The sequence below is a fragment of the Clytia hemisphaerica genome, unplaced genomic scaffold, assembly GCF_902728285.1.
Source record: "Clytia hemisphaerica strain Z4C2 unplaced genomic scaffold, Clytia hemisphaerica genome assembly, whole genome shotgun sequence".
Taxonomy (NCBI): domain Eukaryota; kingdom Metazoa; phylum Cnidaria; class Hydrozoa; order Leptothecata; family Clytiidae; genus Clytia; species Clytia hemisphaerica.
Genome location: NW_027104039.1, coordinates 3367 through 55417, shown reverse-complemented (window position 1 = coordinate 55417; position 52051 = coordinate 3367). Strand labels below are relative to the sequence as shown.

At 34.5% G+C, this 52051-nt stretch overlaps 5 protein-coding genes across 7 annotated transcripts; 2 read left to right on the top strand and 3 right to left on the bottom strand.

Moving 5' to 3' along the window:
• Positions 1-5431: 5431 nt before the first annotated feature.
• LOC136811762 (penicillin V acylase-like) lies at positions 5432-7585 on the top strand. The gene is made up of 4 exons (XM_067068381.1): positions 5432-5522; positions 5664-6087; positions 6470-6901; positions 7167-7585. The coding sequence occupies exons 2-4, from the start codon at positions 5664-5666 to the stop codon at positions 7484-7486; spliced, it is 1176 nt and encodes a 391-aa protein (XP_066924482.1). The 5' UTR covers positions 5432-5522; the 3' UTR covers positions 7487-7585.
• A 2832-nt stretch (positions 7586-10417) lies between these two features.
• Positions 10418-29088, bottom strand: LOC136811760 (uncharacterized). 2 transcript variants are annotated; one of them, XM_067068380.1, is made up of 3 exons: positions 28774-29088; positions 12057-12508; positions 10418-11147 (listed from the first exon to the last, which is right to left on the bottom strand). In XM_067068380.1, exons 1-3 carry the CDS (start codon positions 28781-28783, stop codon positions 10755-10757), a joined length of 855 nt encoding a protein of 284 aa, XP_066924481.1. In that variant the 5' UTR covers positions 28784-29088; the 3' UTR covers positions 10418-10754. The 2 variants fall into 2 exon arrangements, with proteins under 2 accessions (XP_066924481.1, XP_066924480.1); XM_067068379.1 differs by lacking the exon at positions 28774-29088 and having other exon boundaries at positions 12057-12609.
• Positions 25179-26951, top strand: LOC136811749 (uncharacterized). The gene is made up of 2 exons (XM_067068368.1): positions 25179-25717; positions 26275-26951. Exons 1-2 carry the CDS (start codon positions 25226-25228, stop codon positions 26647-26649), a joined length of 867 nt encoding a protein of 288 aa, XP_066924469.1. The 5' UTR covers positions 25179-25225; the 3' UTR covers positions 26650-26951.
• A 1203-nt stretch (positions 29089-30291) lies between the features above and the next one.
• LOC136811759 (ceramide synthase 5-like) lies at positions 30292-40748 on the bottom strand. 2 transcript variants are annotated; one of them, XM_067068377.1, is made up of 8 exons: positions 40531-40748; positions 39826-40168; positions 39277-39372; positions 38807-38935; positions 38195-38301; positions 35302-35392; positions 30856-30921; positions 30292-30477 (listed from the first exon to the last, which is right to left on the bottom strand). In XM_067068377.1, the coding sequence occupies exons 1-8, from the start codon at positions 40707-40709 to the stop codon at positions 30382-30384; spliced, it is 1107 nt and encodes a 368-aa protein (XP_066924478.1). In that variant the 5' UTR covers positions 40710-40748; the 3' UTR covers positions 30292-30381. The 2 variants fall into 2 exon arrangements, with proteins under 2 accessions (XP_066924478.1, XP_066924479.1); XM_067068378.1 differs by lacking the exon at positions 35302-35392 and adding an exon at positions 36566-36656 and having other exon boundaries at positions 40531-40633.
• Positions 40749-41267: 519 nt separating this feature from the next.
• Positions 41268-42218, bottom strand: LOC136811758 (MKI67 FHA domain-interacting nucleolar phosphoprotein-like). Its single transcript, XM_067068376.1, has one exon. The coding sequence runs from the start codon at positions 42157-42159 to the stop codon at positions 41500-41502; it is 660 nt and encodes a 219-aa protein (XP_066924477.1). The 5' UTR covers positions 42160-42218; the 3' UTR covers positions 41268-41499.
• Positions 42219-52051: the final 9833 nt, after the last annotated feature.

Genomic DNA, 52051 nt, shown 5'->3' with positions numbered 1-52051 from the left:
TTTCGAAAAAATTTCACGATTCGCGAAAATTTGTAACACGCGAAAATATCACGAAAATATATACCAATAAGGTAACAATAAACTAGTAAATGGACTAAAGTCTATTCACGATAAGTGTGCACTCTTTTTTCTTTTACCTATAACTTTTGAAGGAATTCTTGAATCTTTATAAATTTGGTATCATTGGAAAGATATCAGTAAGTGGAACAATTTGAAATAAAAAAATCTTTTAAAAAATTCTAAAAATGAAGAAGAAAAAATGAAGATCTTGTAGAAAAGTGCTATAACTATCATTTTCACTGAAGTAAATACTTGATCATCGTAACATCATCACTGTGAAAAAATTTCTCAAAAATAATCATTTCGTCAAAAGATATCAAACAGAGTTATAAGCTGGTTGACGTCTAAAAACGCTGTTTTCTGCTGTTTTCTGCTGTTTTTTTGGGGTCAATCACTTATGAACTTTGTATCAAAACTTTATATTGAATAAATATTTTGATAAAACTTTTTCACAGTGATGACCTCCTAAGATCAAAGAAGTGATATCCGTGCCTTGTCTTACACGTTTTTTATAAGAACAATTTCATAAGAATACGAGGCTGAAATTTGGCCAAAACCAAAGAACAAATTAAGAAGAATCTGAACCTCAGATTTCAGAAATTACTGAGAAGTACATGTTTCCATTTTAATTGCCCCCGCAGGAGCGTAGCGACGAGGAGGCACTCATAGTCTCACGCATAGATATTGGACTGGAATCTCAAAATTTTGCGAATTGTTTTGTTGTCGTGTAAGCATTTCCGTAGTTAGCCTATTCCGTAAATGTTCGGTTACTGCTCGGTTTTCCCTAGACTAGCGGGCCTGTGGTCTTTAGCCTGCAAACCTTTTGTTGTTTACGGCAGACGCCGCGGGCCTTTTACCGTGCTTTTAGCCGGGGATTTTATTTCTTTTTATCCGCTAATATAGAATTTTCTCTTTTGAATGTTACAGGAATCTGGAAGTTTTAAAACTCAACTTTACTCAGTCTCAGACATTCTCCTGCAGTCAAAACGCATTAACTTTTGACTTTGGGATTAAACTGGAATACATACTTGCAATCTGTCTCCTGTCTTAGACATTTAGATTGATTCATTTTTCGACCCAAACAGTAGAACAATGATTGAATATGGACAAAAGTGATTATTGTTGGTGGTTGAATTGGCAACGAAATTCCTCTGTAACTAAATTTATTCAACAATCGTCATTCAACATACTCTACTCCCAACAAGAATGCTTAAAGATCCTGTGTTATGGTACTTCGACAGTAAGTACAAATATTTTTTTCTTTGTTTACTTTAAGACTTGGTTTTATTAATCTTTTATGTTTAACCTGTGTTCTTGTTGATACTTAGGCGGTGATCGAAAAAATGCTCTGTTCGCGTCGCAACTGGTGTTAAAAATGCATCAAAAAAATTCCCGGGTTTTTTTAAATCACGTCAGTAATTCAGGGGCGGATGGTGACGCGAGCAAAACAATTTTTCGATGGCCGTCAGAGCAATTGAGAAAAAAGCTATACTTTGAAAGAACAAATTGGTTTTCCCAGATTTTTTTCCGCATCTCCGCACCGGAAAATCAGCAGAAAATATGATACGACCGCCTTACCAACCGCCTTACCAGGCACTATTTGGGAAATTATTATCAAAGATTGAAAGAAACTTTTGTGAACTAGTTTGAGGAAATTTCAGTACACTCACCATATATCATCTAATTTCATGTTTCTTATTTTCCCTTTAAGCTTTTTATGAATGAGGATTCGTTTACCTTGACAATGCAATATTACCTCGTTATTGCTACTATTACCACGTTACGTCATGATTTTCCATCCTTCTACACGATATTGCTGTTACAACTGCAAGATAACTGGCATATCTTTTTAATGTAAACAATTTTGTCCATGAGATCCCTTATCATGCCGTTGGAAAAAGTCCTGAATGTACGCTATTTCCTGTTAATACCTGCTTCCTGCTCATCAATATTGCGTCATTACTGATACTTTTACCATGTTACGTCCTATCATCTTCCATCCTTTACACGACGCTGTTACAGCTTCTAGATTAATGGTAAATCCATTTAATGTAAACAATTTTGGATCACGATATCCTTTGTTAAACCGTTGGAAAAACTCCTAAGTACATTGTTACCTGTCAATTCTTGGTTCCTGCTCGTTATGTTTCTGGCTCATAGCATTTCTTATGCTGTTTGGTTCTACTATGTTTCATTTATATTTCAAATTGGTTGAAATAAATATAGTTGCATGTCTTTTGACTGGTTTAGTATCTATGTAACTGTCTGTAATTGATTCTACCTGGACACTTTTCCTAACTTTTGCTATAATTATAAAGCACTAAAAAGCCTTAATTAGCATTAATTAGTTTTTACAAGCATTTGTACTAGCGGGTGGCAGTTAGTGAAAGCTATGGCTAGTTAATATTGACAGCCCATCCAGAATCATATGACTTACTTGCTTTTCCTATAAAAAGCGTATATATCTGAAGATACTGCTCTTCTTATGTTATTTTACATGTACACGTTTAGCGACATAACTGTTTGTATACTTTGAGTAGAGCAATATTTTTAACCTATGAAGAGCGCTTTATAACTACTTGTGGTATAAAAAGGGAATTTCCCAGAAAAGGGAATTCCTTAGATTCATTTAACTCTCCAGCGATAAGAAAAAAACAAACTGACATTTCAAAATGAGTAATCAGATCAAAATAACTCCGGAAAAGTCTTTTTGATTATGATAAACCGTAAGATAAGAATGCTACCGTTAAGCGGAACTAAAATACTGAACGACGCGCAAAAACGCGCGCAAAAACTTCTTTATGCGTGAAGCTATGAATGCCATCAGAAGCTTTAGGCTTCCTCCGGTGGCAATAACGGTCCCCCAAAACGGCTTGTATCACGGATAAATTTTATCGTTATACTCAATATATCATGATTTTGGACAATGCTAAAATCGGGGTCGCCATAAAGAAGTATTTTACACAATGTTTTGGGATTAAATGGAAACAAGACGACTGATAGTCGAAAATTTCGCCTGATATTGCATTTTAGTATGATAATATAAGTGCCCTAATAGAAGCTTGACAAGATGTCAGTTATTTGTTAGAAAATATAAACCTACCGCTGATCTAATGAAAGGCTCCTGTTTTAGCAGCTGGGTGATGTTGAAATACACTTTTTTTTATTAGAACACCTAAATTTTCGGTAAATTTTGGCTGAGGCTGGATGTGCTTATTTTCTTGGTAATTTCCAGCCTAACATGTTCTTTAAGTACGTTCTTAATTTTCAGAACACTAAAAGTAAAAAATCCTTTAGTCAAATTCAGAAACTCTAAAAAACTGGGAAAATCAAGTCTGTTATGTTTTTGGCACGACCATTGCGAATTTTAGGAAATATGTTCTAAAATGTGTTTGAAACTACTTGAAAAATTGAAAATCTTGCAGTTTTTAGTCAATTTTTTCTGAGCTGAGGCTGGCCCTGTTCTTACGATGTTCTTAAATTTTGGTCGATTTTCAGCCTAAATGTTCTTATAAACGTTGGTTCTAATAAAAAAACGTGTAAAATGTGACAAAAATATAATAAACCAGCTGCGCTGGAAGCTCCGGCTTAAGAGATTAAAAGATGTGAAGAATAAGTTTGTTGAGTTGTGTTAGAACGTTGCCCACAAACTAATAATCAGAAAGCAAAGTAATTAAAGTAATAATTTTATTGTAGAGCGAGTATGGGAAATAATCTCAATGAATAAATAAACCAGCTGGAAGTTTAACTCTTCTAAGTGATTACACATGCAATTTCTTGCCTAAAGTGCCAATCTTGTTAAAATTTTTACACAGGAACTGTGTTTCAGTATCCTTTATTGAATTCTCATAGTGATATGTTTGTAAAAAAGCTGTGTCGGGTTTGAAAAATCAAAAGGAACGGTCGCCAGCCGATGATGAATACGACAATAACAAAGTCCAAAACAGGATCATTTTCAGCCATACATAACACCACAACAACTACTCAGATCGTTTTCAAATTTACACTGTAATTGTAATTTAGTATTCTCTTTTGAATTTCAATGGCTGTGTGTTTGAAAGTTTCATTGTCAAGTTTGAAAATCCAAAAGGGACGACCACCAATTATATCATCACATCATGAAAAATGACGAAGTCCAAAATATGATCATTTTTACAGCATAAAATCATGAGAAATGCACCAATCTTACTCAAATTTACACACAAGTATAGTATACTGAATTCAAATATATTAATAGTTTGCTCTCAAAAAGTTTCCATCAATCTTGAAAAAACAGAGTTTTTGGGTTTTGTGCGTCTAGAAGATAAGAAAAGTTAGCCATATAGTTTTATGCATTATAAACACTCGATCAGCTGAAGATTCATGGCAAAAAAAAATTCCAAAGTCTTTCCACGTTGTTAGAGAGCCAGTATGCATCAAACGTCTCATAAATCATGTCCAAAACATCATGAATAATGATGAAAATGATTAATTTTTCACTGAGATTTGCCAGTATTTGCTACACCTGCAGTCCACTTTCGGCAGCCATCTTTTTCTAAATACTTTCGGCCAATCAAATGACAGTATTTTATCGGAATCAGAATTTCTAGAATATTCTACGCCCAAAAACGCCCTTCACAACCGCGAAAGTTATTCCGACCCGCCGCGACCCATAGAATGCTGATCGTAATACTTTCTAGCGAAATAAACAAGGTTATGTCAAGTTGAAGGAAAATTTTTCGAACATAACAAGTCTGTCATTGGAGTAATCAGAGCAATGCATCAGAAATGTTGTGTCGTTTCAACAGAATTACTTCGACAGTTGCAGAATGGGTCGATTGTGTCTACAAAGTTATGTCTAAATTTGTGGTCCCGAAGATGACTGAAATCAACCCTTAATCGGTTAAGTAGGACCACGTCATCGTTGTCACTAGCCCTGAAAACTGAGTTAACGCAAGGTCTTAAAATTTGATAATCACTTGTTTGAATAATGAAATAGAAGGAAGATTTTGTATATTTTCGCCCAGGTAGGATTTCTTTGGTAGGAAATCCTACCAAAATTTGCTTCACTTTTCGATAAAGGCCGCGGATCTAGACGATGTCTTCTGGACCATGCCATGTCATGCCGTGTCATGCCGTGTCATGCCGTGTCATGCCGTGTCATGCCGTGTCATGCCATGTCATGCAATGTCACCGGATCAATAAACTTGCCGACAGCGGCACGGAAAGAGGTAATTAATACAAGGATCAACATTCATGCCAGCTCTTTTGTTGTTTGTTTTTAATTGATCTCATAAATAATCAAAAATATTCCCAGAGGCGCCAGAAGGATTAGCAAAAAATATATATCTCAATGACCTTTTTAACAATGATCACCACCCCTTGAGAATTTCGATCAACTATAAATTAAGTTAGAAACTCCCTCAGTTCAAACAGTCATTGGAGAAGTAACACACAGTCAAGTCTACATTGCTTTCGTCAAGGTATGCTGTAAATTTTTCAACATAAGTAAATTTGTTTTTTTTTCCTCACTTTCCAAAATTGGGATCTTTCTTACTTTTGACTGCATTTGATCCAATTTTTATTAGTCTGCTGTACTAACTTTATTCATTTTTCATCTTCAGATGTTTAAGCTGCTACTAATCACACTGGTGGCTATTATCCATAACTCGTCAGCATGCACTGAATTCATCGTTGAAGTTAAAGGCAACAAGGGAAATGTAGTCGGTCGAACCATGGAATTTGCACAAAACTTCCCTTTTAATGTTATTTCCCAACCCTCAGGTGAAGTATATACAGGTGATGTTACACCTGGATGTAAGGGTAAAACACCACTTTCATGGACTGGAAAATACAAATCTGCATATCTTGCCAGTGCAACACGCCTTATTGAAGATGCTGACAAACTTTGGTTGGATGGACAAAATTCTGCTGGTTTGTCTGTTGGCGCTTTGTATTTTGATGGTTATGCGCAATATCCTTCTGAACTTGTTGGTGATGAATGTACTAATGGAATTTCACATATTCAAATGATCAAATACATTTTGAGTAAGATTATTTTTTCTACTCCCCTCCTCCTGCAAGTCCTGCAAGCCTTTCCTCATAGACCCAAACACACCTGAGCTCGAAGTTGAGGGAAAATAATAAAAGTTTTGTTCTCATCACTCCAGATAAGTGGCTTGTGATAGATACTAGGCATTAAGGTTAAGTTTTTTTCAGGCTTTCCAAAGTGCACTGTATGGGTGTAAAAAGTAGAAAATAGAAAATCGAGGAGAATTTCATTTTTGTTAAAAATGAACAAACTCAAACAACGGCATACAGTGCAACGACATATTTTTTCTATGCCCTCATTGCATGAAAAGGGGAGAGTTATTTAGAAAACTGTATGCTTTTGGGCTGAAAATTTATGATAAAGAGAATCATTTTTCAGGTGTCTATGGTAGCACTAACGAAGTACGTGAAGCACTAAGCAATGGTACTTTCCCAGCAGTCTGGGGTCGAGAATTGAAAGTAGGATTCATCCGAATTGGACTTACACAAAACTACATATTCCCAATCCATTGGAGTATTGTTGACAACTCGGGCGATGCTATTGTGTTGGAATACACGAAAGATGGACGGCAAGTGTACGAAAACCAAGTTGGTGTGTTCACCAATAACCCAACTTATGACTGGCATACGACCAATTTGAACAGCTATATTAACATCCAGAGGGATTCTTTCGAACCCAAAACATGGAAACGAGCCGGAACTGAATACACCATCAAATCTTTTGGCCACGGAAGTGGGTTCCTTGGGTTACCGGGTGATTTCACACCACCAAGCAGATTCATCAGAACCGCCGCTATGGTTAGATTCTCGGGTGAGCTTTATTGATTTGTCATTGATTTGTTTTCTTTTGGGTATTTAGGAAATATCTTTTGGATAACAAAAAAAGACTAAATCTTTTTTATTAGTGCATCTTTAATCGGAAGTCTATGTCATTTAAACATTCTCAACAAGATTCGATTTTACCAATACACTGTTTGAGAAATCATTAAAAATTGTCCCGGCGTGTGCTACGTCTGTTAGTTTGAAAGTCGTACGATTGATCATTGTCTTCATTATTTATATTTTTGTTTTTTTAGGAAATGCTAAAAACGCCCAAGACGCTGCACTGAAAGCATGGCATATCATAAACTCCGTAGATATTCCAAAACACGCTGTCGACGACTTCACAAACTGGGCTGTGGTCAAAGATCTCAAAAACAACGTCATGTATTTCCGAGGTGTCAATTATATCAGTATCCGTCAAATCGATTTGAATAAAACATCAAACACTGAGGCCGAGTATGTCAAATTGAATGGGAAGTTTGAAGATTGTGTCCAGGATGTCACTTCGCAAATGAAATCTTATGATGCAAATATCAAGGAAGAATTGCCAGCTGAACCACGAGATGAACTTTAGAATTTTTGTTAGAACTGATTTTATAATTACTGTACTTTTAATTTTCGTTATTTTTGATTTTTTTCGCAACTAAAACACGAATAGATGAATGAACAACATTACCCTCGTACTTATATCATTCTTATCCCGGGGGAGCACTCGAGGTAAACGATCGACTGTACGTACGGCCCTTAAAGGGTCCTTTCTTTTTCCTAGCTTCCCTAAGTGCAGTGTAAGGGTCAAAATGAACAAAGATGAGAAAAATTGCACTCCAAGGGTGTATCCATATGTGACCTTGAAACGGTCAAAATCTTTCAAAAAACGCATCGTTAGACACGAATTTTCGCCCAAATTTTATTTGGTTAAATTGTCTCTGCACTGGAAGGGTCCGATTTCAAAGGCCTAATTTTGGGCCAAGTGTGTTAATATTATGAACTTTTACCTTTCTAACATTAACAGAGATAGAGACAACTCTAAATCTTTTGACCCACTTTTTTTCCAAAGATGAGATATTTGACTTTTGAAATCTCTAAAGTTTTGAGTCTTTACACAGTCTTTACGTTGATTTCTATTGTTTTTAAGTGAGAGTTTGAAAATTCAAAGTCGAACATCTCAGCTTTGGAAAATAATTGGGTCAAAAACTTTGGAGGTAGTACTTAGGATCATTAAAGGTATCTCTAAGCCAAATACCTTAAAGGAAGAAATTTTGGCGGAAAGAAAATTTGGCGGATTTGGCGGATTTGACTGAAATCCGCCAAATTAAGTCCCCGCCAAAATTTGTTTTTTTCTGCCATCCGCCAAATTAAATTCCCGCCAAATTAAACATTTTGAAAATATGATCTCTTTTAAGGTGTATTTTATTGCTGTTTTGACGCCATCTTAAGGTTAAATTTATAAGCGACCGCCAAATTAAATTCCCGCCAAATTTAGTTTTTTCGTCCGTCCGCCAAATTAAATTCCCTCTGAAAAAACTTTTTTGGCCATCCGCCAAATTAAATTCCTGCCAAAATTTCTTCCTTTAAGGTATAAGAAAATATTTGATAATCCCTTTAAGAGAAGTTGAAAAATGAAGACAGAAATGTATTTGTTGGTTCAAAATTATTACAAGAGGCATTTAAAACGCCCTTCTCACAGACCCGGTAGGATTTTTTCAGCCAATACATGGGGATAAAAAGAATGGACTGAAACTCGATGGGGATTGATATTCCCATATTGTCCCATATTGAAATTCTTTTTTTTGTTTGATTATTTTCAGTACGGACCAAAATCGGAGGATAATTGTCAACCGGGGACAATATTTTAGCAGCAAGTTTTTCCAGTGGGAAGGGGTCCCGATGGGACTGTGAGATGGCCTGTAAGTATATCTGAGCCTTGCTGATGTCAATTTCTTTTCATCGCTTTGATACTGTAATTTTTCATTTGTTTTAAGATCATTGTATATAAATCGACGAGTACAAATGTGTTAAAACATGTTCCCCACATCAACAAAGTACTTGCAACTAAACTTTAAGGCTTTTACAAGCGCCAAACAGAGGTTCAATGCATTGTTGTCCAATAAACGGATTGGTAGAAAAGTTAAATAAAGGATGAATAAGCGAAATTTTCTAAATCATTCCAGGTGTCTTTTAATATAAATTTTTATGAAACTGCCCAGAGGAATGTAAAGAGATGAAAAACAGCTTCTTGAAAACAATGGGAAAACTACCGTGAGTATCACAGCGCGAATAAATTATTGGTCTCAGAGGTTAATATTTTCTTGTTGAAAACTTGACCTCTGATACTCAGGGTATGGAAAAACGGCTCGTCATATACCAGGTCTCTTGCCCTTAAGGGAGTTTATGTCGAGTAAATAGGTTTCTTTTGTTGTCGCGATAAAAAATCTGCATAATTAGAGTGTTGTGACAAAATTCTTTTGTTTCAAGCCTGATTATGCGCAAACTTTTAGGACTTATATTTTGGGTACACCTCTATACGAAAAGGTACCTATATCTTTTCTTGCTCAGAACTTCCTAGCGATTCTACTGATATAACCGCATCATGACCGCACCATAATATGGAAAGCTAGAGCTCGAGAAAATTATAACTTCGTCTTGATTTTACTCGACTTCTGACAGTTTTACCGAGTTTTACAAGAACCAATTTAATATCATTGCGTTAAGAATTTCTTTTGTTATACATTGGTAAAAATATTGCTCCTTATTCTTAAAAATTGAACTAGTAATCGGCAAAAAAGGAAAACAAATTTTAATTTTTATCGTCAAATCATGTAGAAACCGTCCGATTTGTATGGCGAGCCGTCTTTTCTGGACTTTCATTTAATGACCTAATCAACGTTTTTACAATAGGATTTTCAATAGAAGTGATCGTTTAACTTTGAGTAATCAGAAAAGCTGTTTTTCAATATCTTTATATTCCTCTGAACTGCCGAAGAAAAAATGTTTTTAAAAAATAAATAAATTTCAAAAGCAAAGTTTTCTAGGATTTTTAAAATTCAGAAAATTTTCCAAAATATATTCCAGAAAATAAACCAGGTAATCTTTCCAATTAGAATACTTTAATAATCATTTTTTGTAAATGTTGGGCAGTAAAACAAAAAAGCTTGTAGGATTTTAATATTCCAAGAAAGTTTGCTTAAAAATATTTCAGGAAAATCGTTTAAAGAAATTCTGAAAAATCTTTTTCAAAAAATTCCAGGTAACCTTTCCAAGAAGGATTTACCAAAATAGAAAATGCTAGTCAAAAACTTTTTCAAGAAAAAACAAATTTCGAACTAAAATTTTCTCAGAAATTTAGTATTCACAAAGTAATCGTTCTAAGAACCACAGAAGAACTTTTGACGCAAAAAGTATTTCTAAATCGTTCTTCGAAAAAGGATGATTTTTGTAATTTTTAAGCGTAATTTGTAATATAACAGACTTCTAGTAGGTAGATATAAACAAGAGATTGAAAGTATTCGGTTTGCAGGTTAAATGTATTTTCTAAAACACCGATTCATAAAATCAATAAATATTAAAAAAAATTTTTTTACTGTCTTTAAAATGATATCGTTGACTCGAAAATAAAACAAGTCGAGAAAATGTCCAGATTTCTATAGTTGAGGAAAAAAAAGTTTTGAAAAATCAATAAAACCAAAACACACGGAAACACCCATCAACCCAAAAACTAAATACAAACTAACTGATAATTCATTAGGTCGTAAAATTTGATTAAAAAAATAAATATGGATATAAATTTTACCAGATCAAATTCTTCCTTCAAAATAATGTGTCTTGATAAGGACATTCCGAATCTAAGCAACTGTTTGTTTGATTTGGAAACACTGATGTGGTACCATGAAAAAAGCATCGGAAGGCTTCGACAAATAAAAATAACCCAGTGTCAATTGCGATTGTTGGGACGATTTTCCCAAAGGTCCACTTGATTTGCGAACATTGTATCGCCATGGCACATATTGTTGCGTAATATGTCGAGAACCCATTGTCCAGCTTTTTAAGGTGAAACCTGACCCAGCATCGAGTGGACCGTCTCGGTAAACAAAGACATCATCATCCGTAGGGTCTTGTTTGGGAACTTGTTGTGAGTGTGTTCTCAAGTCGTAGAAGAAATCTTCAAATTTGCTTAAAACTTGTTTACTACAGCGTTCCGTTGGTACCTTTGTTGTATAGTCCTTGACCAATGTGTACTAAAATGTCAAAATAATATATTGTTGCGGAAAACACGGACAAAAAATACACGCTTTTTTTATAAGAATAACTTCTATAAGAATATCAGGGTGAGATTTCAGAGTTAGAACAGTATGCCTATTGTTTAGAACAATAGAAAAACAATAGAAAAATAGAATAATGCTCACCCTCAGTACAGGGGTTCAGATAAGATTTTAACACAAGTCAAAATGAAAGTTAACATGAAATTCACGGAGAACAACAAAATTAGTAAACGTCAACAATCAAGAGAAGAACATATGACACCCCCATCTCACAGACCCGGTAGGATTTTTCCAGCCAGCGGGGATAAAAATAATGGACTAAAACTCGATGGGGATTGACATTCCAATATTTTTTATGGCTGGGGATTTCAATTTTCCTGTTTTCAATTCGGAAAATTCAGTGAGGATGGGAAAAATAGCATAATATTTTGCAGTGAGGATTGGTTTATTTGATTATTTTCAGTGGGGACAAAAATTGAAGGATTATTTTTCACTGGGGACGATATTTTGGACAATTTTTCCAGTGGGAAGGGTTCCAGTGCGTTTGTGAGAAGGGGTGTAATATAACAGGGGTGTACCGAGCGACCGTAGTGCAGTGGTAGAGCATCCGGCTACGGTTCGCAAGGTTGTGGGTTCAACCCCCAGCCGAGTCATACCAAAGATTCCCGAAATGGTACTTGATGCCTCTCTGCTTGATGCTCAGCAATTAAGAGAAGGATCAAGGGTAAGTGGAGAAATCCAGGGAGAAAGAGTGGCGCACTCCCCTACCTTCGGGTAGATAGCTATCGAAAGAGGAGCCTTCGAGTCGCCTCCGACTGCGGTCGCAGACTTACTTACTTACTTACTTACAGGGGTGTGGTTGTCTTGATTATCTGATATATTTACCTGTACATATTTGCTACCGTCCTTTCGGATCACTGTGATGACATCTTTTGTTACTGTCTGTGAGTTCCATTTCTTAAACGTTTGCTTCATCTTGAATTTTTCATCACCTGAAGTGGTATCTTGCCAAATGTTACCACTTGAAGTTAATCGAACGTTTGAGACGGGATTTGCTGAGGTGTGAATTCCATTGAAATAGACTGTAAAGTCCATTGGGATGGCTGATTTAGGGAAAGAGGGTCGTTTCACACATATGACTGTTGAAGGATCTCGACAGATACGATTCAAACCACAGGAACACATTTGATTAGTAGGGCATAGCTTAACACTTATCTGTTTTCCTCTCGAACATTCAATATAGCTTTGAAAATCATCATCTTTGCAAGCAAATCCATTTCCGACGCGGTCGCAAGATGATACAGCATCAACACTTTGAGAGATAGCAAGAGCCAGAGCTATAAAAATAACGATTTTGTATTTCAGTCCCGACATAATTCTTCTTGTTGCACGAGCCTACAATTTCTTTCGAAAATCAAATGAGAAATGATGTGTTGATAAGAAATCTCTCCTGTATTTATACAAACACTTGGACAAAAAAGATGTACTTGTACTTGGAACTCCTTAGAAACGTGCTTTTGCTGACGTATTTTTGCGCACACAAAGGAACCAACAATTTGCGGTTGATATTTGCGCTGTGACTTATGTCACTACTGAAAAAACAATACAATTTTTTACACCGAAGCAAATAATTCATCAGCACTTACTGAGTTGTGAGGCAATTCAAGCCTAAAAGTAAACTTTTCATCGAAAATTGTCAGCAAAAATCAAAAACATAGTGATAAGTCGAAAGTGAAAAGAAACACCGCGTGCTGCGACCTCAAAACAAATACACAAATAAATAAACAAATCCATAACGACTGTACATAGATTACTTTCTTATGTGAAACACAAAATCATGAAGATCGAGATGGACTTTAAAGTAGCAGGACCTTTGGACATGTTTAGATCGTCCTAAGGCCTATCCCAGATAGGTATGTTGTTCCAGTAGGAAAAAGGGCTCAAATCTACCGTATATGAATGCCCCGAGAAAAAGATTTATTAAAAAAAGGTGCATTATATAGAGTGAAGTACCCAGTTGGCGTGAGTTTATAAAGATTCCCGTTTATTTATATCGGCAGTATATTTTGCTGTAACTTCTTTTCGCGTTGAAATAGTCCCTACACGCTTTTTTATAAGAATACACTTTCTAAGGATGTCCATGATGACAATGGTCAAAAAATTAAGAATATGCTAAGAATATCACCATCATGGAATTTCGCTACTGAAGCTAAGAATGTCATTTTAGAAGCATTTTCAATTATGAATTGTCAATTATCCCCAAGTAAGGTTCACTCCTCTCACAAAAGTGCCATTTTATCCTTGAGACGTATGTACTAAATGTTAAATCTAGCTCTGAGTTAGGATCTTAACCTTAGAATGCTGTAAGAATATTTTAGGATGATTTTCCCCAAAAGTTAAGGATATCCAAGATGAAATGGATTTACACGATTCTTATAAAAAAACGTGTACCGAAGGGAGTGCAAAACACTTATTTGATTTATTGGTAATTCACAGAAGAACAAGGACGGAAGAATAAGCTGGCGACGCAAGGAAGTTAGACAACTGCTAGGTCTGCCAAAGTGAGTCTTTCCAATACATATTTGAAAACCTGTTCATCCTAACTATTTAGCCCAGGTGGTACTAGGTTTGCGAGATGACGGGTATGTCCGAGCCAAGGTTTGAAAACGACCCTTAGAGAGACTGAATTTCGAAAATTTTATCAAATTTTTGACGTTTTTGCTACCCTTAGAGAGACTATTTCCACAAAACTTCAGAGAAAATTTTCAATTTTTGGTCCAAATCTCAAGAATTTATGACCCTTTGAGGGACCCGATTTTTGATTTTCGTCATTTTGGAAGCCTTACAGAGACTTAATTGTTGCCAAAAAAGGGATCATCTAAGAAGGGGGGGGTCAGACCCTTTTTCTCGTATGATACATCACAATGACTCCACATAATTTCACAACATCTTATATGACGCAGATTCTGTTAGGAATGTTGAGTAGATTTCTGATACCATTGCTATGCCAACATTACCACAAAACACACTTTATCACCCGTCACTAATTGGTCAAATTTCTAAAATTTTATGATTTAAGATCAACAAAAAATGGGAGGAAAATTGCATGGAATTTCTTAATGAGGCAACGGGTGTATGCGAGGAGGGGTATCACAAATTATTGATATTAGATGGAATGATAATTGAAAAGTTAGTAAATGTTGCTATAGCACACAATCAGAAAGCTTGAAGATATTGTCAAGGGCTGTTAACGATAGTAATAATCAAACGTATTAGAAGAAAGACTCAGCAAATGATTTTTCTGGTCTTTACATTACTTGAACGATCATTGACTACTTTACTAAGATTACTATGTGAGGTCGAGTTTGATAAAATGACGTGTGTTTCCCACGTGTCATATACCCTTTGAACTTTAGCGTGCTAGTGTGCCTTTTTGTCTAGATAAAGTCATCAAAAATATGACTTTAACAGCTTTCTCAACGAAGTCTTGTGATGTTTCAGAGGTATACGTCACCTTGAATCGTATGTGAGAACGATAAATATAAAAAGTACGATTTTAGATTTGAATGTTTTAGATTTGAAATATTTCAGTTCCTTTTTATGTTACAATCATACTTCCCAAATATATTTAGTTTCTCTTGGATACCCAAGAACAGTAAAAATAAAACAAGCTAGATGCTGAAGGACCTACCTGATGATGAAAGTTAGATAGCAATTCGAGGAGAAAAATGAAAAAAATCAGTCAAAAAATACAGCGTTTAGCTAAAATGCATAACGCAATAAATTCATCATTGATTGTTGATGGGGAGAGAGGGAAGGGTTGCAGGGAAAAAATAAATAGAAAGTTCTGGTCGCAAAAATCAGTTTTATTGACAATTGAATCATGCTTGATGGTGAGCATTGTTATCAATAATGTTTTTGTGTGAAAAACATAGAAATATAAGGAAAAAATCCAATGAAAATCTGCAAAAAAGGCAGTTTCCGGCATTTTCAACCGGAAAAAAAAATTTCTCAAAAATCGTACTCGGCCATGTTTTGAGCATTGTGAATACGCATCTTTCAGCAAATAATCAGAAAAAAATAAGGATGAAAATTCGAGAAAATGTCAAAAAAAACGGTTTTTCCGGCATATTTCCGGCATTTTCGGACGGAAAAACTTTTTTTTGAAAATCGGGCTCCGTCACATTTTGGGCATTGTCATTTTGCATCAGTGTGCAAAATTTTTTGAAAAAATCTGCTTGAGCCATCTTTTACCTACGATGGTACCCTACTTTCATGCAAAAAATCAGAAATAATTAATGATTCCAATTTTTCACAAAAACCCGTTTTTTGGACGTTTTTTTGCCCAAATTTGCCCCCAAATTTTTTTTTCTCGAAATCAGGCTCCGTCACATTTTGGCCACTACCATTTTGCACCTTTGTACCAAAAATCAAAAGATTCCTATGATACAATCCTGAGAAAAGTTGGTAACAGACGAACGAACGAACGAACGAACGGACGAACGGACACAGGTTAATTTATAGGACCTCCACCCTACCGGGGTAGGTCCAAAAATGCACTTTGTTGGAAAGATAATCCCACGTAGACTAAAAATTCAAAGTAATGTAATGATGGGGTAACAATTACGTCTAGTGCTCTCAAGTAAACTTAACTTAACCGATTTCAATAAGCATCCTCATTCGTTTATTGTAATTTTGGGACCAAATTCTGTAAATTAGGCTCATTTTTGGGCCAACTTTGACATGCTACAACGTGTCTGTTGATGAAAAAGTATTTGACAAATTATTTCTTAATTTCATTTGACAATTCATTATTTAAAGGGAAAGTTGACGAATTATTTTGATTTGAAAAATATTTGACGAATGATTTTGATTTGAAAAAGTACCGGTATTTGACAAATTATTTCTTAATTTCATTTGACGATTTATTATTTAGTGCGAAAATTTACGAATTATTTTGATTTGAAAAATATTCGACGAATGATTTTGATTTGAAAAATATTTGAAGAATTATTTTGATTTGAAAAATATTTGAAGAATTATTTTGATTTGAAAAATATTTGAAGAATTATTTTGATTTTTGAAAATATTTGACGAGTTATTTTTTGCGTGAGATACATTTCTAGCTCAACTGAAGTTGAGAGTTGACGAATTATTTTTGAGTGAAATATATTTGACAAATTATTTTTCGAGTGACGTATACTTGCCGAATACATTTGATGATATGTTTTTGAGCTGAAATATATTAATGAAACATAATTATCTTTTAAGTGAAAAATGTTTGACGAATAATTTCAAATGAAATATATTGGACAAATAATTTTGAAATGAAAATAATTTTAAAATAATTATCTTTTAAGTGAAAAATATTTGACAAATAATTTTGAAATGAAAAAAATTGACGAATTATTTTTATGTGAAAAATATTTGACGAATTATTTTTATGTGAAAAATATTTCACGAATTATTTTTATGTGAAAAATATTTGACGAATTATTTTTATGTGAAAAATATTTCACGAATTATTTTTATGTGAAAAATATTTCACGAATTATTTTTATGTGAAAAATATTTGACGAATTATTTTTATGTGAAAAATATTTGACGAATTATATTTTCTAGTAAAAACCAAATTGAAGGATTATTTTGACAAATTACTTTTCAAGTGTAAATTATATCTGAGTGAAAATAAAAAATATTTTACGATCACGTGAAAGTTATTATTCTCAACTTCAGTTGAGCTAGAATCTCAGAATGTTTGTGAGTGAGTTTGTTTGTCCACAAACTTTGGGGCAGCGTAGAGAACGGAATAATTGGTTTACGGAGCTGAAATTTGGCACACACCTTCCTGATGTTAAAACTTAGGGGAGTTTTTTCATTTTTTTTTAATTTCGCTTTTTTTCGCGAGTTATTCCCATTTTAGTGGGATTTTGCGCTTATTTAACGTCATAAAAGTCAAAATAATTGACGTCAAATATTTTTTTTATTTTTTTTTAGATTCATTGACGTAAATGAATTTATTGAATACAATTTTAAGCCTTCCCTAGTCCTGATTACTCATCACCCTATGGGTTTAAGACTTCTCGGGTAACTTAATGCATGTCCCAGAATTGCATTAATTTTTCCGCCCCAGTTCCAGTCCCTAAACCATAACAAACTATACATTTTTGGAAGCGTATTTGGATGTAGAATACCGTATTCGGTGTAACTTAAATTCTTTCTCAGTATTATTAAAGTCTGTCCAGATATAATTGGCAGTGGAAACAAAAATGCTTGTAACTTTTGATAGTCAAATATAATGATGGAAATTTGTTTTGTTTGTTTTAGAGAATCAAAAGCGCTATATTTGAATGTATTTTTGGTTGAAAAATTCGCGATTTTTAGCGGTTAAATTTGCGATTGTAAAAATTGAGCTTTTTTTCTACTTATGCTATAACGTTCATTTTTACACCAGTGGTAGTTCAACCTTAGGTTAAGAAGTTTGTTAAATTTCAAGGCGAACAGAAAAGTCCTTCGGAACATATGAGACCCGAAATACCCCTTGGTAGCACTTTTCTGTGAAATATCAAATCTCCAACTTATTACTAAAAACGGGGGTAGTGATATGATAAAACAGTTTTTCGATCATAACACATTTTACGATCTCTTTAATGACCTCATAGCTGTGTTTAGTGTTTTGTGAATTAGCAAAGTTCTTTTAATGACTTAAAAATAACAAAGGCAATATAAGTTCATGCTTATCTTTTCAATAAAAACAATTATACTGTGATTTCACTTCGTTTCGAAATAATCAATGATACCAATAATACCAATGCACCAACACTTAAAACACTTTCCAACTTTTAATTGCACTGTTCAAAAAAGATAACATAACCCCCGTTTTTAGTAATAAGTTGGAGATTTGATATTTCACAGAAAAGTGCTACCAAGGGGTATTTCGGGTCTCATATGTTCCGAAGGACTTTTCTGTTCGCCTTGAAATTTAACAAACTTCTTAACCTAAGGTTGAACTACCACTGGTGTAAAAATGAACGTTATAGCATAAGTAGAAAAAAAGCTCAATTTTTACAATCGCAAATTTAACCGCTAAAAATCGCGAATTTTTCACCCAAAAATACATTCAAATATAGCGCTTTTAATTCTCTAAAACAAACAAAAAATATTTCCATAATTATATTTGACTATCAAAAGTTACAGGCATTCTTGTTTCCACTGCCAATTATATCTGGACAGACTTTAGAGATATCTTGAGAAAACCTGATTATGACGTCATGATTGATGACGTCATAAATACAAAAAGTTGAATATCTCGAGAAACATAAATCAAAACTTTATGAATTTTGGACCAGTGATAAAGTACATTGAGATGTTTTAAAAATTTTTTTAAATTATTTCCCAAAATTAATGACGTCAGCAGAAATTGCAAGAATTCGAATTTTTGCGATAAAATGCTGACATCAGCAAATTTTCAAATTTTTAAAAAAAGATTCTCCTCCTCTTAATGAGTTCTATCATTGGTCCAAATTTCATAAAGCTTTGAGTATTAGTTCTTGAGATATTCAACTTTTTAAAATTATGACGTCATAAATAATGACGTCATAATCACGTTTTCTTAAAAAAACTCAAATTCTGCTGAGAAAGAATTTAAGTTACACCGAATACGGTATTCTACATTCAAATACGCTTCCAAAAATGTATAGTTTGTTATGGTTTAGGGACTGGAACTGGGGCGGAAAAATTAATGCATTTTTGGGACATGCATTAAGTTACCCGAGTTAGCCTTCTCTTATTCCAATCACCATTCACCAATGGTTTTTACAATCGGCCTTCTCTTATCCCTAGTACCCATTGCTCTTTTAAAAAAAGTGTTTACAATTGGGCCTTTCACTTTCACACGTATACTGAAGTTGAGCCCAGTGCTTTAGCACGTTACAGTTTATTATGTAAAAATCCAGAAAATTAGATCGAAGCTCTTCCTGTCGTGTTTGGTGTACAGCTTTTGAATTTTCCGTACATTAGGGAAAATTGAGGTAATGTTTCGGGGTATCGGGAGAAGTTGCCCAGAATCGAACTTACATGAAACCGAGCAGATTTATACATTAACGCATCCACGCAACAAGAAAGTTGAAGCAAAGTTCCTTCCTAACAAGACACAGGACGTGAATTTATAATTTCGAACAATTTCGTCGAAACATATTTGAAATGTAGGGGTAAATTCAATTCAAATCGATTATCTGTAATCGTAACAAATCATTTTTATTCACGGATGTAATTCAGCCTTTTGAATAGACGATCCTATCGTCTACACAAGATCACTAAAAAGGGAATAGTTTAGGAGAGGCGTGATAAATTCGGGTGGAGTAAGCAGTGGCGGAGATGTTTACAGTGTTTTGTTCCAAAACTCTACCACCACTTTTTTCCCGTAAACCGCCCTGACGCCCTAACTCTTTCTCGCATTTACTTTAAACGGACGATAGCATCGTCTACCTTTTGAAAAGTCTATAAATCATATGAGATCCTACAAAGCTCTTTCAAAATAAACGGCATTTTGATAATTTACTTTTTGTTGTAAATAAAGAACATATCAGGATCCGGTTTTGTATAATAGTTTATGTCGATTACATAACGGTAACATAACAACAGTTATATAACGATTTACAAGAATACTAACAACTGCTACCCGATTGCCGGTATTTGAAACTTGAAAGTACACGCAGAAATCCCTACCACGGAATACGCCGCATTATTTTTCACGGTTCAACATAGAACTACAGGCGATTTTGTCTGTGAAATATTAATGCAGTGAGTATACTGAGGGAGCGCCCAAAACTTCAGTTACGTTACAGACTAAAGTCTGTCCAGATATAATTGGCAGTGGAAACAAAAATGCTTGTAACTTTTGATAGTCAAATATAATTATGGAAATTTTTTTTATTTGTTTTAGAGAATCAAAAGCGCTATATTTGAATGTATTTTTGGTTGAAAAATTCGCGATTTTTAGAGGTTAAATTTCCGATTGTAAAAATTGAGCTTTTTTTCTACTTATGCTATAACGTTCATTTTTACACCAGTGGTAGTTCAACCTTAGGTTAAGAAGTTTGTCAAATTTCAAGGCGAACAGAAAAGTCCTTCGGAAGATATGGGACCCGAAATACCCCTTGGTAGCACTTTTCTGTGAAATATCAAATCTCCAACTTATTACTAAAAACGGGGGTTATGTTATCTTTTTTGAACAGTGCAATTAAAAGTTGGAAAGTGTTTTAAGTGTTGGTGCATTGGCATTATTGGTATCATTGATTATTTCGAAACGAAGTGAAATCACAGTATAATTGTTTTTATTGAAAAGATAAGCATGAACTTATATTGCCTTTGTTATTCTTAAGTCATTAAAAGAACTTTGCTAATTCACAAAACACTAAACACAGTTTGGCTATGAGGTCATTAAATAGATCGTAAAATGTGTTATGATCGAAAAACTGTTTTATCATATCACTACCCCCGTTTTTAGTAATAAGTTGGAGATTTGATATTTCACAGAAAAGTGCTACCAAGGGGTATTTCGGGTCTCATATCTTCCGAAGGACTTTTCTGTTCGCCTTGAAATTTGACAAACTTCTTAACCTAAGGTTGAACTACCACTGGTGTAAAAATGAACGTTATAGCATGAGTAGAAAAAAAAGCTCAATTTTTACAATCGCAAATTAAACCACTAAAAATCGCGAATTTTTCAACCAAAAATACATTCAAATATAGCGCTTTTAATTCTCTAAAACAAGCAAAAAAAATTTCCATAATTACATTTGACTATCAAAAGTTACAGGCATTCTTGTTTCCACTGCCAATTATATCTGGACAGACTTTAGTAAATATTTTAACCAGTCAGTTTTTTAAATACTCACTTTTTATATAACTTCTAAAATGGTATCAATCAACCAATCAAAACAAACTATCCCCTCATTAGATAATTAGCTCTTGTGGCGTTTTCATTGGAATGTGGAGCCAACCGTAAATCATAAATATATGCAACTATCTGCAGATGAAAGGTAATTGGTTACCCTCACCAACGTTTTTGTGACCAAAATAAACGCAGCATGTATAACTAGGAGCGTACACTTTTAACCAGGGGGGTCGGTAGTAAAATCTCAGACATATGGCGTTTACTACGGTGGTGGTGGGACGAAAAATCGAGAAAAAAAATTACTACCCAGGGTAGTTCAATACTAAAATGGGTGGTATCTATGTGTTAAATGTTGAAAAATTTTACTACCAGGACCTACCAGGGTAGTTAAAACTGGTAAAATTAGCAAATTTTAGCTATTTTTGTAATTATTTTTATTTTTTGGTTGACTTTTCTGCAAAAAATCTGAAAATTTTTATAATTTGGAAAAATTTTCTGTTGGAAAGTTGTTTGCTGCAAACAAAAAATTCTCGTAATTTTTTGTCAATATAAAAAAAGACTTTAATTCTAAGGGCAAAACATTAATTTTTGCACTAAATGAAAAACGTGTCACAGAAATAATCATTGTTTAGCTTTTTTTGTAAAATCAGTCCGAAAAGCAATCAAAAAATAGGTGGTCTCCATGACAAATTGTCCCAAAAACTTTCACTACCAGGGTAGTAAAATACCTCTTCTAAGAGTCTGGGTGGTGGTATGTAAAAATTCGTAAAAATCCTTTTACTACTCATATATGTCTGAGATTTTACTACCGACCCCCTGTTTTAACTAATTTGGCTTTCCATTAGAACATTTCAGCAAGAGATGTTGTGCAAGCAAAACAAAAATAAATTCATTCTGCTGATGAAGTAGTCTGCATCTGAGATTTAATAATAACTGATTTCAAAGCCACAGTTTTCAAACAATTCAATATCACTACACATGGAGCCATTTATTATAATTATAGAACATGCTGCTCAAAAATATTGGGCCGTGTTACTGAACTGAACTATTAATATACATAAAGCAGAAAAATAATGGCACAATTTTTGGCCTAAAACAATTAGGTCGTCGTTGCGTTCAAAGAAAGTGTTTTCATCGGATTGAACAATATTCCAAGACCAATTACTTCAATTAACAACTTTCTAGGCGATATTATAAGAGTCTTTGTGTAAACATAACTGGCTCAACTTCATCTTATTAATTCTAGGCCAAGTTGTAAAATCAATAAAGTAAGTTTAAATTTTAACCTGTGAATCTGTAAAGGATTCACCCATGGACTTAGTGTGTAAAATTTTAGTCAAATCATTGAAATCGGTCATTTTGAGTTGAAAGCCCTGAAGTGGTTAGAGGAATTTCTGACCTCTCAAGCAAGAAAAAGTGAAGACTTAAGGTTTGCGCTGCATTTAGAATGACGGATTGAATCTAGCCTTTTCTTTGTTTTTACGTAATGTTCAAAATATTAAATTTTACTTTTAATCTGTCGTTTGTGTGACATCCACGCGGGTCACTTATTTCCCATCCACAAGTTTTGGGTCTATCGATAAGCTGGTACCCAGGCCCTGAAAATCTAAAAAGTTTCGTAAATTAATCAAAATAGTTTTGATAATAATGAAAAAGTCCATAACTGATAAATCAAAAAAGAAGTTTCCGAACATCACTTGCGACAATTCTAAAAAGCCTAAAACAACTGTCCAAAAGTTTTTCAAGCGATGATGGATTACCTTAAGGGAAGAAATTTTCGCGAGAAGAAATTTTCGCGGAATTTAATTTCGCGAATGAGCCGATTTCAAAAGTTTCACGGAATTTAATTTCGCGATTGAGAAGAAGTTATCAACTTAGATTAACTTTTAAGCATCACGGAGTTGTTTATATTTGGTTATATTTGATAAAAAATACACGTTATAATGCTTAAAAATTAATTGTGTCCATCTTTTTTGGTAACACCTGGTCAAAAACAACAAAATAAAAGAAGCAGAAAAAAAATCGAATTTCGCGGAATTTAATTTCGCGATTTAACAATTTTGGTTTGTTTCGCGGAGTTTAATTTCGCGAATTACGCCCCAATTCGCGAAATTAAATTCCGCGAAAATTTCTTCCGCGAAAATTTCTTCCCTTAAGGTAATTATACAAAAATCATCTTAAACTGACTACTTTGTGAAAAAGTTTAATCAATTAGGAGTGAGTGACAATTATATAATTTCGGACAAAATAATGGAGCGGTCAAGTTAATTTTCAGCCACCCGTACGTAAAATCTTAAAACGTGGTCAGACCCTAATCATGCTTCTCAACAGTTTGTTAATCGAAAACTTCCTTGACTTCAATCATGTCTCAACCAACTAAATCACTTTCGGTCTTCAAATACCCACGGCGAGACCTTATTTCGAAATTTCTCGAATTCTTTGCTTTTGATGCACTAATTAACTAAGTACTAAGAAAAGCACTTCCTTGTTAGAGAAAAAATCCAAAAAGGCGGAAATTGAAACTGGAAACCTTTGAAGAGATTCTTCACCGGTAATTTGAATTTAAGAAAGGGGAAATTTTCTTGCAGCCATAGTCACATAATCTGCAAAGCAACCCTAAATGAGAGGTAATATATCAGTGGCGGTCACATTTTTTCGAAGCAAAAACAAAATTTGCCAATAATTAAGCCAAATTCTGTTTTAATACCATAACACAGACCTGTTTTAGGCGATCTAGAAGGGCTAAAATTTAAAAAAGAATTCCCGTCAGCCCCAACCATGCTTGTGCCTCCTTCGTTAGTATATCATGATACTTCCACTTTCAAAGTTGAGTCGCAGCCCCTGCAACTACGGTATAACCGTTTGAACATTTTGAAAGTGTTTTTCACTTGGTAAGATAAACTTGAAAATAGCTCTAAAGATAAGAAGCTCTTAAATAGTTCTTTAATTAAATTGCTAAAAACAATTAACGAGTTGGTGTAATCAATAAAACAGCTAAGCTCGCTCGTTATAAAGTGATTTCCTACACCGACATTGAAGTCACGGACTACAGTCAAATTTAACCGGATCGGTCTTAAACATGTTCGAAAACTATTTGGATTTATTCCAAAACGGTGATTAACACCTGACGTACCCTGAGAATGTAGTAAACCCGAGAATGTAGGTTTCTCATTTTTTAGCATTGTAGCCCTAACGATAGTTCAACTTCATAAAAGGTTGTTTCAGAGACTACTGTTACATATTACTTATTATGTATAGACTTGAATTAATTTTTTCCAATGAAAATCTGAATCGAAGTTGATTGCATACTACCCGAATCGAGACATTTTTTTGAAATAAATCCTCTCTAAATCAAAATCTATTGAAATTAAGTTTATGATGATATGGGTCAGGTGCTGCTGGGTCAAAAATCTAAATTTTGAAGAAAATAATGATAAGAGAAAAAGCTTATTTTTGTAGTAAGGAAGTTAAACTCAACATTTTTAAAGTCACTTGTAGGCTCCATTGTAAAATTGATAAAAAACAATTTCATTCAAATCAGATCAGCCGGCCCCAAAGTTTTTAGCCTCGTTTGGGCTAAACTACCACGCCCTTAAAAATCATTTTTTTTCGCCTAATGATCAAGTGTGCAAAATTTCAGCCAAATCAGACCATTTTTGAAGTCTCCAGTCTGTCCCAGTTTGAGTGAACAGACTGAACTACAAGACATTCTCAGATTCTAACTCAACTGAACAGAAGAACTAGATGATCGTTATTTTAGGGCACCACGTTCAAGGTTGGAGTCGTCTCGACAGTTGTCAGCACGTAACAAACCAAAAAAATGATCAAAAAGGTTCAAAAGGCGCTTGTTATACAATGATTGTCACTTTCGATTTTTTTCGCCCACAACATCATCAAAAAGAAGAAATTCGAATTTCTGTTTTCGTTTGGTTTACATGGTAATTAAAAACTAATCAAAGGGTTTTAGACAAGGTCATTATCTGATAGCCACAAACTGCTGTATAAGGACAATAGCAAATGAAATGAAAGTTTTAATGAGGTTTTAATTGCGAAATTTGAACTGGGTGTAGTTAATGCCACATAATTACATTTTCGGTATAAATAAAGGTCAATTCCAGCTTTAATATCATCAATTGAGAATCAAACTTCAAACAAGATGGAAGGAATAAAAGTTTTAATGTTAGCTACATTGGCTCTTGTCTTAGCCAGTATCCAACAAACAGATGCCGCTATAGGATGCAATCGTGTTGGTAACGGATTTGCATGTGAAGGAGATAAACTTGAAGGAGTCTTAGAATGTTCAAGGGGTGAATTAACATCACGAAAACAATGTTCAGCCAATCAAATGTGTTCCTGTGGACGAAACAGAGTCTGCCGAAACCCAAATATGGTCAGATGCGTTGATCGACCATCATTCAGCTCTAGTGCTATCCCAATGAACTTCATTGTCTTTTTCAACGGAATTCATTTCAGAAGTAACCCGAATTTTGCGACTCGCGAAACATCCAGTGGTAACATTTGGCAAGATACTACACCAGGAGATGAAAAGTTCAAGATAAAGCAATCTTTCCGTCAATTCAACAATTTTACTAACAAATTGAGAGATGTTTTGAGGGTCATTCGACGAGATGGCGATAATTACGTACAGGTAGAATTTCTTGTTAATTCCTTATTCTCATTGGACAAAAAGTTTTATACTGTAAAACCACGAAACTTCATATGTATTCTTTCTCAATATAATTTGGGTGTTAATAAGGCTGTTACTTTTGAGGAAGTTAAATAGCAGTTTTGTACTCGTTGACAAGATTTGTGAAAAATCAACAAATAGAACAAAATAAGAAAGATTTTGAAAAATGAAGATGAAAAATGAAGATGAAGAATACGTCTTATAAAACTGTGCTGTGATCACCATTTTGAAACGGCATCAAGCACAAAATCATGTAAAAGAAATCAATTTTGCTAATTTCCTGTGCAGGATATTGACTTTATTGTCAATTACATTAGTAATTACTTGACGGAGGAAATTAACAGATATCCTATAACAATTTCCTTTTGATTTTGATGATCAAAAGTTTTGATAAAACATAAAGAAGTTCTTCCAGGAAATAATGCTTGATAGGGAAGTAGGAAAGTTTTAAAAAGTTTTTTATTTGAAAAAGATCTTCCTTCCTGAGTTTATTAATCGTTAATTCTATTTCTTTATAGTATACCCAAGTCAAAGACTTCACCGTTAGCCCGAGTGTTGAATACTGCAATAAACAAGTTTTAAGCAAATTCGAAGATTTCTTCTACGACTTGAGATTACTCTCACAACAAGTTCCCAAACAAGACCCGACGGACGATGATGTCTTTGTTTACCGAGATGGTCCACTCGATGCTGGGTCTGGTTCCACCAGAAAACGCTGGACAATGGGACCACGACATATTACACAATCATACGTGCCTGCCAGTCTCAATATCTTCCGAAGTACAGGTCAACAAGGACGAACAAGTGAACGTACAAACTACAACTTTGGATATTACTATCTTTTTAAACCTGATCCAGCTTATTTTGTTATCCCATACAAATGTCTCAATTAATAATTCTTTTTTAAATAAAATACTATCTAATACTATTTTAAGGAAAATGATACAATAACCACATACTAAATGCATTTTCGGTCATTAATCCATGCTATCAAAGACTGAATAGAAGCACCAATATACCATGTTACATAATTGGTATCGATGACTTAGCCTTAACAATGACTTTCTATTGATCATTTTCCTTAATTTAAAGTGTTGATGATTGTATACTTTTTTGTTTTGTTTTCTGTTTTGAAGCAATTAATTTTAATTGATAATTTGTACGCATTTTATATTAACGACCGTATTTGTTTATAAATAGTAATTTACAATTACAAAAAAAAAGATCTAAATAAATTTCTACGCAAGTCGATTTTCACTTTATTGTTTGATATTGAGAAACTCTCCACTTACCAAAATTGAACGGAGCATCTTGAAGAAAGAGTTTATATACTAGTTTGAGTAAAGAAAACGAGTTTTAAGACACCCCTGCAATCCTGGCCAAAATATATTGAGAATTTAGCTTATTTCCTCGTTTTTCAAAATTTGGAATTCGGGCGAGAAAGTCGTTTTTGGGCTAATTGATAAATTTATTCGAGTATTTCGATTTGGGTGGGGTTAATTGACTTCCAGGCTATATTCTGAGCCCTGTTGGACCATTCTGGGACTTTTGGATCCTCAGATTCTAAGGTCCTAAGTCTTAAGTCTAATGTTAAAACTCAGAGTTAAAACTCTATTCGTCTAACCTAATTTAGAGCGCTTCCAAAATACTTGTGGTTATAAGATTTCGTGGGAATTTCCCTTTTGTCTCAAATATTATGGCCAGGATTGTGTCTCATAGTCGAACGTGCACAACGCACTGGGCTCAACTTCAGTGGCTTCAAATTATTCATAGGCACCATTTTAGACCCCCAGATATTCACCCAAGGAACAAGTGTGCAAAATTTCAGCCAAATCTGACTATTTTGGAAGTCTCCAGGCTACCACAAAGTTTTAGCCTCGTTTTGGCGAAAAACTCGTCCCCAGGCCCCAAAAATCAAAATTTTCAAAAAATGAAAAAAAACACCCCCAGATATTCACCAAGGAACAAGTGTGCCAAATTTCAGCCAAATCCAAGCATTTTTGAAGTCTCCAGGCTGCCCTAGAGTTTTTGTGACAGACAGACACACACACACAGACGGACATTGTCATATTGTAGCTCAACTGAAGTTGAGAACAGCCCCGGTGGACATTTTTTCCTCAGTGGGGATAAATACTCCTATTGAAGTACCAACGGGGATAGAAATTCTATTGTTCAAAGGTTAAAAAGTCCAGTGGGGAGGGTTTTGAAAAGTTTCATGCCATCAAAGATGGCAACCCTTAGTAAAAGAGTTTAAATTTTTATCAAACAACAAAACTAATTTCCCATCAAATAATCCTAACCTCAGATTTCAGAAATGGCTGAGAAAATCCTGATTTTAAGTTCCTTTTTAGTCACTTTGTGAAAAATAAGTCTAATGTGAAGATTTTAAGAACATTTTAATCTAATTTAAAAAAAATTCAATATTTCGAGGTCTTGGTTTTACAAAAGATAAAATGAGCATTGGTTAATCTTTTCGCGACCTGTTTAATTCATTCATCCGGGACGTTATATAAGCTAAACTTTGATAATCCTCGTTTGATTACAATCGAAATATAACAAATAATTTTGCTGACCATTACAGTATAGGACAATTTTGAAGTTTTCTTGCCAGTCTGTAAGAAAAACATAAACGTTGAATTTTAAATGCCCAGTATATATACCTCATTAAAATCTTGCTTAATCAGTTTATTAGCAACCAAGAGAGCCAGGTATATTTCACTGATCTCACTCACGCACTGTACCCAATCCCCTCACCTATCATGCGTTGACCCGGTCGAAAATACATTCACTTGCCAAGTGAATCGTAGCACCTAGAAGGAATCAAACCCAATCTCCTGAACAAAAGTAAAGGCTAATGCTCAATACACGCGCCTCATCACTGTAAATGTAAATGTACATTTTATTAATCCGCCTGTAACAAGAGCCGCACAAATTTGGATATTTCCTCCAAAAATATCGAAGAACGACACCGAAAAATGAATGAAAACCACTAAAAAGAAACTATAATGAAAGTTTACCAATAACCATCTCCCCGAAACCATAGGTTCCCAAACAAGATCCAACAGATTATGATGATGTCTTCATTCACCGAAACGGTCCACTCGGTTCAACCAGAAAACACTAGACAATGGGATCCGGACATATTACATAATCATACGTGCTTGCCAGTCTCAATATCTTCCGAAGTCTGCTCCATAACCATAACCTTGTCTCCTTAAATAAGAGAGGAGTAAATGCTAAGCATACAACAACGTATGACAGGTGGCTTTTCATCATATCATCTTTATTTTATTTTAATTTGCAATCACTTTCAATTTCAATTTTTTCTTGTCATCTCTGAAAATAAAGGAGAAAAATTAATGCATGATGATTAATCAATAATCTTTGAAAAATAGCGATCGAAAAATGATTGTCGAGAAAGACTTGGGGGTTATTCTATGGGAGCTGTCTGGGCTAAATGAGATCAAATGATAATCGAATAAAATCGAATCGAATCGAAAGTCACTTGGTCAAGTTTAAAAGATTCAATTCATCAAAAAAAAATTCAATAGTATTTATAATGCAAAACCTTCCGGTAATCCATCTCACCAAGCAAAGCTAGGTTACCAGACGAAAATCATTTACAAAAGAAATTATTTTTAAAGATCCAACTTTCATAATTTATAATCTTTCTAGAAAAAAAATTGCTATGAAGAAAGGCACAACCAATGCCTTTAGTAAAATGTTAGGCTTTTTTCAAACTAAAAAAACAACGAAAAATAAATCTAAAGAAAATTGAAATCGCCAGGAAGGCTTCCTATCTATAAAATTGTTATACAGTGGAGTCTCCATAAATCGAACACGCACGTAAATTTGTTCAAATTAAGAAAATCTCGAAATATGGAGAACGGTTTATAATGTATTGTTAACTGAAGAAATCAGAAATCTTGTTCGAGTTAAGGAGACATTCGAGTTACAGAGGTTTAAGTTAAAGAGACTCTACTTCATAATTAAAAAATCTTATATCAAACTAAATGCGAAAAATGGTCCAACAAAGTCGATAGTACAAGAGTTATAACAAGAGATTTTCTCATAAGGTTATTTCGTTTCAAGCTAAAATTCTTAATGACGAGGGTGGGATTTAAAAGGGTTGAAGAATACATCATAAGCGAATTAAAAACAAAATTAAAAAAAGAGGAAAATTACTGAATTGGAGTAATAAATGAAAAAAAACTATTTGTAACAACAATATACATAAAAGAAGCAGTTGATATATAAATTACACCCAGGAGAAAATTCTTTACCATTGGTCACCCTGGAGCTGAGGCAACGAGGGTATTATTTTGAACTCAAAACGAGAAAAAAGAAAATAGGAAACTTTGTTAGAAGTTAAAAATTGCTTCATCCAAAAAATCTAAAGCAAATAGTTTTAATCATTGTTGTTCTAAGGAAAACAGATCTTGTAAAACCTGCTCAATTTCATTAAAAAATCCTACAAGTGCATTTAAGTCATGGCGATGCCAATTGATGGGCGCAAAATCGAATGTAGCACAGACATGGGACTTTAATCTACGTTGGTTGATAGATAATACTTGTATCTACAAGTGTATTCCCATGATGAAAGATGAGGTCTTCATCTCTTTCATTTACTTTTTCTTTTTGTTGACAGCAGCGGAAGTAGTTGGTTGTGTCGGTGTTTCATCGCCAGAACTTTCATCTTCACTGCGTGTGTCCCGGTCAACCTGGAAGAAGTAATGAGAGCATTTAATGGATACGCATGCTTTTTAAAGAAAGAAAAGAGTAGACTAAAAGTTAGCGTCAACTTTCTTTTGGAAACACCCTGATTAATAAGACCGGTCTTGATGCGACAGCACACTATCCTGATTTATTAATACCCGGCCAAAATTTTTGAATTTAGTCGGGGAAAAGATTGAAAGAGGTCCTTGCATTAACGACAAAAGAGAGCAATGCATTGCCTTTAGAGAGCTAGCTTTTTTGCCCGTTTTAATTCATAATCTGCGAGCTGGGTTCAGGCTTCAGTAGTTTCAACTAGTTATTTATAAGTAGAGGTTGAAAGTTCACAATGCCTCTGGTTGACATGAAAGTTAAAAAAATCTTACTTTTCCTTGCGTTAACAACTTGTAAACCATGTGAACAATCAAGCCTCCCCAGTAAAAATGTAAGATCTAAAAAAGAATGATAAAAACATAGACCACTGACCTTTATATATCCCTGGACCAACTTGCTCAATGCCGACCAAGCAAAATATTATGATCGGAGATTTTTTGAAATTGGTACCTGCGGAAAGAGCACTAGATCTAGTTTTGCTTGTACACTAATGATGTAGCGCTGTTTGTCGTTAGGCAAAGTTTCAAACACTAAAATTGCTTCTTTGCGGGTACCAACTTTCAAAAAAAGTTCCGTCAAAGATGGCGGATATAGCTTGGTCCAGGGACATATAAATGTCAGTGACATATATTTGAACTCATAACATTGGAGCGACAAGATATTTGACACCATTTGATTCTCGCAAAGAAAAATATATGACACCTACTTTTAGTTAGCCTATACTAGACGTCACCTGCGTTTTTTCTACGCAACTAACGTCTATGTAGCCAGTACCTTCCCACAAACCAAATTTTTTCTCTGTTTTATGGTCAGTTACACTTTGAAGCGTTTGTCGAAAGTTATCGCACTGTGGTGGAGGGTGACGTCGATTCCGTGTGGAGTGCATAAAGGCGGGAAAAACACGGAACTCGAAAGCAAAGACTGGAATGGACGACCGAATAGAATTTCTTGCTGGAGAGGTTGCGCGTCGACGTCAAATCTAGTCTTAATTTTAGAGTTCCGTGCATAAAATCAAAACAAAAGAATCCTCGGGATCGGGGTAAAGTTTTGGTGAGCTAAAAATGCTTGTTTTTTCAAAAAGAGAATATTTGATACACCCTTTTAACGAAAGAACTATAGAAGCAAAAATCTCCAAGCAGCTCCAATTAATGGTATTGTCAACAGGCTCTTAATTTAATAAAAAAGGAAACCCCCCTTCTTCAAAAGGTTTTCTTCCTTGCAGAGAAACAACCAAAATCAAAAAACTCTCAGCACTAGCCATAGCCAGTCTTTGAAACAGGGATGTAAAATAATGAGGATTCCAAGACTAGTATTTGATGGAATAAGTCGATCTCGTACAATTCCAAGATACAGAGGTATAAAATAAAAATAAATATTTGTTACATCATTATTTTTACTTGAAAAATTATCAAAGTTTTTATAAAAGTTGTAATAAAATTATCACCATGACTGTAAAATCTTAAAAGGAAAGTCAGATAAAAATAACAAAATTTAGGTAGATTCCTCCCACAGTTCGAAGCAAAACCTCCAAATTTTACTGGCTATCTAATTTCCAAAGTTGAGGGATTTGAAAGTTTTTAATCTTCACTCAAAATTAATTGGTAGTAAACCTTTAAACCCTAATTATACAGAACAAAACTTTTCACATAAAAATATAAAAAATCTGTCATTGTATCAACTTCAGCGCATAAGTTTTAAATCAAAATCAAAAAAATAGTGTCAAGTTTTGATATGTCAAGATTTGCCAATGACAATGGTCACTGGTGCTGAGAGCTGAAAAAATCATTTCCACAACCGCAACAGTCATTATAAATTCTTTCGAATCGAATACAATCAAATTTCAGTTTACTTTCAATCGTATGTCAATTTACATTCTACAATTCAATTTATGTCACATTTTCAAACAAGCGATCACAAACCACGTCGAACCGCCAATAAAAACAATAACAAACAAACAGTTCTTCTTTCCACTGGAATAAGCGAGGGATAGATTCTTCTAGGTTTCAAGTCATATCCAAAAGATATTCGTTGCCATCTCAAAACATACAAAAAGTCCATACCAAGTTCGTATATCAGCAGCACTATTATGGCTAGGATCCAAACCAAAGAAATGATTTGATAATTTTCATTCACCATAACAGGATTGTAGAAGCCGAGAGATTAAACTTTTATGGGAATAACCCAACGACTCTGCTGCTGTTGATGCAATGATAAAATTTCCATCTTCTTTCTCATCCTTCCGCAGATTTTTGTTTCTTTTCAAGAAAGAGCCATTCACTTTTCAAAACAAAAAAAATCACTCAAACAATTTTCAACATTCGAATCACGAAATTCGAAAGTTCGAAAATCTATTTGAACTTTACCGCTCGAAGCAATGCAATGACTTCTTGAAAATCAGAAAAAGGCACATGCGATGGAGTGCAACTTGTCCAAAGTCACGGCAAAATGCGCCGCGCCGAAGAGAAAATCTTGGACGGACTTTCCCGTCCAAGAACATTCGATTCCACGGCAAAAAGTAACAGACGTTAAATCGCGATAAAAAAGCGGTTTTCGTCTGACAGGCTAACGTCTATGCGACTTCTTCGAATGTGTTCAGGCCACTGACCTTTATAAACCCTGGACAAAGCTTCTCAATCCCAGCCAAGCAAAATCTTTGATCGGAGTTTTTTGAAAATTGGTACCCTAATGTCGGCACTACTCGATAGCGGTGTAAATGCATCGAGAGCGCTAGGTCTACTTTTCCTCAAATTCTTTTGATGATGTAGCGGCGTTAGACGTTAATTTTTAACATTGCAATGGCTTCTCCTTGGGTACCAATTCTAAAAAAACTCCAATCAAAGATGGTCCATGGTTATATAAAGGTCAGTGGTTCAGGCTCCAAACATTCGATTTTTCGACGTCACTTTTAACTTTTGAAGCCCTTGCAGTAGCGAAAAATCGAATTTGCTATACAACATTTGAAAGGCTTCTATTTTTAAAAAATCGTCAAAGTGGAACTCACTCAGAAACGAGATGAAAAATACCGGTTTTAAGTGAGGTGCTTGCTAACTTTTAATAAGAAATGCCAAAAAAACATCGACTAAAGTTCACGAGCTTTAAATGTATACTAATTCTGGTTTTGTTTCTCATATTGAAACATATATTGTATACCGTTAAAAATATTTAAGAGCACTATAACTTTTGAGAAAAATAATTTTTTAATAAATTTTTGTAAATGAAGATGAAAAATGAAGAACAAAAAATACCTTTTGGTGATAAAAACTCCTAATTTTTTCTATATAATAATTGTTTACCATAGATCACTTGCAACCGGGGGCAATGTTCCTGTCACCGAAAGAATCATATAGCTGAAACCTTTATACACCAATAATGAAGTTTTAAGCATCAAAGTAAAAAAAGTTAATTTTTTCTTCTTCATTTTTGAAAATTCTTGAAACAATTTTATATTAGACTTTAATCGATATTTCTTTTTCAAAATTTATGGCAATCTGAACTAAAAAATAATCGTTAAGCTTGTTTTTAAGATACTAATATGTGGCCAATCCCCTCTAAAAGTGACAATTCACTGTCGGCAATACCCAAAGTAACCATTGATTTATGAGGCATCGAAAGTGGGTGGGATCACCAGAGATTAAAATTTACAGAATATGTTTAAAGTATTTTATATTACAAGATATTCATTTACACATATTTATTTTACGCTTAAGTTTTAAACAATAATTAAGCCGATTCTTAACTTTCGTAAAACATGAAACTAACCAAGACATTTCTGGAAAGTTCAAACCTTTTAATAGTGCGGTAGCCCCCTTAACTTGATTTTTGGAGCTTTCAAGTCTTGGAAATTAACTTAGTTTGAGTTTGTTTGTTTACAGAAGGGAGCAGGCAATTTGTTAAAGAGGGTTTAATTTGTAAAAGGAGCATATTAGTTATGAAGATTTCACCGTAATTTTAAGATGGGTTAAAATTAACTCATTTTTAAGTTTCTTGGCAGCTTTATTAAACACTGACCTTCATAAAACACTGGACAAAGTAAATTATCTTTCAGCATGGAAATTATGGTTTTTAACAATGGTATTTGACACAAATTAAGGAGGACACAATTAAGGAGTTAAATTAGTTTGTTGTTTTTACGGACAAAATTTCTGTCGTTAAAGGCTAAATCAAAAAGGGAAATAGGAGTAAGCAAGTCGGATTATAATTGGGCTATTATCTTGGCTTATTCTTTGACCCATGGGTAGGATTTTTATAACAAGTTGGTTGTTTATAATCAGCAAGCAAGTCTCTTACTTTTTAATGTCGAAAATAATATCACCATGTAAAGATTATGCCAGATTGAGCATGGATAGTTATTTTTTTAACCTATTCCTCCTAAATAGAATTCAACTTTAAACGCCGCCTGATTTCTACTTAAAATTTATTACTTTATCATCCGTTAAATACACTCGATTAATATATGTTATGAGTCCGTATAATATTCATGAAAAACAATCGAAAAATAAATCGAATAATGGACGCAGCAAATCATGTACGTAACATTTTAAAGGGGGTATTGCTACGTAAGGCGGTTCCCCTCAAAATATAGGTAAAAATTGAAATTTTCACTCCTCGAACAAAAATTTCGCCTGTGGCGCTAAATTAAAAAAACAAATTTGTAATGGTGTTTCCATTTAAACTATGCCTCTTTCCCCCAAAAAATATCACATATTATAAGGGCTTACCTGCAAAACAATTAACAAAGTAGAGAAATAATAGTAGGACATATAAGCACCAATGGTATTCCAGGAAATAAAAATCATACAGTCTAAAACCCTGCGAGAGAAAGAAAGACAAAAAAATATTGATGTTTCACTGCCCAACACTCTACTATTTGTACTAACTATACTTTGAAGCGATTCCGCAGTTTTGTTGCTTACATCATCTTTCTACTCAAGTGCCCAGTTATTAAAGTGCTTCCCTCCCGCTGGTTGGAAATTTCTCGTTTTCATCTAATCCAAGTTTGCCACTTTTTGAAATAAATCTTAGAAATAAGGTTTTAGAAAGGCCAATCTCGTTTTAAATGATATCAATAGTGTTATGATTTCTTCCTGTCAAACCTGATTGGGTGGTTAGTGGTTGGATTAAAGTTCGCTAAAAGGGCTCTAACTGACTATCGAAATCCCCTAAGTTTGGTCAGAACACTTCTTGATATGAGAAATATTTCGCAACCTACACTTATTTTGAATAAGAAAATGAATCAGCCCACCACAATAACAATGAGTCCTCCTCCTGAGGCAGGGGGAGAAGAAGTATCACTATGTTTCACGTTGTGTGTTAATCGATACAATGTCCTGTAAGAAGGTTTAACAATCACCTTTAATACATTTTTCGATGCAGGGTTTGACAGGTATTAGTCAAAGAGATATTTTCAATCCTATTCATTGATGCATCGATATTTAACTTTTTTGAAATGCTTTAATGAACTTTTACAATGAGATTTTTTTCAAGCAAAAAAGTTTTCTTAAAAAAGATGTTAGCGCTGCACAAAGGGTTGTGTTATAACCTCTCGTTTGAAAATAAAAAATTTTGGGGTAAAATCTTGGACTCCCTGCTTGTTTGGCACTTGAGAGGGATGAGCTTTTCTTTACTTGGTATCACTAATACTATAATATCTAAGACTATAAAACTATCTAAAATTTTTTTCTACGTCTAACCTTCTACAATCCCCCTTTGAAAAACAATAAAGAAAAATGCATATTCAGCATTCTTACTGTTTGCTTGCAGGCGAAGTCATTCATACTTTCAATTTCGTCATCTTTGTGACAATACTCTTTGCTTTGAGTTTCATTTCATGATTTTGTTACTGTATAGTTTTAAATTTTAATTTTATGATATGTTTAAAGTGCTTTAACGGTGCATGGTGGGAAGGTTTGGTGGAATTGTGGGCACATCAGCATGGGTATTGTCGAGTGAGATTGTATTTTCAGGGGTCAGTCTATAACTTACTTGCAAAATTATGAGCCACGTACATTCAAGCCAATGTCCTTTCCATGGCCCAATTAACTCGGGGACTTTAAAAATAAATGCTTCAAGCACCCTAAAATTGATAGAATTTGGACTTTGATTTCATTAAAATATCGTGGAAATGGGCAAAGGTACGTGCTGTACTGGGAAAAAGTATATGAGCAAAGTGTCATGTTCGTGCCGTGCAAGGTTAAAGTCAGTTAAACAGTATGTAGTGATTCTGTCAAATACACAAAAATAAACACAACACATAAATTAAAACAGATAAGGCGAGACCAATTTAATTTGTTGTTCTACGGACAGATCGTTAGATAAATATGGGTCGGTCGGTCGACAAAATGAGAATAAACTTTTCATTTATCAGGGTTGGAGTACCGAGAAAAATTTCCAAAAAGTATCTGGATCAAAAATTCACTTTGTTTTTTATTTTTTTTTATGATGATGATCATAATAAAATTTTAGTGTATGGAATGCTTTTATGATTTTTCAATTTCTTGAATTAATTTTAAGCTTTATTCAAGTTTAATTCTTACAAATAACTAGTGTGTAAAATACATTGTAGTTGAAATTCGATATTATTATTTTTTTGATTTTAGCAAAAATAGGGTCGGTCGGGCTGGTAGAACAACAAATTAAATTGGTCTCGCTTCTAATGATGTCCGATATACCGTTTGCATTCAAAATTGAAGTCAACATTGAAGACAGGGTAATAAAGAAGAGCCAACGTTCAGAAAAAATATTGTGCGTGCATGAAAAACATTGTTAGTAGGTGGTGGAGTTATCGGGCCTCGAAGAGTAGTAAGTAGGTATTATACTGTTAATGTGATATACAGTAGTTTAAAGTGTTAGTGCTGTGCTACAAATAAAAAAAATTGCAAATTTTTAAACTAAAAACATCTCTCCCTCTGAAACTCCGTACACGTTTTTTTTATAAGAACAAACTATATAAGAACATAAGGCTTCGATGAACAAAATGTTAAGAACAAGTTAAGAACATTTTAAGGCTTTGTGGGCTCTAAAACACCCGGTTTCTTAGGAAAATGGTCAAAAATACTCATAAAATGGTGAAAATAAAAACATGTTATAAACATATTTAGGCTTAAAACTCAAAAAGTTAAGAACATCCGAAGGCTTCAAAAATGTTGGATGTTCTTATAAAAAAACGTGTATCTATAAACACATAAAAGTGTTTAGTATAAAATGGAATTGCGAGTTTTAAAAGGAAAATGCATTAAAAGCAAGGAATTTGATTAAAGGTTAGACGCAAAAAAATATTTCTAAAGGTTTTCTAAAGGTTTTCTACACTAACATTAAAACTAACTGAGAATCGCTTCAAAATAAGTTTATAAAAGTTAGTAGGCATGTCAGAAATTATAGAGAAGACTCATCTGGACTCATAGATATGGCCTATTAAAGTTTCTGACAATTGATTTAAACAAACTAAGTTGTAATAAAAATAAATTAGTGCATGCTTTGTAGGAGATACTAGTTAGTTTGCAGTATACAGATTTATTACAAGTAGTAAGTAGAGTTACGCATAACAACGTGTGAATGGTATATATGCATGCAAAGAAGGAAAACATTGAAACAGAAAAATTGCAATAGACTTACCAAAATGGATAGTACACCCATCTAGTTATAAAGAAAGTTAGGGCAAACATGACGAAAAGCCCATCACACACTTTCTGTATTTTGGCATAGTTGAATACTTTGGCACCCTGAAGAAATAGAAGGAAATGTCAGAAAGGGGGTTCACATCGCATATATGATAATAGTTTGTGCTTTTTATGGAATGCTTAGGGTCTGCCAGGGTTCAAGCTCATATGCAATCAATCTTACCATAACCTGTGTAGTAAGCTACGTAGGGCGACGAGTCATGAAAAGGTGACCTTTTACATCGTTGTAATTCTAGTGTGGGGCTATCAAGCTGCAACCTTCCAGTCAGGCGAGTACGTTTTAACCTTAAGCTGAGATGTATTAGCCGTAGACTTAGTAACCCTTGCGTCAAAAAGGCTGACTGAAAGGGGAATGGGTTCGAGTGGAGTGTAATATCTTTGAATTGAAGCAATAAAAACAAACATCTAATGTCATCTCATTCGATCGCACAGTAAACTTAATCCCAATCTCTAGTGGCTTTCAGGTTAATAAGCGTGGTGATTGTTTTATTTGATGAAGTCACATAGAAACATGTATGTACAGTATGCAATAAAAATATAATAATACCTCCAGCCAGAAATCAGAGGCATCGTGAATGAACATAATGACCACCCCAATACGACAATGGGAAATAGCAAAGGATGAGAAAATCAGAGCGATTGTTACAATATGGTGAATAAACATTTGCCAAAAGTCCTGAAAAAGAGTTATCATAAAAAGGCAAGCTATTGTTAAGTTGTTCCAAAACCTTTTTGAAGGCAGTAGATACACGCTTTTTTTATAAGAATAACTTCTATAAGAATATCAGGGTGAGATTTCAGAGAGTTAGAATAGCCATATTGTTTAGAACAATAAAAAATTAGAATAATGCTCACCCTCAGCATAGTACAGTTCTTAAAAAAGCGTGTTTGATTTTATGATGACTGACATGGCATTTTGACAAATGAAATGAACGCCTGTTTTTGAAATCAAGTGAAATCAGTTTGCCATTATTTTTAAGGAGAACATTAAGTAGATTAATTTATAATAGTACTAACCTTTCTTTTAGCATCGATGAATTGAGAAAACAATAGTGAGAAGTAGAACCCGAGCTCCATCAAATAATATGATCTCATATAGTTGTTAAAATCTTGCTGTAAAGTGAAATAGCATTTAAAATTGAAAAATAAACATAAGAAAAGAGCATTGGGCTTTTTCAGAAAAAGTCCTCACACCTGCTGATGAGCTGTGACAAACAATGGAGTGGTTGCCTGATAGAAAAGTGTCTTATATCAATGTCAAAAGGTAAACCAAAGAAGCTCTCAAACCAGATGACCGAAGTGGTCCATCAGATGTCTTAAGTTTCGAGGATAATTACACTGTAAACTCTACTGTGAGAAACCATTGTGAAGGATATATATTATTGCTGGTTTCTGTTCAATGATTACCCTCAACATTTCCTTTTGTCTCTTGGACACAGTAGATTTATAAGATTTTTAATACTTTTATTTTTTCTAGAGTTGCCCATTCCTAATCTCCAACTTGGCTTCCATGATATGGATCATCTTACATATTATAAAGCCTTATTTTCTGAAAGTGAAATTTACTTCTCTAATATAACCAATCATCCATTGACGTGTATCATAAAACCAATCAGTTGGCAAGATGGTGTACCCTCCAAAACAAAACAACCAAAAGTAAAAAACACATCTCCAACAACTCTCAGTGGCTTTCTTCAATAACGGTAATTGGTTGGCCTTTCTCCTTTTGCGAAACCATCTTTGTACTCTTCCTTGACTCCAACCAAGTTGTTTGATTAATCCATCAATGTGTTCTTTATTTGGGTTTGCTGTCACTTCTTTGAAAACTTTCTCACAAATTGCATTTTGCTCATATTTAGAGGTCGTGTTTGTGATGCCAAGATATACACAGAACGGGAGGGCAATAAATCTAAAAAACAATTATGCTTTTTAAACTCTAATAAGTATAAGTTCTACTATAAAGATAAAATTGATTGAATTCAACTCTGGCCTGATGAAGCTCAATGAAATGCCCTACATATGAATTTAGACAGATATATCAAGCTGTTTCGTTTTTGTGAATGAAGTGTCAATAAAAAAAAAAAAATTGAGCAAATAATTTGCAGCCATTTTGTTGACATATTATGATTGTTAAAATCAGTAACTTGATTGGAAATACCTTCAAAGATTATTCTAATGAATACAGAATAGAAAAAATATAAGCAAATAATTTGCAGGCCATTTTGTTGACACTATGATACGTGTTAAAATCAGTAACTTGATTGGAAATACCTTTCAAAGATGATTCTAATGAGTAATAAAACCAGTGCGATGATTGGTACGTAATAAAGATCTGAGAATTGTGGATGGCGTATACCACCGGGAGTCATTTCAAGATCAAGATCTTTCCATGTGAATCCTTCTGGAAGCCAGAAATCATCATTCCATATTATGCTTGATATAGCTTCCATTTTTATATTCCTTTTAACTTTTTTTTCCTGAAAATAAGATAAATGTTAGCAGCTAAAAAATATAGAGTTCAAGAAATAAACACAAACTAATTTTACCCCAAGCCAAACTATATATCTCAAGCCTTGAATTATTTAGAAATTTGCACAAAAGCTTGAAGCAAAAAGGAAGAAAAAAAATTCAAAATTTCACCAATCTATACTTTGTAATCTATAACATTTTGTGTTGGAATAAAAGCAGATTATCACAAAATAAGACAAAGGAATAAAGGGCAAAAACGTTCTATTTAGAAAAAAGAGAACCATAAATTAATTATCAAGGTGCATAAAACTCAATAGTTATTGCAATATAAAGGAACATTACACTTCAAGACCTGAATATCAAAAAGAGATTTAGAAGAGCATAAAACAAATTATCAACATCATTTTTGCAACAAAGCTAGATTGGTGTAATTTTGACCATACTGTATACTGGCCCTCTTTTTGCAAATAAGAGAGAAACCTTACATGTCATATGATAATAAAAAGTTCAATAACAAAACGTTCAAAAACTTTATAATATCAAGTCCAGAGATTGTTTTTTTTTTCAGATACAATAAAAAACACTATTTAAAAATGTAATAAGATACTGCATGACCTAAATCATTATAACACGTTTTAAAGGTCATGTTAGATTTTCACAAATTGACCTCCATGATTAGCATGGGACACACAGCTCTAGTAATTTGAAAACATTTCAATATAGATATTTTCATTCAGTTAAAAAACTCCAGATTTTCATCAAAAAGGGTTTTTAGAGAGCAGCCTCTGACAACTCTTTTTTAGGAGTTTTCTTTGAAATTTTGGATTTGGCTGTTTTCGTCTTAGGTGTCTTAGCAACCTTTTTCTTCTTCATTGCCCCCTCATAGCCACCAAACTCATAATTGATGCCAAGTTCCAACAGCTTCTTACGACGTGTGTTATCCTTTTTGATCAGCTTGTCAGCTGTTTTCTTTAATTGATCTTCAGTCCTTGTTCTATTGTACAGTTTCTTGTGTTTCTTAGTACGATCTGCCCAAACAAATTTCTTGTTGTAACCTTTCCAAATAGCGGGATGCAAATCTTCCTCAGCCACATACTGACATTTCAAAAGTCTATCAAACATCAAATAATTATTCATCGCATCAGCAGCAATCTTTGCAACATCTGAATTGGTGAATTGAACATACCCATATCCCTTATAGCCACCAGTTTTTTTACTTCTGGCTAGACGCACCTTACTGACTGTACCAAATTGAGAAAAATAAGCCTTCATTTCATCCTCATAAAACCCTCTTGGAAGATGACCAACATAGATCGTTCCATAATCTATTTCTTCGTCATTGAGTTCTTCAAGGTTTTTGTTGAATTCTTCTTGTTTTTCAACATCAAGAGCAATGTTTTCATCGCTCGCTACTGTCTTCTTTTTTCCCATTGTAGTTCTATTTGATTGGTAAACCCTAGATAAAATTCAGAATGTTTGTTATGTTAAACCCAGTAACATCTATCCCTGTTAAAATCTTTTTGTTGACATGTGTGTATTGTAAGCAGTAAAATATCGTTTCTTAACATGAACAGGAAAATTAAGGAATTTGCTGACAATTCTAGCTATGATTTTGGAGAAAAGCATTTTCAGTATCATTGCCCAACAACTTATTAATTAATAACCCTTCTTTGGAAAACTTCTTTTGTTTGGAGAATTATTGTTTGGATTTAGGCTAGGAAGACAGCCTGCAAAGGACACTGTTTATGATCCAATTTTGCCAGGGGGTCAGTTTCAGACATTGTGTTGTTTAGTGATGTAGTGTTATACTAAAAAATCTTAAGAATAAATTAAATGGAATGGGTACTGCAATACCTAAAAATACAAATACAAACTTTGCCACTTTGGCTTATAAATTATAAGCAAGGGAACTATGTTGGCCACACCTCTCTTGAAAATTTCAGATCAAAACATGGAAGGAACAAAATTACTGTAACTCATAGCTGGTTTTTGACTGTTTCTGATCCTAAAGTGCTATTTTTGGTAAAAGCTATGCTATTCAAGTTTGGATTTCTAGAAAGCTGACCCATTCATTGTTAATATATTTTTTATTTGGAAGCAATTGCTTCGTGGAATAAAAAGATGCAGTCAAACCTTGTAGGGTGATTTTTCAAAAAGATTTTGCCTAATCAATTTCGCATTTCTCATTTTTACCCTACGGCAAACGAATATGCAAGAAACGTCTGGATTCTGATTCTGTGGGCGAGTAACTTGTCAAAATTACTTGAACCACAAATATGAGATTCTAAAATGGTAGAGTAAAGCTGCGAGCAGAGCTGCGTAGTTCATTTGTTTTGAAATTTTGCTACTTTGATTGCAAATTACCCGACTTCACAGTATGTCAAAACTATTGCAATATTATCTTTTTCATTTTAAATTTGTTTTATTAGATTTTATGAATAAACATCAAAATATTCATATTTGGTTGGAAATTGTGCCTGTTTAAGCCCAAAACGATCCAGATTAAGCCAATTTTGAGTAGCAAAATGCTTTGTGATAGTAAGGCCAATTTTGCAAGTTCATAACTATTTTCAACTGGTTAACTCATGTGTCTAAAATTTTTAGAGATGGAAGTCTTCAATAAAGCCTTTAAGCAAGATAGATCTTAAGTTTTTCATCTTTATCAACTAATACGTCAATATCATTTTTTAAGGCAAGCAAAAGAGTTTAAATGACTGTAATTCTTTTTTAATGATATTATTCTGGAGATACTCCAAGGAAATCAAAATTATTTGGGTCTGGGTTGCGTTTATTGCGCCATTATGGAAGTGAAATCCCTGGGAAGAGTCATTTTCTAAGAGAAATCCCGAATTTCAAAATCATTTGGGTATACGATTTGGGTATATCTGCCCTTATGGAATTGAAATCAACATAAAAACTTCTCTAAAATGGCAATATACATAGATAGACCTAAAATCTTTCAGAAGTGTCAGTATTTAGGAAATGCTCCAGGGAAATAAAGATTATTCAGGTATTAAAAATGACCCTACAAGATTTGACTGTATCTTTTTATTCCATAAAGCAATTACTTTCAAATAAAAAATATATTGACAATAAATGGGTACAAAAGCTTTCTAGAAATCCAAACTTGAATGAATTGCATAGCTTTTACCAAAAAATAGCACTTTAGGATTAGAAACAGTCAAAAACAGGTTGTTCCAATTTTCAGCGAGTTACAGTAGTTTGTTCCTTTTTTGTTTTGATCTGAAATTTTCAGGAGAGGTGGTCAACGTAGTTCCCTTGCTCATGTCAAGACGGGACGGGGGTAACTTAAATCATGATCACGTGTCTAATTGGACTAGAGTGAAAGTGAAAATGCGCTATCTGATTGGACGAAAAGAAAACATGCGAACCAGAACGGAAATAATTCTCATTTTAAAACAAGATGGCGACTGGAGAATACACAAGTCTTTTTACTTTGAAAGGATGAAAATTCTGGTTGATTATTTAAGGGTTTCTGTCGAGTGAGTAAACGTAATTATCGATGAAACCCAAATTCTCAAGGGAAAGTAATTACGAACTTGTTGCTCTCCATGGGAGAGCCTCGATAAAAATTTAATGACTTTCATTTGGATATCAAGTTAATGACCATACGATGGAGAAAGCTATTAATTTTTTGTAGGCGTTAGATTCTTTTTATACTTTAGAACGGAATCTTTTTTGCAACTTTGGAGATAAGGTTGTTGAGAGTTGACGATGTCAACATTTTTTGTCTTTGATTTTATGTTTGATGAACAATATTGATAACTTTTCACTGTCACCTTGAAATTGTGGTGTAGTGTTCTTGAGACGTTTTATACACAGCATTTATGCAGTCGCACACTGGTAAGATAATATTTCATTTTATTAAGTTTGATATTTTTGCCCTATTTTCTAGACTTAGAATATTTGGCTTGTCAAACAATATTTTCTATTTTCACTGAGATTTGTGAATATTTATTTTATCAGATTGAGGACAATTCTTGATTTGATTTTGTACAAATTTTGATAAGATTTGTGACCAAAGAATTTTCTTTTGTTCTTAGTTTGAACGCACTGTTACAAACACGTCACGTACTGACTCGTCTCAATTCGCTGTTCCCACAACATTCAAACAGCAGACCGTATGATATAAATGAACAAAAGAGCAGCCGCTAAACGAATCGATTATAGCGCCCTGCATAACACAGGCAAACGTGTGCCCTTGACCGAACCGTCAACTATGGCAGACGAAAAACAAGAAGATGGCAAACAACCCATCGACCCGGTGGACTTATTCGTTGAAGTGGAAGTCCTGAAAGATGATATTGGAGATTTTGTGGACGAGATGTCATTTGATGTAACTCCAGCACGTGAGATAATCGCCACATTAAAGGAATTGAGGTCCGAGTTTAGGACCAAGCACACCAAGATAAAATTATTAATTGGCACTCCCCAGGTACAATACTGATTACAAACGAGAATTCGATGACGTCATCCAGAAGATCAAAACTGGTATCGAAATGTCCAAGGAAGCTCAATCAAAGGAAGCAGCAACCCAGAAGACCATTCTAAACCACCAGGAGAAGTCGAAGCTTTTCCAAGTCAACACAACCCTCAGGATTGCAACAGAGCTCGAGTCCGAATGGTGTGAGTCCACCATTCCACAACTGACTGATGACCAACTCTTGAAGCTACAGGATAACCAGAAGGTGTCGGCAAAGAAATTGGAAACTGTGACCCAGAACTACCAAGAAATCCTGAAATACCCTGCTGCATCTGGTGCAATGAAGAAAGCAGTAGAAGAACTTGGTAAGAAATATGATTTTATTATTTCTAAGAAGACTGACTTTCTGAAGGACCTGGAGAAAGAAGTGGATCAAAGGGAGCTCAACAAGAGGGATCTAATCAAGGAGGGGAAGCTGAATATCAATTTGGCAAAATTTTCTGGGTACGATTCACCTTTGGACATCTATACCTTCCAAACTGAGTTCGAGAAGCTTTATGTTCGTACTACAACTAAGAGAATGCTACCGGACCTTTTGATTAATAACCATCTATCAGAGCCAGCATTGTCTCTGGTTAAGCATGTTGATAAAATCTCTGAGATCTGGGAACGATTGAAAGCAACTTATGGGGACACCAGATTTCTTTTGGCCAGGAAGGTTGCCAAATTAGACAATATCTCTCAGCTGGGGAAAACCAAGGACCCTGAGAAGTTGATTGCCGAAATCAGTCAGATCATTAGCCTGATGAGGGATCTCTTAAATTTGGCTTCCAAGCACAACATTGAAAAAAACCTATTTTACGGGGAAGGTTTGGAAAAAATCTATCGTTTAATGGGGAATGCTCGTATGACCCAGTGGCTGAAGGAATCCTGTGAGTTAGAGGCAAATGAGAAAGTCCTATGGAACCAACTTCTACTTTTTTCTCGAGAAGGAGCTTAAAGTTGAGCAACAGAGGCTGAGATTCTGTGGGGAACAATGAAAAATCACCCCCAGGTCCAAAGGGCGGAAAAGGCTCGTGTGCATTTTTTGGGGAAAAGCAAGAATGCAAGAAATGTTTATTGTGTGGGGCAAAGGATGGGGAACATGATCATGTTTCCACTGGATCAATTGGATCCAAAGTAATCCAATACTTTTCCTGTCGTGCTTTTGCTGAAAAAACACCCTCCCAACGATTCTCGATGTTACGAAGGAAGGGATTTTGTTTCCAATGTCTCTACCCTGGGGCTGACTGGAACAAAGGGAAACATGCCAAAGGGGAATGTCAAGCTGAATTTATATGTCCACACCCTTCACACAATTCTTATCCCAAAAAGAAGCACGTCTTACTCTGTGACGAGCATAAAAATTCCAAGGATAACGAGGAATTACTGGAACGATATAAGGCAAAATGCATGAGAAATCCTAGCTTACCGTCCTTTTCCAGAGAAATTAAATTATCATTTCACGCGAGCAGCGCAATCCTTACCTCTGAAATCCATCAGCCAGTTGCTGAGAAAAATGTCCTGCAACCGAATGTTCCTGTGCAGAACTTTGTAGAATCAAACGTTGCTGATTCAGAGGAAGATATCAAAGATCGTGGAATCTATATGCTCCAACAGATCAAGCTTCATAGCGAACTGTTCAACATATTCTTCGATTCAGGCTGCAGTGATTTCCTGATTAGCCAGGATGCAGTTAATCGTCTTGGTTCCAGTGCTACAATGCTGTCAAAAGTTCCTGTTTCCGTTGGAGGAATTGCTGGATCAAAAACAATATCAGATCATGGCTTGTACCAGATTAAATTACCGTTATCTACCGGGAAACATGCGCAGTTATCCGGACTCTGCTTACCGAAACTGACCGATGAATTTCCGCGATATTCACTATGTGATGCGGAGAAGAGTCTTTTCGATGCAGCGGGCGCAATAGCGAAAATATTCCCAAAATTACCAAAATCTGCCGGTGGCAAAGTCGATATGATGATCGGCATTTCCTACTTTCGCTATTTCCCAAAACTTATATTCCAATCACCAAAGGGTTTATCCATATTCAAATCAGTTTTCAGAAGTTCTGATGGAACCACCGGTGTCCTTGGCGGTCCACATGAATCATTTTCCCGTACTTTCGATGCTCATCTGTCAGCAACTTTCTATACGGAACTCGCCCGTATCCGCGAACTCTCGATTGTGGAATCCCCAACTATCCAAAATTCCACTCCTTTGATTGATCATACAGCTTATCGATCAAACATTCTGAAATCTTTTGAATCTGCCGAGAACGCAGGTTCACAGATAACGTATCGTTGTACAACGTGCCGAAATTGCAAAGATTGCAAATCCCATGAATCGATTGAGGCTATTAGCATAAAAGAGGAAGCTGAGCAAGCCATAATTAATTCATCCGTATCGATTGATACAAATACGTGCACGACCACTGCCAGGCTACCGTTAATGTTTCGATCCAGTAAAGCGCCTCGCACCCAATAAATCGGTCGCTTTGAAAGTATACAGCCAGCAGATAAAAAAAGCTTAACAATCCCACGAATGCCCAAGATAAGTCGGATGTGTTAGAATCAGAAGCAAAGTTGCAGAAACTTGGATTCGTTGATTATGTGAAAAATCTCCCTGCTGATGTCCAAGTTGATCTGAGAAACAATCCTGTCCAAAATTTTATCCCGTGGAGGGCAGTGTGGAAACCCACATCTATCTCAACCCCTTGCCGTATAGTCTTTGATGCATCTATGGTTACATCATCAGGCTACAGTCTTAATGATGTAACCATAGATGCATCAAAGACTATACGGCAAGGGGTTGAGATAGATGTGGGTTTCCACACTGCAAGGGAAAGTAATTACGAACTTGTTGCTCTCCATGGGAGAGCCTCGATAAAAATTTAATGACTTTCATTTGGAGATCAAGTTAATGACCATACGATGGAGAAAGCTATTAATTTTTTGTAGGCGTTAGATTCTTTTTATACTTTAGAACGGAATCTTTTTTGCAACTTTGGAGATAAGGTTGTTGAGAGTTGACGATGTCAACATTTTTTGTCTTTGATTTTATGTTTGATGAACAATATTGATAACTTTTCACTGTCACCTTGAAATTGTGGTGTAGTGTTCTTGAGACGTTTTATACACAGCATTTATGCAGTCGCACGCTGGTAAGATAATATTTCATTTTATTAAGTTTGATATTTTTGCCCTATTTTCTAGACTTAGAATATTTGGCTTGTCAAACAATATTTTCTATTTTCACTGAGATTTGTGAATATTTATTTTATCAGATTGAGGACAATTCTTGATTTGATTTTGTACAAATTTTGATAAGATTTGTGACCAAAGAATTTTCTTTTGTTCTTAGTTTGAACGCACTGTTACAAACACGTCACGTACTGACTCGTCTCAATTCGCTGTTCCCACAACAGTTTCTCTTAAATCTTCTCTCATTAATTAGGAGAGGCTTCTTTAATGTTGTACTCAAGGTTCATTTTTCTTCGCAAATTTTTGTCTTCAATCTTAAATAGATGAACGAGTATTTGACTGATGGTTATGATTTTTTCACAGAACATAGTAAAACTATTCAGGAAAAAACTATTCAAAAAGTCTGTTAGTTCTGGAGATATATAGACCTTTCCGCCTTTCCATTCGCCATATTGAATTGTATGCAAAAATTATGGTGGCCGAATTGCCGTGGTGAAATTCCCTTAGAAAGTATGCAAAACATATGCAAAAAGAAAGTATTAATTTAAAACTTACATGCATAATTGGCATTATATTAAAGTGTAATCTTGTAGAAGAAAGATTAAATTTGCTTCTTTTGAAAACTAGAAATAATCAAATTCACTCATCTCTCATAACAAGCACTTCAAAAAACCATAACATTAGACATAAACTCAAGCTGAAAAATCACCCGCGAAGGTACAAAAATATCCTTATTCGGCTGACGGTAAATTATTCTCCTGGGAATAGAGCTGTCAGACGATCAAATCAAAACATTGATCTGAACCCTCTGAATATGTGACGTCATAATCAATGAAGTATAAGCCCGAAGGGCTAGAAGTCAATCTCCTTGGTAGGATTTGAAGCCAACAAATCCTACCAAACTTGCGCGGCCTTGCGCGGCTCGCCTGGTTTTTACACAAATGACAGATTGAAACTAAAATTTACCGCTAAATTTCGAAAAAAGTATCAATCGTAAACAAAGGAATTGCTAGATTCAATCTGTCGTCAAAAATACAGCGCATTTTTCAAGGCTTCACTTTTTCTTGCCTGAGAAAGGTTAGAGATTGAACTCTAGCCCTTCGGGCTTTAAACTCAATGGTCATAATCACTGCTTTCAGTTTGCGTGTTTTGGAAGTTTGATGTGTGCACTCTGTCTTGGTGGAATTTTTTAATGGCAGAAAAACAGAATATGCAATGTCTTTAAGAACAAATTTCTAAAAGGCTTTCGTTGTTCTGTAAATATTTCTTTTTGGATTAAGAAATTCCATCTTTTATTGTTCTAATGATTATAATATTTCTTTAAAAGATGCTTTGTTGTCTTTTTAATCTTTGTGTAAACTTGCATATGTTTTGCATATTTTCCAACTAAATCCAACCACGGCTTTTTCGTTCCTCTATTTTTGCATACAATTCAAGATGGCGGATGGAAAGGCGAAAAGGTCTATTGAAAAGTTTAGACATGGGTAGTTTGCGTCTGTGCTTCGCGTTCCCAAATCAACCAGACGCACGTGAAACAAAATGGCTGATGGAAAGGAGCCTTTGTGAATGTGGCTGACATTTGGATGTAGTTTAAAGTATTTTTGAAAGGCTTTTGAGTCTGTATAAAAGAGGTGCATGGTAAGTAATTATGTCAGTCAGGACCTCATTTCACTTTATCGATATTACGCGAACGGCAGTGTGCGCTAAATTATTTTGGTTTCACTTTCGATTTCAAGCAAAGGTCTTAGCAACAGGGCGCGCGTACATAGCAATGGGGCTGGGTAGAAAAATCTAAACATAGAATTCAAAAAAATACCGATCATCGTATAGAGCACTAAAAAATAACCCCTTTCTATGTTTAGTTTTCTCTACCTTGGATTATAACTGAAAATATCTTCAAATAACCTTTGTCCGCTATCAGCCCGCGCGGTAATCTTTGCCCGTTCCAATTCTTAGATAATGAATAAGAGAAGTGCGCTTAGCTAAGCCGTGCTCGCGGGCGATAAATTTATGTTTACTTCTCTTGTATATTTTAGTGGTNTCGCGGACGATAAATTTATGTTTACTTATCCTGTATATTTTAGTGGTATTTATCCAATGAAAAGGATGTTGACAAAATATGCACGGGGCTGACAAAATATGCACGGCATTGATTATGACATCATTAAATATGTCAATGTCGATTCAACGCCCGTTAAAGAAAATAATTCGTAGATAGTTACTTTTATCTTGAAATTTAGAAATACGAACAAAAAAAGATCAAATTTAATATTTGTTTCCTATCTAGATTATATTAGCGTTAGAATACGGTAAATTTTCACGAAAAATATTTCGCGATAGCGGTACGCCCAATCGCGCCCACAGGAAAGTTTCAATTTTTAATTATCGGGAAATCGGGGAAACCGGTTCACCACGTGAATAAAAAACGTACGGAATGAAACCTGACAGAAGGCTTCAACCAGATTTATTCAGATAAAGCTATAAGAGGTTCATTACTTGTGGATTTTAAAACCTTACATAAGCAAAAACGAAAGTTGTTGGGAAGGAAAGAGTAAACGCAAGACAGAAGGTTTGGTTGTGTTGATCAGGTATGTTTTTATTCTATCCGAACTAATGTTAAAAAAGACCAAAGAGGTCTTGACTGGACTTACATAATTATTCAACAGGACGTCCTCTTTGAAACTAGTATTGTATATATAAGGAATAAGGAATAAGGGTTGCGAAGCGATCCAAACTCCACCTCAATTCGCAAGTTGCTAGCAAAATAAGAGACGCTAAAAATCCCTCTTCTAATAAAGCCGCTATAGAGACAGGGTCGTAAGAGCCTTAAGAGCCACATTCTCTAAGAACCAGGTGGGTGGTGTTAGTATGAAATTTTGTTTGCCTTCATTTTTGGATATTTGGTAGACAATAGTGAAAAACTCAGAATCCCAAAATTTTGGGTCCCAAAAATCCATAATGGCGGCTTGAGGCAGGGCAAGTTGAAATTTTGGACTTTTTTTGCCAAGTGTAAAAGTCTGACTTTGAGAGGAAATATTTCAAGTTGCAACTAAGGTCACATGGGTTTATTTTGATTTCCTGAAAGTACTCACAGTAAAGTGTCAAAAAATCCAAAAAAACCCATGTGACCTTAATCGCATTTTTCATAATGGGCCTAGATATGGAAAAAAACTCACTTTTTAACAAATTTAAGCCTCAATTATTCAGCCTTGGAGCATTCTAGGGAATTTTATTTTTGGCAAAAAGTGTTCACCAACTAACAAAGATCAATGTTGAAAATTTGAAGTATTTCACTCAACTGGCTGGGCTCTACAGGCTCTAAAGAAGGTGCAAATCTCAAAAAGTGCGATATTTGCCTCGATTATTCAAGAGTTGCGACTAATTTTGGGAAAAACTGTTAATTGTTCCTGGTAGAGAAAGTTGCCTAGTTTCAGGAACAAAAATAATACCCATGTGATCTATAAGCAGATTTGAGAAAAATTAAGCCAAAAATTTTTTTAAGTGTGATTTTTCTAGGCTGGCGAGACAAAAATAAGGCCCTGGTTACACCAGAAAACGTTTTAAGGTTTTGAAAATCATTGAAAAGTATTATTTTCCACCCCAGGAATGAAAAAAATCCAAATTTCTAATCACTGTG

Coding starts and splice junctions, on each gene's coding strand:
- LOC136811760 (XM_067068379.1), bottom strand. CDS start 12,545: ATGTCGGGACTGAAATACAAAATCGTTATTTTTATAGCTCTGGCTCTT. Junction 11,148..12,056: donor ACGGTAGCAAATATGTACAG/GTAAATATATCA, acceptor TTGACATTTTAG/TACACATTGGTCAAGGACTA.
- LOC136811758 (XM_067068376.1), bottom strand. CDS start 42,159: ATGGGAAAAAAGAAGACAGTAGCGAGCGATGAAAACATTGCTCTTGAT.
- LOC136811749 (XM_067068368.1), top strand. CDS start 25,226: ATGGAAGGAATAAAAGTTTTAATGTTAGCTACATTGGCTCTTGTCTTA. Junction 25,718..26,274: donor ATGGCGATAATTACGTACAG/GTAGAATTTCTT, acceptor ATTTCTTTATAG/TATACCCAAGTCAAAGACTT.
- LOC136811762 (XM_067068381.1), top strand. CDS start 5,664: ATGTTTAAGCTGCTACTAATCACACTGGTGGCTATTATCCATAACTCG. Junction 6,088..6,469: donor AATGATCAAATACATTTTGA/GTAAGATTATTT, acceptor ATCATTTTTCAG/GTGTCTATGGTAGCACTAAC. Junction 6,902..7,166: donor CGCTATGGTTAGATTCTCGG/GTGAGCTTTATT, acceptor TTGTTTTTTTAG/GAAATGCTAAAAACGCCCAA.
- LOC136811759 (XM_067068377.1), bottom strand. CDS start 40,709: ATGGAAGCTATATCAAGCATAATATGGAATGATGATTTCTGGCTTCCA. Junction 38,302..38,806: donor CCTCTGATTTCTGGCTGGAG/GTATTATTATAT, acceptor CTATTTCTTCAG/GGTGCCAAAGTATTCAACTA. Junction 35,393..38,194: donor TGGGTGTACTATCCATTTTG/GTAAGTCTATTG, acceptor TTTCTCTCGCAG/GGTTTTAGACTGTATGATTT.